General features: G+C 35.2%; 1 protein-coding gene and 4 non-coding genes across 5 annotated transcripts; 4 read left to right on the top strand and 1 right to left on the bottom strand.

Moving 5' to 3' along the window:
* Positions 1-17701: 17701 nt before the first annotated feature.
* On the bottom strand, positions 17702-21897 carry LOC123556577 (uncharacterized). Its single transcript, XM_045347398.2, has 3 exons — positions 21509-21897; positions 20489-20629; positions 17702-19056 (listed from the first exon to the last, which is right to left on the bottom strand). The coding sequence occupies exons 1-3, from the start codon at positions 21723-21725 to the stop codon at positions 18719-18721; spliced, it is 696 nt and encodes a 231-aa protein (XP_045203333.2). The 5' UTR covers positions 21726-21897; the 3' UTR covers positions 17702-18718.
* Positions 19522-19594, top strand: Trnat-agu (transfer RNA threonine (anticodon AGU)). The gene has a single exon. It is a non-coding gene; the product is annotated as a tRNA-Thr (tRNA).
* A 14099-nt stretch (positions 21898-35996) lies between the features above and the next one.
* On the top strand, positions 35997-36069 carry Trnat-agu (transfer RNA threonine (anticodon AGU)). The gene has a single exon. It is a non-coding gene; the product is annotated as a tRNA-Thr (tRNA).
* A 4012-nt stretch (positions 36070-40081) lies between these two features.
* Positions 40082-40154, top strand: Trnat-agu (transfer RNA threonine (anticodon AGU)). The gene has a single exon. It is a non-coding gene; the product is annotated as a tRNA-Thr (tRNA).
* Positions 40155-41629: 1475 nt separating this feature from the next.
* Trnat-agu (transfer RNA threonine (anticodon AGU)) lies at positions 41630-41702 on the top strand. Its single transcript has one exon. It is a non-coding gene; the product is annotated as a tRNA-Thr (tRNA).
* Positions 41703-72089: the final 30387 nt, after the last annotated feature.

The raw sequence follows: 72089 nt of genomic DNA, 5'->3' as shown, positions 1-72089 counted from the left end.
ATCCTAGGCCCAAGTGTTCTTGAGTTATCATCCGGAAACCGTTTAAATGATCTTGCCCACTGTGACCTTGACCTTTGACCTACTAATATCAAAATCAATAGAGGTCATCTGCTGGTTATGACCAACCACCATATCAACTTTCATGATCCTACGCCCAAGTGTTCTTGAGTTATCATCCGGAAACGGATTGGTCTACATACCGACCGACCGACATCTGCAAAACAATATACCCTTCCTTCTTCCTGCCAGAAAAACTTTAACCTTAAAAATAACCCAAGTATAAACACTTTGGTGACATTGACCTTGGGTATAATGGTTTCAGCCCCTACACATACTTTGATTGTATACTGAAAATTGTTTATGTCATACATGTCATACGTCCCGGATTGTCCTGGATTGTCCCGGAAATCACATACTCGTCCCGGTGTCCCGTACAGTGTTGAAATGTCCCGGAAAATTAAAAATACAGAAAAACAAAAATAACCTCCCAAAAAACTAGTTTTTTTGGCCTATAAATTGTTGAATTTTACATGAATAAAACACAATAAACAGTCAACGGTGTCACATTGTTTATTCCTAATTATCCGATAATCAGTTTCATGCCCTCGAGCGGGACACATGTTGATTAAGCCAGCTCCGATCACCACTCATATTGCGCACTGCCATCTTTTGATGACCCAGATTAATTTACAGTCAGCTATTTTGATGACCCTGATTATGAATTGACAAAATTATGCAATCAATAATAGTTTTATGATAATTTAATATTAGGAACAATAGCCGAAAATCTCGCGGTGAAGCTACATGTAGCCTTGATTGGAAGAAATGGCTGATAACGGTCAATTAAACGATAATTATTTTAGAAGGTTGTAATCTTTCAAACTGTAGATTGATTGTCACACATATTCTAAATTAATCTTTTGACTATTGAATGCCTTTGCCGGCCGGTCCTTGAAAATAGACCCAACCCGAAATATTTTATATCGATTTTATCTACAAGATTTATTTCATTACTTTGAGGATTCCATTTTATTAATGATTAGGTAAACTTTTAAGCTTTAAAAAGATACCAAATAAGCTGGATTCTAAATCACGATGACCAGGTTAATTCTTCGTATATAGCAAGTCTCCCAATTCAGTTCACCTCGGGAACGCAACCAATTCACGTGCCAAACTATAGACGTAAATTACACTATTTACCTCCCTTAGAAAGCTAGACGACATTTGCAACAAATTATTCCTAAGCGAGGGAACAATGTTTATCTCCGGAAACTGCATATAATTTTATGATATTTATGCATGAAACAGACAAATACTAATGTCACGATGTATGTCCCGGACAAAGGGTAAAAATCCCGGAAACTTTTTGTGAAGTTACAGTAAGATATAAGCAATAGTAACAAAGATATGACAGAAAAACGAAGGTTGACAAAAAACTTTAACCAAGAAAGGTAAGCCGCACCAACGCCGGGGCGAGTAGAATAGTCCCCCTATTCTCCAAATAGTGGAGCTAAAAATGACTTTCATTTCTGTACGTCAAATTCAGGCTTTATTTTATCAAACATGCATAACTATCTTAAGTCAAATAACTCTACCTACATTCTGAACAGTCAAGCTAAACAAGAGGGCCATGATGGCCCTATATTGCTCACCTGTTATCATTGCACTTGAGGACAAGAAGGTCCTCAGAAAAAATATCTAAGTCCAAAGGACAGGAACAACAAAGGGAAGAAATTTAACCAAAAAGAAAAAAAATCTTACAAGGTATAGATATGTTAAAATACACCTAAAAATTGGAGGTACCATCCATGTTGTACCACAGAAAGCTATTTATAGTAACGTAAAAGGGAAGTAATTAAAAAAAAATAAATATTATAAGTGGACAAAAGAAGGATCTGCTAAATAAATCTGTTGACATAAATGAAATTTCAGATCAGTATCTTCATTAGTTATGGAGATATAACAATTTTAATGTGAAATAAAGGGAGGTAATTTGACATAAAATCAGTCCATAGTTATCTACCCTGATTGTCTCAGTCCAACTAAAATAACAATAATGAAATTTCAAATAAGTCCTGTAAGTACTTACTGATATAAATCCATTTTGATTACAATCAGGGGAGGTAATCAGATATAAAATAACTCTGGAACCTATGATTGGATTTGGATCCGATTTTTCATGGAATCCAAGATTTACTGTTGTTGAAGATATTTTGGAAGTTTGTATCAAATAAAACCATAAATGAAGTCTCTATATGGCTGCAAAAGCCAAAATAGCCAATTTTGGACCTTTAATGGGGCCATAACTCTGGAACCCATGATGGAATCTGGCCAGTTGAACAAAGAAAGCAAGATCTTGTGGTGATACAAGTTGTGTGCAAGTTTGGTTAAACTCAAATCATAAATGAAGCTGCTATTGTGCAGACAAGGTCAAAATAGCTAATTTTGGCCCTTTCAGGGGCCATAACTCTGGAACCCATTATGGGATCTGGCCGGTTCAAGAAAGGAACCGAGATCTTATGGTGACACAAGTTTTGTGCAAGTTTGATACAATTTAAGTCATAAAAGAAGCTGCTATTGTGCAGACAAGGTCAAAATAGCTAGTTCTGGCCCTTTCAGGGGCCATCACTCTGGAACCCATGTTGGAATCTCGCCAGTTCAAGAAAGGAACCGAGATCTTATGGTGATACAAGTTGTGTGCCAGTTTGGTTAAAATAAAATCATAAATGAAGCTGCTATTGTGCAGACAAGGTCAAAATAGCTAATTCTGGCCCTTTCAGGGACCATAATTCTGGAACCCATAATGGAATCTGGCCAGTTCAAGAAAGGAACCAAGATCTTATGGTGATACAAGCTGTGTGCCAGTTTGGTAAAAATCAAATCATAAATGAAGCTGCTCTTGTGCAGACAAGGTCAAAATAGCTAATATTGGCCCTTTCAGGGGCAATAACTCTGGAACTCATAAAGGGATCTGGCCAGTTCAAGAAAGGAACCGTGATCTTATGGTGATACAAGTTGTGTGCAAGTTTGGTTAAAATAAAATCATAAATGAAACCACTATCGTGCAGACAAGGAATTGTTGACACACGGACGGACGACGGATGATCACAAAAGCTCACCTTGTCACTATGTGACAGGTGAGCTAAAAATGGGACAGGTCAATCAATAAATAAAGGATGCTACAGGCTAAAGTATAAGGGAAAAACTTTAAAAATGTTCCTGCCTGAAAGGATCATTCCTGTGAAGTTTGGTGTAAATCTGCCCAATGGTTTTCAGAAAGATTTTTTAGAAATTGTTGACACACAATGCACAACAGGCATTGAGCGGTCACAAAAGGTCACCCTGAGCCATTGGCTCAGGTGAGCTAAAAGAAAATACTCCAGGAACATTTTCCCTATTGTTTGATGCAAATGTACTTCAAAATGGAGCAATCTATTTTTTAAATTAATCAATTTTTGAGCTGAAAAAATGGGCAAACATGACAACTCCCTGTTTACTGCAAAAGACAAATCTAATATCTTTAACAGACAGAAAACGTGTTTCAATCAAAAAGACATGGTTGTTCTAAGGATGATCGTTTTGCTTAACTGGATAGAAATTTTGTAAACATTTACCAGTCAAACATGACAAGGACTCATTTAAACATGTTAACATGGGAGCCTTAGTAAATAGAAGAAAGCAATCACAAACAGATTCTCAACAACTTCTTATTCACAACAGAAAATACATTCTTTTGTAAATAGTATTGAAATGCAACTTAATGATCTTTGAAGATTTAGTTAACTGTTTCTTAAATATGTTTGATGAAAACTGAATCTTTGACTTCCAAATATGCTTTGTTTCTGTTCTTTTTGCATAGTAATGCTGCACTAAAAAGGTTAAGCAATATTTCTACAGCACAACTTGTGCATATTTCTCAAGATTAACAAAAAAACAAAAACAATCTGATATGATATATTTTGACAATACATGTAATTATAACCCAATGCCTGTGGTGTATAGTAATACATCAGACTGTAGATATCATGTTACTATTACACTATAAACAGTTTGTCTCAAATCTCTTTAACAAGGATTCTTAAAATAATAAGTGTGTTTATAGTGACATACAATATCTAACAAGGTTAAACAGTGAAGCTATGTCAAAAACAAAATGTAATTATTGTTTGTTGATGAACAATTTATCTAAAACAGAAAAATAAACATTAGTCTGTGTTCAGACCCTGATATTAACTCCTAAGGCTATTCAAATTTTGTGTAATTATATCCATTTTCTTCTCAAAACACTTTTAATGATTAATCAAGCCAAGACTGATAAGGTCAAAATATAATGTGACTTTTTTTAAGATTATCTAATTGGTAGCCATCCAAAAAAGGAAAATACTAAACAGTATCATACAACTTTAAGATCAAAGTTGACTTTTCAAAAGAAATTTAGAAAACTGCGGAGTTGCTTGTTTCTATATGCAGTGAAACGTTTACTAGTGAATTGCTGTTCAATCATGGCATTGTTGAATCAGGAATTAACAGTACATAAAGTGATCATCTGCAAAATTTATCATCTTTAACAAATTTATACATGGTACTAATGCCCACCAGTAAAACAGCCACAGCTTATATGTACTATAAATGTGCATGTCAGGGTAAGAATTCAAATGCTTTTTAGTGAGTATAAAAAATTCGTAACATAACTTGTAGACAAATCTAATGTTTGATACACAATACAATTGAGGACATAATTCATACTTATTCCATATTATACATAATACAACTTTAAACATTCATTATAACTTTTCGTACTTGATCAACAAATTACAACTGTGAAAGCACTCTATACTAAATCCATGACACTGTTGTGTGTGTACTTTATACTTATTCAATGACACAACTGTAGATGCACTTCATATTTACTCCATGACACTGCTATGGAATTACTTCATACTTACTCAAGTATAAAACTGTGGAGGTACTTTATACTTACTCCAAAATACTACTGCTGGTATACCTCATGCATACTCAACTAGTTAGCTACATAGACATATTTCACACTGCCACTTACTCCATGACACAAAGTTCTGTTATCATACTTTATAAATACTACACAATACGACTATAGTCAAACTTCATACTTATCCCACCATACATCTGTAGACATACTTCATACTTACTCCATGATACATATGTAGATATACTTCATATTTACACCATGACACATCTGTAGACATACCTCATACTTACTCCATGATACATATGTAGATATACTCATATTTACACCATGACACATCTGTAGACATACCTCATACTTACTCCATGATACATATGTAGATATACTTCATATTTACACCATGACACATCTGTAGACATACCTCATACTTACTCCATGATACGTCTGTATACAAATTTCATACTTATCCCACCATACATCTGTAAACATACTTCATACTTACTCCATGATACATCTGTAGACATACTTCATACGTATTCCACCATACATCTGTAAACATACTTCATACTTACTCCATGATACATCTGTAGACATACTTCATACGTATTCTATCATACATCTATAGATATACTTCATACTTACTCCACCATACATCTGTAGACTACTTTATACTTCACAATACAACATACTGTATAGACATATTTCATACTTATTCTATGATATAAATGTGGTTGTACTTCAAAAGTACTCCATGACACAATTGTGAACGCACTTCATACTTACTTCATGACAATGTATTCATAATAATTACCATAGATCTACTTAATATATCTTTAATATACTTACTCTACAATACAACTGCAGTCACACTTCATACTTACTTACTCCACAATATAATTGTAGAAAATACTTCATACTTACCCTCTTAAGCCACAATACACAAGCAGACACAAATAAAATATCATGTTGTAACCAGGCAGGGGTGGCAAATTCAATTGTCCGTATTGCCCAGGTTGTCCCAAAGCTTGTACGGACAAATGAAATTTGACCAGAATTTTCTATATTTATAACTATCATACGGACAAGTAAACAAGAGCTGTCAGTGGACAGCATGCTCGACTAATCTCAGTGCTTGATAGTATTATATAAGCAATGAGTAAAACTTTAACATTACAATAAGCATATTCTAAGTCGAAAAGGGGCCATAATTCAGTCAAAATGCTTGATAGAGTTGCCTCCTCCTTTTTACAGACTGGGGTCATGATGGTAAACAAGTATGCAAAATATGAAAGCAGTATCTCAATGGACTTTGAAAATATTTGGGGTGGTACGCTAACTTCAACATTTGTGTGACGCTCACACCAGGGCGGGTAGGATAGCTCCCCTATTCTTCGAATAGTTGAGCTAAAAATAGCAATTGGCAAAAACGGACAAGCAAGTCAAAATCAGCTTTCGCCACCCCTGCCAGGCCGCACACTATGTAAAAACATCATCAATTGTGCGTATCATGTAAAGCACCATGAATGAATACATATTTACAGCAGATCAAAACAGAAAGTCAAAGAAATGATAAATGCTGTCGATTCCATTTAAGTTAGCACAAGCAAAATTTTGTGATACCGAGTTTGGGCAAAAGACACATGCACATTGCAAGTATATGCGAGCTTAATTATTCCAACCCTGCATGTAAAACGATTCATTATCACACACAATTGTGACAAATGCCAATTTCTTGGCATTGTTTTCAAAATAATCAGGATACTGATATAGGCTCAATAGGGTGTAAAAAATTGTTTGTTTCCGACATTCCAACCTAGCTATCTTAAATTTTTGGCCCGACCCTTTATGTTTTTATAGCCTTGGAGAATAGTTTTTTCAACTTTTTAATAAAAAGTTGCTAAGCTGAATTTATTATATGATAACTTATATTTGTATTCATTTTTTGACACAAAAATGATTTCCGAAAAGTTTCCCTTAATAAATGTTTTTTATTTTTTTTTCCGTCCTAAGCCTTTCCTGATTTTTTTAGCATATTACCGGAAACAAAAATTTTTTTTAGTCTTTGCCCAAAATCAAAATAATTTAACTCTTTATTTCCTATTAGGCCAGATACGATACATCTGATTTCCATAGATATCAAGCATTTCTGACATCGAAGTTTTGACTGACTGCTGACATGTATGCTAATCCAGTTAATTATCAGTATCTCATCCTGCACTATTGTAACAATCAAATCTTTGCAGACTTTGTTCCTGGCCTATGTAGAATTTAGAACACTCTGTACTGTAAATGTAGCTCATAACTGTCAGCTTTTTCCACTTGCCCAAAAAATATGTCAAGCATTCACTTAGACTTCAAAGTTTATATTTTTATTCAGTTGTTTTAACTGTGACCAAATATTCTGGTAACAGGACCATTTGAAGCACCCCTTCAGGCTCCAGTGTCTCTGAAAAATGTGTTTGTGTGATTAATTAATCATTTTGTTGTTCATACATGTTTAAATGAGGGCCAAGAAATAGTAACAAAATTAAAAATTTAGAGTGAAAAATATAAAACATAATTAAAAATGTAATGAGACTGTTTGTGTTTTCTTACTATTCAGTATTCAATGTCACTGGCTAAAAAGAAAATGAATCACCGCTGTATACACTGTAAACATTTGAATATAATCTGGTTTTTATTCTACTATATATTTTTTTCATGTTGACAAAGTGTACATAATATCATTTGCGTGTAAAAATCAATAGAAAAGAAATGGGTACATGCATAGTACATACATGTACTTATGGCAGAAAAGATATCCTATTAATAAGTTTGAAAATATGGAAGGTTACTAAATAACAATATATAGAGTCTAAGACCATTTTCTTTATATAAACCACACACAAGTTTAAGACCTCATAACTTCAATCCAGGAGTCGTGAGTTTGAGCACCTGACTGTAGGGTCACTGCGACCAGTAGTGGTTTTTTCCATGAAGTGGACACGAGAGTGATTCAAATAAGTTTTAAGTTTTCATCACAATAGAGCTCACATATCTAGTATAAATGGGAAACTTACTTTTTTTTCATCCATTCACATGACAGGCTGATTCTGCTAGGTTGCACTGCACCATGATAATTAAGTTCTTCTCTATCTTCCGTTGATGTCAAACCCCTTGCGGGAACGTAGACATTTCATAATTTGCAAGAGACTGAGAGCTGGTGGTCACCAGGTTTTGCCTCAGGCTATGGAACTTCCGGTCATATCAAAATAGCCGCTAATGGCTCTATCAGATTCTTGATCAAAAGTGGATGAAGATATTCCTGGTTTGCCCTACAGCTAGGCAGTGACAGCACAATGCTAAGTTCCATTAGATTAGTTCATCTTTTCCAAAGAGCGTAAAAACATTATCTGTATATCCATCATTTTCATTGGGCTAGCAACTATAATAATGTCACCTGGATAGCACATCTTGAAAGTTTGTTAAACCGAATGACTCAATTTCCACCAGCACATTACTTTATCTTGACATTTCATTGTAGATTTTACATAATGTAACATCTGTTTCTATAAAACATAGAAGTCTTAAAAAGATGACAAATTCATCTGCGGCGCTTCCTGCTCGCCTTTACGGAATCAGTATGGTGTCGCATAGATCTATCATGATTGCCCTTGATTCAGTCAGTGCGTAGCCTTTGAGCTGACCTGCCAATTGTCTTTCTTGTCAGTAATTTGTCAGTGCGCTGCTTGAATCATCCATTTGTAAACAAACGCTCAATTCGGAACAACTCGGTTTCCATCCGATGTTCAGTTTCAGTGCCGTACCTGTACCGGTTACGGTGTTCGGAAATAGTATATTTTTATGTAGATCTATACTTGGTAAAAAATAAGTTTTTATGTGTCACAACTTTTATTAAAGACGCTTTATATATACACCAAACCGCTGTTATTGCTTGATACCAAACTGAACTTTTTAATTAGCCTATGTTATCAAACGTGTTTTATTTTTTTTCTTTGTAACTTACTTTGTAGTCGGTTGTCATATGATAAATATTTTGACATTTGTATTCTTATTGCAATTAGTGCTGTATTTTCAAACTAACTCATATCCGTTCGTTTTGTTTTTTCACAGTGTGGCAGTATAGTGGAACCTTTCTTAAAAAAACAGCTATCAGATAAAAGTTAATTTCTTTAATTTCAATGTGGAGATGTTTTTTTTTTTTGTTTGTTGTTGTTTGTTTGTTTGTTTAAAGTGGTTTTCTAATGAGAATAATTGCTACAGAAGTTAACAAAATAAACAAAATATCTAATATAATTACATGGAAATCTGATAGGCCTATGTTTAATATCTAATCCTATTCAATTACTTATCTTTAATTTACCAGATTTATGTCCTATGCCTACTTAAAGATTGAATTTAGCATTCAATCATGGTAATGGTAACTTCAAATTAACAGTTGGACTGCCTTTAAGGTCGTTCACTTTTCACGTGGGTTAGGGGTCTAATAGCTGTACAACTTCATGAGTTAACATGGATGTTTTTCAACTGCGACACCAAAATTTCTCGAAGTTGGATGAGTTTCCGGTTTTCAAGGATTCCACTTTATAGCGGTTTCAGTGTATTTTGCTTGTCTCAATTCTCTTTACAAATCTAGATCTAGATAGTGCTGACACTATGAAAAATATTGAACTGTTTCATTAATTTGGACACGGCAATGTACAACGAAACTCGATATTATATCATGTCGTGGAATTGTCGACTGTCGACATAAAATGCTTAACCACGATACACGACATTCAAAGCGACACACGACAACGAGCAACGACACACGACAGTCTATCGCTCAAATATCGCAGAATTATCGCATGTCGAGGTTATTTAGATCAAATGTTGTTAATATTTTGCTTTCAAAAATTAGTCAGTTTCAATCAGATATTACGACAAAGTACTAAAGATGTATTAATAAATATTACATGTATTTGTAGAACTATAAGAACTATTTCATAAAGGCTCAAACCCGACCATAAGAGTCGCAGGCCTACAGGCTCGAACATGGGTGCCATGTCAAAAAGCAAAGAATGCACGACAATACACCTTATTTTTCTAAAAAAAAGTACATCAACTAAGGCTCTGAAGTAACACGCTTGGGTGTATATCAGTTACGGTATTTCTACTGAAATAAATAGTTTCAGTAAGTTTTGTCTGTCTGTACGATCTGTAGACTGGCGATAGGGACCATTTAATTAACGCTAATTCTCGTCGCATTTTTTCGAAAAATTGATCAATTTCATTTTATTATAAAAAAGATTTTTTAAAACGTTAGGAATACGTTATAAAACTGAAATTTCTTTTAATAAGTAGTTGGAAATATTGTTTAAACGAATATGAAAAACAATTTTCTTCCTCGACGGACACGCCGGGAACATTTCCTGCATGAACTTTAACCTTTTTGACTTAAAATATTAGCCGTAAAATAAGGAAAAACTGCGTTTAAAATATTTATTTTGGGTACATAACTGCAAGTAAATTCTTGTTTTGATAGAAATGACAAAATCTGTAAGTTTTCGACAAGAACAAACAACATATGTTCATCCGTCTGTACGTAATTTAGGATAAAAGGTGTATTTCCGTAATTTTCTGTACGGAAAGCGCCCGTGTTTTTCATTAACTTCAAATCATTGTAGAATGTTCCAATAACAAAATATGTTTATGAAATAACTTTTATGATTAAATCTAATACATTGTGTAAAGAGATATATAATTTGTATATTTTTACAGCCGACAGTTTCGTCGTGGGACCGTCTTAAAATGTATCATTTTTCGTGAAAATATGCATTCTTTATAATTATATTAAATAGAGAACAGAGAGGTGTGCCTTGTCAGAGGAGTCATATCTTTATAACCTGATGTCTGATTTTAATAAATGATACATTGTTGCAAAACAAACATTGTCCCTAGAGAAAACAGGTCAAGTCGGGTTCGAACCCGGTCAGTTAGGGGTCAAGGTCATAGATCAAAGTCCGGTAATATTCTCAAAATGTGAACTATTCTGTAGCGATTAGATACCAAAGATCTTTTTAGCAGTATATAGCGTAGCCGTAACTTCAGTGGTGGGGGTGGGGGGCGGGAAGGAGAGGCCGCAAAATCGTCCGATTTTTTCTTTTTTCTCAAGTTTCAAGGAAAACAGAACATAGATTTATACCGAGAACTCATCAAAGTGCACGATTTTCGCCTTAAAAATGTTCTTAGGGGAGATCCCGAATTTGCCAAAGCCCACACACCAACCGCTTTGTCTGTTTATACATTTTACTGCTTGTCCGAAAAATAAAGTTTTAACATTTAAAGGGGCTAAATATCGCATCTTAAACTCATTACATTGAAGTTAAAATTACAAAATCTTTATTATGGAGATCCCCCAACTCCACCCACATGATTTATGACCCGCGCTGCATATATTTTTGTACATTGATTTAGGCCTATCAGTCATTTCCATCCCTTTGGTGGTAGGCCATTCCATCTAAAAAAAGACCGAAACGCGCAAAATCACACGTAGCTCTAATTCTGAACAGTTCCCGGAGGAGTATGTTGTACAGACCATCATTGTCTCCGCCATTTTGTTTTCATAATGCATTGAGATATGTATATGGTTTTCATATCAAAAACATATGGGTCTCATATGGACAATATTTCATATGATTTTCATATGTTAATTGTTTCATATGAGTAGCATATGAAAACCTTCATATGAAAATCATATGAAATAGTACATATGAAAAGCATATGATCGTATTACGATATGATTATGATAAGAAATGCATATGAATTTCATATGGTAATCATTTCATATGAGAATCATATGTGGCGAAATTGGCTATGTAAATGACGTTGCTGTAAAAATGAAAAAACAAAACAAAAAAAAAAAAAAAACATATTCTCAAAAAATTTCAGTTTTTATAGAAAATTTTATCATTTTTAAAGTATGTACAGATGCTTTAGGTACTAATAAGCATGTGTTAAGTTAAACGATGTATTTTTAAATCATTATCTTCTATCAGATAGGATGTGCGATATTATAGCGAATATCTACTACAGACAAGTATCTTAAAATCTTTTTTACATCATAATAAACTGGCTAAAATATAGATTTTGGTCTATCTCGGGGCTGTTCATACCTTATGAGAGACAAGGGCAAAGCCTTGTTTGTAATGAAAGAGGTGTTGTATGAATTTGGTATGCGTGTTCTCAATTTAAGAATATGACATGGTATTATGTCAAGAAAAGTATGTTCCTTTTGACATTGATTATTTTCATCTTTGTTTGGTCTGTCTTTTCAAAAGGAGAGTAGAAATGTATATAAAATTCTGTTCACACATATGATGTCTACACATATGATGGCTGATAATCTGCAGAACAACCTATGATTCTAACAAGAGTTAGTTTCACTCCTGTTGTGTCGTTGTAAGGTAACATTACATTTTCGCTTGTATTATTTAGTGCTTTAACGAAACTTTCAAAACTTCTGTACATACTGTTAAAAGTATCATGACACGTATGTATCCACACTAGATCAACAAACATCGAAGAGAACGACCGTGAAGTTATGCATCACACAATTAACCATGTGTACGATTTGTGTCCTATTTTTATGTGATGTATTAGAGCATGTCAGAAGAAAACTCTATCAGCACAACTTTGACCTCTGCCTCAAGCTGCATTCTCGCTATTGAATTTTGTTTTTAAAACCAACAACAGCCACTTGATAATGTTTTGTCTTGGTTTAGCAGTGCACTCAAATCAAAAGTTGAAACAATTGGTTCAGTACAGACAGTATGAGACTCACTGTATTGTATTTATGTGACAACTAAATACCATGGTAATAAGGAAATAACACCCGCGTGTATTAGTGCCATCTCGCTCTTTTACGCGCACTCATAGAAGTATTACAACAACTATTTGGTACATATTTAGTAGAAAAATATCCAAAATGTTAAAGCTCAGTCTGATATTTCTCTAGTCATTTATGAATCGTGACGTGAAAATGTATTATCAAACAAGAGTGGTAACTATTAGTGACAAATGTCCTCGAGGCGTGCCCAAGAATGCTACAGTTGTCTGCACAAAATATGCTAGAACAGTTTAGGTATGAATCTTTTTTTTTTTTGCCTTGACCTTGACCTTTACCTGAGAGACCCGGGTCATAAGCGCCACTCATCTTCTCAATATAGTTAAAAATATTCGTTTCAGAGTATTTTCAAATCCCTCGATAAATGATAGAGTTATGGACTAGACAAGAAACAGACCATTCTAAGTGTTACCTTGACTTTTGAGCTAGGGGTCTGGGTCTTGAATCTGACACGTCATCGCATTTTAGGGAACTGTTATGCCAAGTAGTTTAAAATCCCTTCATCGATGGCATAGGACAAGAAACGAACTATGTTAATCTTTAACCTCTAATTGTGACCTTGACCTTAGAGCTAGTGGTATGGAACTTGCGCATGACAAATTGTCTCATTATGATAAACAAGTCTGCTAAGTTATTTTAAAATCCCATCATGGATGGTAGAGTTATGGACCAGACAAGAAACAGACCTTGTTATCCTTTGACAGAGCTCTAAGTGTGGCCTTGGCCTTGGAGCTAGGGTTCTGGGTCTAGCGTATGACACGTTATCTCATTATGGTGAAAATTTAGAGTTACAGCCAAGACAAGAATTTACATTGACGCATGGAAACACACACAGACGGACAGTGTGATTTTAATACGCCCACCTTCGGGGGCATAAAAAGCTTTAATTGCCACAAACGTGCTACAATCAGTTACGTTCTGTGACGTAACTTTAATCAATCAAGATTTTTCGCGATTGATGTAACGTCATGGTGCGCCATTTCATGTGTACGTCCCCTTACCATTTATTTTCATAAATATTCTTGAAAATGAAACAAGACTATGCTAATTAGAGCTAAATCTACATGTGCATGACAAGTCAGTGTGTACATACTGTAAGCACCCTACCCAAAAGTACATAAACTGGTATTTATAGTGATATTTGTGCTTGTTAAGTGTTTTGAAACCTCCCATCGGGTGAACATTTGTTTCAAGCGTTTACGCCTCTGAGGGGTTAGTTTTTTATAACAGGTGTTTCAGACTGTTCAGAACAACAAATAGAGAGCCTTTCAAGACAAGTTGTTCTGTTTGGAACAGTAGGTTTTATTTTAAATCACATATTGCCGACCCTTAAAGTAAACAAACTGAAAAATTTGCGACATTCACTTGTCAGTTGTTGATGATATGTACAGCATCCATGATAAGAATGAATATGACCGAGGGATTTCGAAGATTTTCACAGCGACACACCAAACTAAACTATGTAAAAATCATAAAAGAAATCTCCACTTAATGTTATAATCGAGCGAATAGCAAAATGACTCATAAACGCACCGTGAAGTATAGTCTTTTGAAATCTTGTTGTTGTAATTAAACAAACTTACTTCATCAGAAGAGGTAAAATACACTATTTCTTTGAGAAATCGGATTTCTGACAACTCTTATAGTTCTTATGCTCAGGATTCCCAGGATTCATTTGTATAAAAATGGTGCAATACAAAGAGCATATCATTATTTCGATTGTGTTCAAATTGAAAGCCACAAGTCTTGACCTCTTTCACGAATTTAACCTCCTTTTTTCATTCTTACTTTTTTCCTAAGTGAATAACTCCATAATTAAAATATACGTTCCTTAACTGAATAAATAGATATGTAAACTTAGAAAACCTGAAGAAGATGATTTAGTTTGCAACGTATAGTCTAATAAACAATTAGATTTGTTACCAAAGACCAAAGATACAATTAACGTTTTCTAGCATTTTCCACCGCATTTCCGCATTCGCCTATAACTCCACTGGGTGAAAAAAGGTCGGTATTCAAAAATTTGACAGTAATGTCATTTCGGTTTATAAACAGCTAAAATTATACTTACGATATTTATTTATAAGATAGTTCTACACGTTTCCATCAAAATTTATTCTACAATGGAGAATTTGATTTTTTTTAATCATAAGATACGTAGCAAATTAGGCAAAAATTGATAGAGTCGTGTGATTGGTGTTTTGCTAGATTGATTTGAAAAAAATGGATCTCTAACGGGTTTTTGTAATAGGAGTCTATGGGAAAATCAGAATTGTGATCACATTTACGCGAATAGATCTTTTTCTACACTGAGATTTTATTGAAACGTCTCACAATTATAAGGTAGCTAGGGCCTTTTGTATGTTGAAATATAATTAAGTAAATTAAGCATAGGTCCGTGTTATTGTTTTCAAACTATTTGCCTATGATTTAAAGATATTCGCACATTTCAAGCTTATTCAAAGACATTATTTGAAATTGTTTAACGTGTCGAAGTATTTCATATAATGTATATATATACAGAAAGATAGTAACGTTGCCGTTTTGATAATTATAATCACAAGTTACCATTAACTTATGAAGGGATCGTTTCCTTATGCCAAGACCAGTTTTTAATCTACAATATCTGAATAAAGGACGTCACGCCATTACCTCCAGTTTATCAAATGTGCAGAAATATCTTAAGCAAGAATAACAACGTCACTTTACGTCATATCAAGAATGAAAATAAACATCCCGTTTGTTACGATGCTGAGCGCCGTTCGTTCATGCTATAGTTCTACTGCATTGTAAATACATCGATGCAAATGAGAAACACACAGACACTAATTATAAGATAGAAATTCAACCCTTATATCTAATAGACACATGCCTGTTTTAAAGATTGTAATAAGTATTTCAGGCATACCTTTGCTTGCAGGTAAAAATCACTTGTATGCTTTTGTACCTGTTTCTGCAATATTGATCGGTTCTTTTTCAATTATTTTGTTGCACTCGACTTTTTGAACATTTACAATTCAGGTAAAGCATGACACAAAAGAACTAAATAAAACATAGCATACAGTGACTTTGTTAGAAATTCCATAAACTTATACTTTCTAGGAATATCAGTTGTACTTTGTATGTCAATATTAACATCTTACAAATCACATAATAATCAAAGTTCAACAACATTTGTTATTAACAGCAATTGATATGGAGAACAAACGCTTCGCCAAAGATTCTGGCCTAAGACCTCCCGACTAGAAGTCATGTGTTCTACGTATTGAAACACTTTATCAGTCCGACTGTTCGAAGCAGTATGATACTACCGCCGGTATATGTGTAAATGTCTGTCAATATCTGTAATGTGGGCACTTTCTCAAACTTGTTCATCAAACTACATAACAGGTATATAAACATGCATTGTACTTTACATTCTAAGTTGTACCTTCACTGATAGCAGTGTCATTCTTTTAGATAAGACAGATAGGAATTCAAACTGTAGGGTACTTCAAGTTATAAAATCAATTTAAATATTACTATAATCGGTTTGGTGTGAAAGTTGACAGATAAAAGACGGCGTCTGCGTTTACTGGAGGAGGCGTGGACCTCACGTGCTTTCTTCTAGTTGAGCAAAGTTTAACTTTGGACTGACAGAAGGTTTGTATTTTTCTGGTTCAGAAACAAATAGGCTCATTTAGCACACATTCCCGTCTGATATGTAAGACCGTTGACATTAATCTAAAATTCTAAATCATACACATACAGGAAACAGTGAGGTGATATTTGTCTTACATCTTACCTATTTTTGTCCCGTTTCTGCACATACCTAAATAGTGTTATGTTAAACAATGGAATGTGTTCGAAAATATCAGAATGCATCACTTCCTATCTATAATCTCAAAACTGGCTGAATGAGAATTCCCACCCTTTATTAAAACGAGAGGGTTTATCCCCTCCCCCACTCTCCAAAACATCTGCGCAACAAAGTTATTTAACGTTATTAACAAACCACCAGTTTGAATTAGTCTCTTCATGAGAGAATGAGGCTATGGGATGAAAAGCATGTATCTATTCACATAACATTAAATATCACCCCAAACCAACAGAGAAAACTGACTTTTGCCATGTAATAAGTTATATTTAAAAAAATAAAGTTATTGTCTTATATCGATTACCAGAAAAAGGGGGTGGGGGAGAGGGGAGGGGGGATGTGTTTTTTTCTGACTGGAGTCTTCAGTAGACATACTGATTTCTTAAAACGTTAGTGTTAAAAAGTACATAGAAATATTCTTTCTCAGAAATATTCCAGACATTATTAATTTTATAACTGTTCTACATCTGCTTCGAATGAAGAAATAAAGGAAATAATCTTATGGGCGGGTTTGGTGTATGCAAGGAGGTCAAGTGTCTATAGATAAGCAGATTATTTTTTGTTTTAAAAGTTAGGATGCACAAAGTGTCCGACTATTAAATAGTACAATTAAGCTGACTGCAATGTTTGATTTAAATATGCATTCAGTTATGACCTCCGGTTATCGCGTCTTATTGCACGTTTCGTATTAAACCGAGTCTGCAATATACAAGGGATCTTACAGAGTTTATTATGAAGCGGTCAAGAAGCGGAACTATGACCTCCTGTACCCAAAGCGGGCGCTCTGTCACTAGACTATCGAAGCAGTTAACGTGACGGGTATGTAATGTACTTCAATTAGATGGCTCGTAAGGATGAATAAATATCATTACTGTTTGTTTTATGCTTGACATATTATCGTTACAAACACCCTAGCTTACGTCTTCAAAGAAGTTGTAAGTTTGGAACGATTTTGAAACAATTTAATAAATTATTTGTTTTCACTACGATGATATAATTGCATACGGGAATCAGATAATATATATATAATAAGCTGTTTACTTTTAAACTTTACATCTAAATAGCTGGTACATGTAATAGTATCTTGTAGAAATACAAATGTTTAAAAAAAGATACAATTTCTAAAACAATTCGTTATATTGTTACGCAGTAACGACTAACGTTTTACTCGGCGCTCTCACAACAACAACAACAAGAACAACAACAGAGTGTCACGGCAATGAAATTGCGCATATGCTCTTGTAGAGTGAGGCAATTACTTGAGATGATGATAATAACACGAGAAACGTTCCTGTGATCAAGTACAGCCGGTTATTTTCCTACTTGCGATGACTGTTGAAATATATATTGTTGTCGATTTATCCTCTCTTTGAAATAAACATCTGTGTTAAACAGATACCAGCTGCGGTTCAGGAGAAAATAAACAAAGCGTAGACATTCATTGACTGTGCGTTTCATAATGTGCGTGTCATGTTTACCTGTCTAATAATAGCTTTTGATACTTTCAAAAGAATAAAACAACAATAGGTGAAACACGCTGACTTGACTGTATCCAATTACGTAATAATCCAATAAAAGTGGCTGCACGTTTATGATCAGATAAAATCAATTTACAGTTTTCAATAAGTGTTGTGTATACATAAAAGAAAGATCACTTTCACTTGTCTAACCTTACCCTTTTCACTATTTTGATATTGGAAATTACTGTCAACAAAATCAAATTATCCAGTGTTCAATATACTTTAAGTAGTTTAAAGAACAGCATGACACGCTTGCATCCAATCCACCAAACACTCTGATATCAAATCATCTAACTTCATTAGAAACGCTGTGACACCAAATCACTAACAAACCGAAGTCAGTAGATTATTTGTTTCGTAATGTGTAATGTATTAAGGCACGTAAGAATATACCATTATAAGCACAACTTTAACCTCTGTGTCAACACACCTGCTCGCTACTGACGTTAAAATGCAGTAACAACAATATACAGATGTAGTTCTTTGACTACGGAAAGAAAATGAATCAAAAGTTAACTAACTGCAGACTTTTCAGATAACTTTGGGCTCCCTGCATGAGCCTGGTTGTGATGGTCTGAATTATGTACAACTAGCGGCTGATTCGCACGTTTACTTTTAGGAGACAACTCTTGCATCGGGAAACTATGGTAACCTTGACTCTCCGCGGAAATAACGTCCGCATGTGTGAGGGACATCTGTCTCCTGTATGACTTTTTACGCGCACACTCAAGAAGAATGATTGCAACAACTAGAGCTACTGCGGAAAGCCAAGACATCCAACAGGAATATCCAATGTATTTCAACTCAGTTTTATAAGTGTGCGTTGCAGTACCAGCAATTATAAATATTCCTGAAATAGGAGATGTATAATTAAGGTTATATTCACATGCGCTCATCATTGTACTAATAAATTAAAACAAACTAATGTTTTTAAAAGCATGAATTAAATACTTCACGATATAAGTTTAAAAGTGGGTTTATTCATTTTGATCAATATCAAAATGTAAATATGGTGTATTTCCCCATTCTTTGTTATTTCTGACCTGTGCATTCTCTGCATTTCTGCAGTCATTGCACGAGCATCCGTGGCTCATAAAGCAAGAAATACGGAGGTCAAGTAAAATTTATTAAATGGAAAGGTATCTACACATATTTTATTTTAACTATATTGTATATACTTTTAACATATTAGTAAAGCCATTGCTGGAGGGACTTTTAGTATGCTAAACTTAGTAGTAGTATAGTTTTACATTTAAGACGTTACTTGTCATATCATATTTATTATAACCTGCCCAAGATCCAGTCACAAATATCTGGCTCCATAGCTCAGTGGTTAGAGCGCCTGTCTAGTAAACAGGAGGTCGAGGGTTCGATCCCCTCTGGAGCCTATATAAAAATTTAGGCTTTTGTTACAGAAATAATCTTAAATTACTGTTTTTGTTGGTGCAGCGAAAGAAATAAAATAAATATTTAAGTTTTTGCATTATATAGTAGTCGCAACTTGACCACGATGGTTGAACTTAGGCTGATTATTCATATCGATTATTTCATTGCAGAAATAAGGGGTGCTTAAGGTAGCCGTGTATATTTATATGGAATTAGTTTGTATACAGTGCAGTATCAAAGTTAACTCACATTTTCAGTTAAAACTTTCCAATACACTAATTTATATTTACACACACCTATATTTCCATTTTCTGGTGCAGAGCTTACATCACTGCAGTAAATTTATATCACGATAAATCTACGTCAATTTTAAATTTATGAATGCAAAGAGATGAAGCGCTTAACGTACACTCCTTTTCAATAATAGGTTGTGCCTCATTATGTATCATAATACAAAGGTCAACCATCGGGGTCAAGTTGCGTCCACCACCTTATTGAAGACATAAAGTAGTGCTTTCTATCTTCTGTTTCTATGTGTTTTACTGTAGTTGTTCCAACATAATTTAACGACTTGCAAAGGATGATTTCATACCGTGGCGGTTGGACTTTACGAGTTGAGGATTTTAGCAACATACTAACCCGGATTACCAGCCCATACCGCTAAAGAAAGTAAACTTGGCACCAGAATTTACTAGCCCGGTTTACCTGCCTTTATCGCAAATGGAAATTAAGAACGTTTGGCACGAGAACATACTACCCAGAATTACTCGGCCATATTGCTGTGGAAGGTACACTGGGAACCAGATTAAGAACATGCCTAATAAAACATAAATGAATTAAAAGCAACCTCTTTACATGCATCAAATTAAAGTAGGCTGCAGCAAGTTTAAACTCACCTGCAAACACACTAGTGTAGATATTAACCCTAGCCAGTCGTTGGTTAGATACCGCCACCAACAGCACAACAGACATTATCAGAACGAGTATAAAACATGCCAGACCCAAGGCTTCAAATGTTTGTACAGCTACATACCAACCTAAAACATTTAGAATTTATAAGATAAATTTCAGTAGTTACTTGATTTTATATTGCTACATAATTAAAGGAACATCAACACTGATTAACGTGTTTGAACGGTTTTCAATAGTTACTCTGCAATACTGATATCATTTGTCAAAGTGATTGGTAAATGCAGACAGAATTATCCTGTTTATTAATTTAACCCAAAATTCTAAGCAAGTTGTAACCGAAGCTAGAATAAAGTGCACGTTTCTAGGACGTAATTTGAAACAGTTTCCTGACTTAGCTGTTTCGTTTTTATATATTGTTCCAAACATTTAAAAGTATGACAGCCGCGACATGAAGAGCATTTTGGTTGCTATTTACTGACAGGTAAATAAAAATGAATATAATTAAAATTTCCCTCTACAAACATTGAATTAATGCACACATTAACAAATTAACATTAACTCGTGAACAAAATATTCTGAAAACTTAAAACGTCATTTATGGCAACGGTCATTGTCCCGTTTGTTCTGACGCGGTCCATTCACGCTTTGGAATAAGTTAAGACAAAAATAATCATAAATTGTACCCCATATCTTACAATTAAGCGAATATAATTACTAAGATATGCATACCTATGTTTACAGGTAATAAATACCTGACGTGATATAATAGCTTATGATTTGTCTATTGCAGATAATTTCCTAGCCAAAACTATGTAAAACGTCCAATAAAGTTGTTTGTTTACCAACTATTTTCATGCAAAAGGCTTTCTATACCACTTTAAATTTCAGATAAATCATGCCGATGAAAGCAGCTACGATAAAATCAGGTAATTCATACGAACTGTAAATGTTTAAATGTATAGAAAACCAAATAATTTGAAAGTTTTAACGGAAAATAAACTCACCTTCTCCGTCGTAAATGCTCACTCCACAATTTTCTCCTGCTCCAACAACTTCCATGCAAGTTTTCCATAATCCTGTCCTAGATATCAAAAGGTCTCCGAGTGTGACTTCAGTCCAGTTTGGGGTAACAAATCCAACAATAAGAAAGATCAGTGCCAAAGTTAAAATTATAAACGCTGCCCTAAAGACGGCAGATGCACCGGCAGGTGTTTTCGCCATAATATATAGTACTGTACTGTATAGCAGACGTAAACAGACGCTGGCTTACTTCCAACATATCATCTAATTTTTTTTGCTAAATGCATAAAATATGAAACACTTAACAGCAATAAAGACTGAAATATAATGTAGTTGAAGTGTATCAAGATCCATCACTAAACTGATAAACAACATGATACTATCACCGGGTGGTTAATTAGCATTATTTTGCTAGAACTTCAGCAGTTCAGGTGCGGCGCCCGACTTGCTTTTAGTAAGATTACAGTCTGTATTTCATTGTAACCGGGCTGGTGTTTCCGGTGATTTAACTTATGATAGCATCTACCCCGTGCAATGCGACCGTCGTGAGGATAATCATGCACAGTACAAGTAAATGAATTATTTATGTAAAACGTGATGAAAATCAAATACTTCGATAATTGTTTCTTGTTCCTTACAACTTTTTTGGACTAAAAACGTTTTAGGAAAAAAAAACCCCAAAACAAGAGCTGTCACTAATGGTGACAAATGCCCCCGCAGCGCCTCGACCTTTGGCCTGGTGACCCTAAAGTCAATAGGGGTCGTGTACTCAATAAGTACTATTAGCATTTGAAGTTTGAAGGTCCTGGGTGCAGTGGTGCGCGAGTGAAGTGCCTTCATGCAAAAAGTTAGAATTGGCCCTTATGACCTTGACCTTTGACCTGGTGACCCCAAAGTCAGTAGGGTTCGTGTACTCAATAAGTACTATCAGCATGTAAAGTTTGAAGGTTCTGGGTGCAGTGGTTCGCGAGTAAAGTGCCTTCATGCAAAAAGTTAACATTGACTCCTGTGACCTTTGACCTGGTGACCCCAAAGTCAGTAGGAGTCGTGTACTCAATAAGTACTATCAGCATGTGAAGTTTGAAGGTCCTGGGTGCAGTGGTTCGCGAGTAAAGTGCCTTCGTGCAAAAAGTTAACGTTGTGACGAACGAACGAACGGACGGACAGTTGAAAACTAATATGCCTCCCTTCGGGGGCATAAAAAACGCTGCGCTACAAATGATAAAACTGAACTGGAACAAAACGTACTTGGAATAAGATAATCATAAAGTTTTGATTAAGGTTCTGACTCCTTTAATGTTTATCTAAGAAAAAATTTATGAGACGTATTTCTACCGCTATATCAGCGACGTAAACATGGGGTCAAATCATTCATGAAAAAATATTTAAATAAACTCTTACTATTCGTATATTTTTTATGCCCCCGGCATCTACTGATGCGGGAGGCATATAGTGATTGTCCTGTCCGTCCGTCCGTTCGTCCGTCCGTACGAGGTTAACCAAATGGGACCGTTTCGTCTAGCATCAATACCCCTTATTGGAATGACTTGATACTAATGCAGATGTAACCTATGACTATTCCTCATCTTCAGACATCACCTGACCTCAGTCTGACCTTGACCTTGACCTCATTTTGGACTTAGTTTGCTTTGTATGGGCTATCTCTTGTTTAACCAAATGGGACCGTTTCGTCTGGCATCAGTACCCCTTACTAGAATGCCCTGATACTAATGCAGATGTAACCTGTGACCATTCCTCATCTTCAGACATCACCTGATCTCAGTTTGACCTTGAACTTGACCTCGTTTTGGACTTAGGTTGCTTTGTATCGACAAGGATGCCACCGGGGGCATCAAGCGTTTATTGAACGCAGCTTCTTGTTTTCGTCTGGTTTGGTTGAACTAAGATAGATACACATGTTCCGTTTTTTCTAAAAGACCTCAGAGCCAGTCCTATAACAAAACAATTGATGGTCCCGTGCTACTTTACTTATTCTGTAAATTGTGAAAAGATGGTATGCAATGTACTTGTTTTAAATGAAGATTGGAATATCTGGCTCTCGGATAACTTTTTGCGGTAAATCGGCAGAACCTAGTTAATCGTCAGAACCTTGTTACCACTTAAGCAGTTACTCTCAAACAGGATATCTTTATCTGCATTTAGAACCAGTTACAAATTATTATAGTATATGTATTCATATATTCTTCAACAACCCAAAAAAGATGAAAATATCCACCATGTTCAAAATGCTAGAAGTCGTAATGTAGCAAAACATATTTATTGTTTACTCGTACATACATTGTATAAAGATTGCATTTGAAGAAAACAGAATAAGGAATTAATAATCAAGGGACAGATGGTTTCGATAAACCGCATTAAATAATAAAAGAAAGAACCCTATAATACCTCAATACGTACCACAGAGGAATGCAGTACAATATATTTGACATACAGCAAGGAGAAAGTGTATGTTTTTATAAATTTCAGAAAGAGTGCTTGAACGAAAATATTTCGTTTGACTGTATTTATTCCATAACTTGGAAATACCTTATGCAAGAATATAGCAGTTTATCACTGGTTGCAAATGTTGATGGGAATATTCGGCTGTCGGATAAATGTTTTGACACCTGGTATTCTTGTCTGCAACTACACCCAATAGCAGATTATTATAAACGGTTATTCTCTAGACGGATTATCAATAATATATGCTGCCTTCATTACACATTTGCGAATCAAGATGAACACCTAGGACGGGAGCCATCTCATCATAACTGTGCGGAAGGAAAAACATGCGTAAAACGGTAATAACATCAGGCTTATTTTGTCATCACTATGCCATGGGGGACATATGGATATGTCTGCTCGTCTTTTAGTCTGTGCGTCAGTGAAGTTTTGTGTTACACATATCGCTAAATGTATTTATTTGCAAACTGCTTCTTAATGGTGCGTTCTTCATGATTCCCCAAAAAATCAGTAAGAACCCGGTTCTTATTTCGTAATTTTTAACTGACAGGTTTAATTGGGAAGGTCATGATAAGACCACAATCAAGTGATAAAGGCAATTTATTTATCAGACCATTTTGCTAGACATTCACATCTGTTTTGGCTCCAAATTACAGACAAAATAATTCACACTCAGCTTATACCTCTAAAGACACAAATTTGTTTGACAACAACAATTTCATGGTTAATTTGGAAGGTCAGATTTCTTCACCCCCACATATTTGCCAATAAGTAGGTAAGACGTTCTGATAACCGGGCTTCGCCCGGTTATCAGAACCTCTTACCTATACTAAATGACCGTCATGAAATTACATTGGAATCTTAGTCAACATTAGGACTAGGACTTGCGCAAGTTCTTAGCACATCTGAGTATTAAGAGCTCAAGGTGGGCAAATGTGGTAGCACTGTGACCGTCGTGAATGTTCGTCCGTCGTTTACAATCTCATTATTAACATTTTAGAGGTAACATACTTTGCCCAGTCGTAATAAAACTTAGTTAAGACATACTTGGCAGATTTTAAAACCGGGTCAGCTGGGTTCTATCATAAGGGGGCTAGGGTCAAAACATAAAAAACCTCCTTTAACACTCTAGATTCCATTTTTCTACTGCATATGTATATCATACCTGGTCAAAATGTTGTAGTGCCGTAAATATGATGTAATGTTAAAGGTATTATGATGTTACTGGCACTAAGGCATTACTTATTTTCCAAATGATAAACACACATTTCCAGATTATCTTCTTTATTTTTCTTCAGTGGAAAACCACACAGTTTAAAGTCAAAATTAACAGTTTTCACACGGATAGCCGTAGAATATAACAATAAGTAAAAAGCTTTAAATATTAAAATATCATATGTTCTAGTGGAAAACCACGATGTTTCTCCTTGGAAATCCAAATCTATACTCCCAAACTTGCTGTCTTCAAAATATATTTTTTCTCAGCATATCATAACTAACCAATTGCAATGATCCTTATTGTAAGTGTAATTAACAGTATAAACCAATCAAATTCAATAAAGCATACAGGATAATAAAATTACAAGTATTTGAAATATTAAGAAGTTTTGACAGCAATCAACACCTTATCAGTCAGCAAATCTTAACATTTAAATTATCAAGTCAGTCACAATGACCTTATCATAAATAGATTTAGAAGCCTTTTAGCACATTCTGGACTATCAAAGATTAAAGTGCATAAATGTGTCAAAGTTGAGACAACAATAAAGTTTTGACAAGTGTCATGAAAACATGAAAAGAATTTTCATTATTTAAAATTTTAGCAACATAAACTTGTTGAATAATTTATCCTTATTGTAGTTTCTATGTTAAAAGATATACATTTTTGTGCTATCTGATTTTTTACCGATTTTTCTGATTTTTCACTGCACAACACTATCTCCCCCTTAAAAATATTTCACTCCTGTGAAATGAAAAAAGTCAAAGTACAATACGCAAGTAATAAATATACATCAACCAAAAATACACAGTTCGTATAAATACCAGGTTATACTTTTAGTATATAAGTATCAACAAAGACGAATATCTCTGCATAAATGTGGCATCAGAAATTCATAAATACGCACTGCACAATGAATTCATTCATTATTTTACATAAAATTTTACCGAATTAATTGAATTTTTTTTTTTAACAACACAACACTACCTTCCTTTTTAAAATAATGTCACTCTTGTCTTGTAAGATGGGAAATTCAAAATGCAATATAATGAATAAATAATAACTAAATTGCTCTAGCCAAGTTAGATGCACCGTAAGTTTTTATATAAATACCAAGTTATACTTAATGTATATAAGTATCAAAGACAAACAAACATGCATACAAGTAGCCGCACAATCCGCTAAAACGTATGAGTTATATTGCACAAGGAATTTACATTTACTTTTGTCTTTCAAATAAGTCCTGTTTATTTCTTGTATTTATATTGCCTTCCATTTGTTTCTTGAGTTCTTGAATTTTGATATGCAGCTTTTGATTTTCCTCTTTTTCACCCTGAAGTGCTGATTTTGTTGTTGCCATAGAAATTACCATTTGCTGCATAACCGTCTGACCTTCCTTAAAACGATTCTCTTACCTCTTGTTTTCAGTTTGAAATATATTGACTGCACTGAGTGTTTCTTTGACGGTCTTCTGTAATGTTTCATTTTGATTACGCAAGTCACAAACCTTTTTGACCAGTTTAACATTTAGAGTTCTCAGATTATTTTGCTTTGAGAAGTTGTCTGAAGTTGTTAGTATTGAGGAATTCGTCTGGCTGCTCAAGATAAAGTCAATGTCTGCATTGTAAAATGGCAATGATGTTTCTGCTGTTTTCCAGTTAATAAAGGCTGTCATGCGTTCTCTGTCTCGTTGTTTTGAATTTTCCGATTTGTAAGTGTGTCCATTTGCTTTAGATTTACAAACTCTCGCGTAATGTCCAATTTTGTTGCATCTGTTGCATGTTGCTGTCTCAGCATAACACTTTTGATCGTGTTTAAGTCCACACTGTTGACATGAATTTCTTAGTGGTAATCCACCGCACATTTTTATTGTCATTTTCTCTGGGGAATTTCGTATCTCGCTTGCTAATTGAGAGGTTGGGAAAGACCACTGTTCACCGCCACGTGTAGTGCCGTAAATATGATGTAATGTTAAAGGTATTATGATGTTACTGGCACTAAGGCATTACTTATTTTCCAAATGATAAACACACATTTCCAGATTATCTTCTTTATTTTTCTTCAGTGGAAAACCACACAGTTTAAAGTCAAAATTAACAGTTTTCACACGGATAGCCGTAGAATATAACAATAAGTAAAAAGCTTTAAATATTAAAATATCATATGTTCTAGTGGAAAACCACGATGTTTCTCCTTGGAAATCCAAATCTATACTCCCAAACTTGCTGTCTTCAAAATATATTTTTTCTCAGCATATCATAACTGACCAATTGCAATGATCCTTATTGTAAGTGTAATTAACAGTATAAACCAATCAAATTCAATAAAGCATACAGGATAATAAAATTACAAGTATTTGAAATATTAAGAAGTTTTGACAGCAATCAACACCTTATCAGTCAGCAAATCTTAACATTTAAATTATCAAGTCAGTCACAATGACCTTATCATAAATAGATTTAGAAGCCTTTTAGCACATTCTGGACTATCAAAGATTAAAGTGCATAAATGTGTCAAAGTTGAGACAACAATAAAGTTTTGACAAGTGTCATGAAAACATGAAAAGAATTTTCATTATTTAAAATTTTAGCAACATAAACTTGTTGAATAATTTATCCTTATTGTAGTTTCTATGTTAAAAGATATACATTTTTGTGCTATCTGATTTTTTACCGATTTTTCTGATTTTTCACTGCACAACAATGTTCGTCTTTATTTAATCTACATCAAGTTTGGTACGTGGCATTCCCTGTTTAATATTTGTCTTTGTTTTTTGTTTGGAAACTGGATTATCTAGGGTCAACAATTAATGTCACCAAGTGAAGTTATAGAAAACTTTGTTAACACACTATTTGCAATTATATATATTCAATCTTTATTAAACCAGGTTAGAATTTTAGAAATTATAAAATCTATATCTACGTTAAAACTGAATTATTTGGGATCACGAGGCTGTATCATAGAAATACATTGTTATCACCCTAGAGGCAGTACTAGTATTTTCTACAGGGTTTATGAAACCAGGTAAGAATATTTGCAAATATCAAATGTAAGTTAACTTCGAAACTCGGTCAAAATCTAGGTCACTAAGCTAATTAATAGAAGCCTTGTTAACGCTCTAGAGACTAAATTGTTTACCGGATCTTTATGAAACATAATGTAAATCTTAATAATAAAAACAAAGACAAATATCAAACAGGGAATGCCACGTACCAAAAATACAGCCTCCCCAAAACGAAACCCATAGCACTCACACACGCACGCACGCGCGCGCACACACAAAGCCAACACATGACAAAACGAATAAACAAAGGAACACAGTGGGGCACCGCTTTTGGACGGTCAGTGGCAAAAACACCACTGGGGAGCTTAAACCGGTTTATTGTGCGCACCCAACCTCACTCTTACCCCCACCATGTTCCAAAGACACGGGACAGTGTAAATAAAGGTAATCCTCTCCAGGTGAATCTCTAACACACCTAATGGAAACAAAAAGGCATGGCATGTAAAACACAAAATGCTCGTGTATAAATATATAAAAAGCAAACCTTTAGAACCAAAAACGTATGTACTCAATGTACTTCAGAAGACAGAGCAACAAGAGAAACACCCTTAAGGGCCCGACGAAACAGGTCAGCAGACAGATATCAAAACAGTTCAGTCCTGGAAGAATTTAAAAACTGCTTATCATAGAGTCCTCCCTCTCAGAAAAACAAAGACAAATATCAAACAGGGAATGCCACGTACCAAGTCTAACTTGGCCAACTGACGTTACATGGTAGGTCAGTAAGTTAAACCGTAGAAAAAAACATCGTTTACCATCTTCTACACGAATCTTAGTCAGAATAGTTCTCTTTAAAATCATAGAACAAGTTTAAAATAAAAAATATCTGGAAACAAAACTAGGTCACTAGATCATATTATATAACGCATTCTTAACACTCTTAAAGCCTTTTCTACCTGATATTTTTAAAAACTGATCAGAATGTTTGCAATTTATTAAAGTCTGTGTCCAATTTAATACTCGGTTATCTCGGGGCAATAACTGATCTATGATAAACCTATAAGAAACTTGGTCAGAATGTTAAAATTTTATCTTCATGAAGTCTAGATCAGTTCAAATATTGCGTCATCTGTGATTAAAAACTGCGTCACTACGTCAAAACAAGAAAGAATATCCAACGGTGAAAGCCACGTTCCAAAAACGCAGCCTCCCCAAAGACACACACGAACAACACTCGCACACCACACACACACAAAATAAACACACAAGGACAAAACAAACAAATACAGTAACACAGTGGGTCACCGCTTTGGAACGGTCAGTGGCAAAACCATCACTGGGGAGTTTAAACCGGTTTATGGTGCACCTAACCTCACTCTTATTCCCACCATATTCCAAACAAAAACAAAGACAAATATCAAACACGTACCAAAATCGCAGCCTCCCCAAAACGAAACCTACAGCACGCAGACGTGCACACCACCAAATACACACACACATACAAGCCAACACACGAGGACAAAACGAACAAACAAAGGAACCAAAGTCACAAGACAGTGTAAATAAACGTTATCCCCGCCAGGTGAAACCCTAAGGCATGAAATGTAAAATAGCGAAAAGTGGAAACACAAAAATGCCCTTGTATATAATGGGATTTAAGAACTACTAATCATAGTCCTCCACCTGTTCCGTCAGACACAATCAAAGAGTAGTGTCCAACTGTAAAAGGGCTGAACACCAAACATGCGGTATGTCTCAAAACAGCTTGGTCATAACCTCTTTTCATAAAACGTTTAATCACCTTACTAAATACAATTGGAAAATTGCCATGACCCAAAATCTTACGAAGTTTGTAAACCACATCCCTATAAAAAGCGGGTTTTGATATACGTTCTCGCAGAAGTGACTTTAAATTGCGATTGTATTTCAAAATCAAATCTGAATTATGATACTAAAATTTGGAAAAGTATTTACGTAATTTATAATAACGGTAGCCCTGATGAAGAAGCTTATAAAAGTCATAGAAAAAATATAATCTGAAAAGTAGATCCCTCGGAAGCACCGAAGTCTCGGAAAAAAACAAAGACAACTATCAAACAGGGAATGCCACGTACCAAAATCGCAGCCCCCCAAAACGAAACCTACAGCACGCAGACGTGCACACCACAAACACACACACATACACGTGTACACACACAAAGCCAACACACGAGGACAAAACGAACAAACAAAGGAACACACACACATACACAAAGCCTACACAAGAGGACAAAACGAAAAAAACAAAGGAACACAGTGGGGCACCGCCTTGGAACGGTCAGTGACAAAAACACCACTGGGGAGCTTAAACCGGTTTATGGTGCGCACCCAACCTCACTCTTACCGGAAGTCTTGTTAACAATCTAGAAACCTAATTACCCAATTTTGACACTGTTTGAAAAAATGTGTTGCAACAAACACATTGCGGCAAGAATTGTTTAAACTGAAATTGTTTTCTTCGATCGATGACGACGGAAGACAGACACAGGGCATTCACACTATCTTATCTAAACTACTTAGTCTTAGATGCACAACTACATTTCTTATATTGAAGAAGATTTCAGCAAAAGTGTAATGACGTAGGTAAAATACTTTGGCGATATGGGTAATATAAATTTTCTCCGACGGGCAAACGGACGGACGAGCTGATAACACAAAATTTATATCTCCCAACGCAAAGTGGTAGCATGATAAGCTTAACCTTGTCAACATTTTGGGCATGGTTTCTTACCGCACTTATTGGCAAACTGCTTCTTAATGGTGCGTTCTTCATGATTCCCAAAAAAATCAGTAAGAACTCGGTTCTTATTTCGTAATTTTTAACTGACAGGTTTAATTGGGAAGGTCATGATAAGACCACAATCAAGTGATAAAGGCAATTTATTTATCAGACTCATTTATTGTGGTGTACTTTACAGGAATGCAGTGACATACTGATATTATGAAGTGTGAAAATATTTAATTTAAACATTTAATTCTTTGCTCAACATAATCCTTTGAAACAAACTGAAAACGGTCCACCATTTTGCTAGACATTCACATCTGTTTTGGCTCCAAATTACAGACAAAATAATTCACACTCAGCTTATACCTCTAAAGACACAAATTTGTTTGACAACAACAATTTCATGGTTAATTTGGAAGGTCAGATTTCTTCACCCCCACATATTTGCCAATAAGTAGGTAAGACGTTCTGATAACCGGGCTTCGCCCGGTTATCAGAACCTCTTACCTATACATAATGTACTTCAGAATGTTAAGTTGATAACTTGAAATATCGAGTGTCTATTGATAAGAGACTCGCAATTTAACAGAAACTAGTTTATCTTCTGTTATACCTCCATGGAATGCTGTGTTGAGATTTAGTATAGGTAAGAGGTTCTGATAACCGGGCGAAGCCCGGTTATCAGAACTTCTTACCTACTTATTGGCAAATATGTGGGGGTGAAGAAATCTGACCTTCCTAATTAACCATGAAATTACTGTTGTCAAACAAATTTGTATCTTCAGAGGTAAGCTGACTGTGAATTACTTCATTTATTTTGTCTGTAATTTCTGGAGCCAAAACAGATGTGAATGTCTAGCAAAATGGTGGACCATTTTCAGCTTGTTTCAAAGGATTATGTTGAGCAAGGAATTAAATGTTTAATTAAATATTTTCACACTTCATAATATCAGTTTATCACTGCATTCCTGTAAAGTACACCACAATAAATGAGTCTGATAAATAAATTGCCTTTGTCACCCGACTGTGGTCTTATCATGACCTTCCCAATTAAACCTGTCAGTTAAAAATTACAAAATAAGAATCAGGTTCTTACTGAATTTTTGGGGAATCGTGAAGAATGCACCATTAAGAGGCAGTTTGCCAATAATTAATGTAATTTGTAATCGTTTCATGATTGTCGGAAAACGAAAACGTGTTAACTAAATATTGACTGTAGTCAATTTAAACGAAATAAATCCGCTTGATCAGGTTTTTGAAATATGATTTTCGATTTGAAGTCATAATCTCTTTATGTTAAAATAACTTGACAGACACCCAACGAAGTATTATGTCGATATGAGCCAAATTCATCTAACAATGGCTGTGGTTTGGCTTGCGTGTTCGAGTTATCAATTAACCTGCACCGTTGTAACGTTGGTTCCTTTGCCCTTTAACAATCACCGCGATGTTTTTATGTATTTCTAGAATTTACTACGCAAATTGCGTTGATATGCTTTTTCGGGTTTACAAATTGAATTGGACCTGTCTATCATCTTTCAACTAATTTGTGTTGACAAAAAAGTAGTTCAATGAAAATTTCGTTCAGTAAATCATCATTAAATTAAGATAAATATTATTTTTGTTCATGGGTAATTTAATTTGTAAATTTAATCTAAAGCGCATGGATATGATCAGCTTGCAGGTAGAAGGATAATGGGTAGTTTTTGCCAATTAACATCTTCCTGTTGAGATTACATTTAATACGTCGTTATTTGGACAGAACATCCCAGGATTGAATCTTTCACAGTGCGAACAAAATATTAAAGAAATCTGATTTTGAATGTTTTCCCGACAAACAGCTAGGTACATTTTGTTTTGGTAATGATTTCTTAGTTTTGATTTTTTTTTGCATCATGAGGCAATGCATGAAAGGTCTCTCGTCATTTTACTTTAATTTCCTTAAAAGGTAAGCTGAATTTAGATGAATGGATGACTGTCACCGCTCCATCTGAATTACTGCATAAAAGAGTAGTATAATGGTATTTTAACCAAAGTCGTACTAACACATTTCTTAATTATGCATAAAAACAATTTATGCAACTATGATCATCATAAGTAATCTTATCAGATATCATATAGCGATACAATAGATATACCTCTTCAAATTTTATTCAAAAATTCAACAGTGCAAAAAATTCGTACATTAACTCTATCAACCTTAATTAATGTTTGTATATCAACACTTCAAGAAAATTCGATTCAAGTTTGTTGGTGCAAGATACATTTTCTTTTTCATGAATCATACCTCTTTATCGTTTCATTTAAAGAGATATAAATTATGTTTGCTAGCACGATTCTGCAGATCTGCTTTTCATTAAATTATGATTGAAAATAATTAAGACTTAGTTTCCTGGAATTTTCTGGAAAATTTGTCATATAAATCTATAGGTTATTGTTTAATAGAATGAAAAATTAATATTTAGTTTAATCAATTTTGATTTTGCCTAAGTAGTAGTAATCAGAGTTCACTTTATGTAAAGGTAATAAAGTCTGGCTCTTGTATTGATACGTTTACGGCTTTCTTCCGTCTGAAGTGTCAAAACAGATGGAACAACAGCCTGAAACATTATAAAGCACTAGCGATTTAATGTCAAAAACGTTTGAAGATTTAAATATCAATTATCCTAGACTCAGAGATGTTATTTGACCAGAACATGTCAGAAGCAGTTCTTGAAATATGTTTTCCTTGGATTTTGCAAAAATTGCAAGTTTCGATTCTCTTTCAAAGTAAACATTGCCAAAGCAAACATAACGTAAACAAGAAAGCCACATTAAAAAAACGCAGTCATCTATACAGCACTCAACTATCAATATGTTTTTATTTCAAATTCATTCAAGCGCACGATCGATTAATATTGATTTACAACGGACGAAGACGTCATATAGATGGATTAAATCGTGTATATCTGGGGTTTGTTTTATACTTAGCATTGCACATCAATCAAACGTTATTTAAAAAACAACACATTTTCATTGTTGATGTACTGCAGTCTTCACAGACAGATTTGTGTGAGTATGTGTGCGTACGTGCGTGTGTTTATTTATGTGTGTTTGTCTCGTGCACGTCCGTATTAACGATGAGGTGAAAGGGGTGTTTTTGTTCTACCTACTGAATATTCATCATTGTTGAGTCGGCTAAAGGCTGAAAGCCTTTTGACGAGTCCTTGCTATCCAACGATTCTCTAAATGGACCGAATAACATGTGAAGGGATGTAGTTCCATTAGATTTCTCAAATTTCAAACAGTTCACTGCATGAATGAAGTTAAGTTGTGTCAATTCCCTTTGCTATGACCAATATACGATGTAATCTGTCATATTTATGACTTGTAATTGTGCAATTCTCGAATGTAACTCATTAAGCATAAATGTGCATTTTAAGAATTGCGCAGGCTTACAAAGCTTGGGTAACATCCAGCGAAAGACAAAAAATAGTTCCAGCAGGGCTCCAGATAAGATGCGTATTAGCGTAAATTACGTATAGAAATAATGCAAATACGCATGTCTAATAATTTCTAAGCGTATAAAAACGTATATAAAATTACAGAAACGCACACAAACGCTTTTTTAAAAACAAAATCTGAATCGTCTGGATGCGTTAGGTAACACAGCCGATCAGCCTTAATTCTCCCACATTGAACGTAAACACGCATCGTATGATTTCTATAAACTTTGCGCGGGTTGAATTTTGCAGTCAGTAAACGGATAAATTATCGGAAGAAGAAGCTCTTACTGGTTTGTTTAGTTACTATTGATATTAAAAATGATTTTAATTCTGATTTTTCGAGAAATAAACAAATCGGCGAAACATTAAATTGTACTTTCTTGTAGTTTTTGAAATCGAAAGTATATCGTCTATGTTTGGCGAAACGAAACAACTTTTTTATGAAAAGATTTAAATAAGAGGTAATTTAACCGTAAACTTCAATGTCAGATACTGCCAATTGCTGCTAAATGTCTTCGTATCATCACAATTTGTAAAATATATTGTTCAAACTGGAGAAAAGTGTAATCGTATCCGGATATAATATTTTGGGTAAATATCGAGCTGTGTTATGAAATTTTAAGAAAAAAACTACAAACAAACTGAAACTGGTAGACTATACTGTCAGTACATCAATCATTAGCCGACTCAGGCCATTCAGGCCTTTGATTTTTTTTCTCCACTTTCCCCAAAATCCCCAACCCTTTACCATTTTTTGTAATTTGCATATACTTAAAATGTACTTGGTATTGGATTTTACCTATATAGTTCCACTGTGGTGGCCTTCTTTCCAATACATGGCCCTCTGGCTTTGTGCCTACGAGAAATCTTCCATTACCTTATAATTTTAAATTACTGTTAGAATTATAAACTTGTCCATTCCATTATAATTAAATAACTAGTATTTATATTGTTAATCAAAACAAAAAGAAATTTAAGAACGAAATTTTTTCTTTATAATTTTGATATCTTTTATTGTTTTTGTCTTTTAACTTCATCCTAATTGTTGTTTTCGGAGTATTTAAGATGGACCCAAGATTGGTTATATCTAGGTGCGACATCAGGACATAATTTCCAAGCTCAGTAAAGTACGTCTTGTATCCGTTCGTAGTAGCCATGCCCTATGGGGAGATATTTTGATAAATTTGTATTACTTTTACTCTCAAAAAGCGACTTATTCATATAGTATATATATATTATCTGATCTTGTAGTTAAATAGCTTGGTGCTTAGACCGCCTGTTCGTTAATATGTGGTAAATATGTTGGATCATCTCTAGAGATTTTTTTTTTATTCAATATCGTTTTAGCTGTTTGTTATGAACCAATATCACTACTACATACTGTTTTACAGAGACAGAAGACATAACTGTTTAAAGTTATATTGATTATCTAGTATCTGGACAATACATTATCGTATATATCATATAGGCCAGATGTTACCACCGTCCGATATATAATAACTATTTAAGTTATGAACAAAGGCACGATGTACTATATGGCTCCATAGCTCAGTGGTTAGAGCGCCTGTCTAGTAAACAGGAGGTCGAGGGTTCGATCCCCTCTGGAGCCTTCTTGTAGTATCTTTTTTGTGTTAGCTAATCATTTTGTGTTGATTTAGAAAGAAAATATTGATAATTTAAGCTCAAATAATTATAGATAAAACACAATAATTTGACTTTATTCCGTATGATATATTTCACTGAAGCCATGTGTATGATGCACTTTAACAATCACTGCGATGCAATATTTTTATGTTTTCCTAAAACTTATTGCGAAAATTGCGTTGATATGCTTTTCGAGTTTACAAGTTGAATTGTATTTGTCTGTATTACCTTTCAATTAATTTGTATTGAGTCAGACAAAAAGTAATTCAAAGAAAAGTTCTTTTAGTTAATCATCATTAAACTAAGATAAATATGATTCTTACACATGGGTAATTTAATTTGTAAATTTAATCTAAAGCGCATGGATATGATTAGCTTGCCGCCGAAAGAGCATAATGTAGTAGGATAATGGGCAGTCTTTGCCTTAACCAATTTTACATCTTCCCGTGAAGAAGATAACATCTTTCACAGTGCGAACACAATATTAAAGAGATCTGATTTTGATTTTTTTCCGAGAAAAAAAGCGAGGTAATTGTTGGTTTCTTTTAGGACACTACAGTTTCAGATAAAACTGGGGTTCAAATGACTGATCTGATCTAATGAAACATCTTCAGTATTTATTGTATATGACTGGCTTTAACGTCTGGATGTTTCTTGCATCATGAGGCAATGCACCACAAGGTAGTAAGACAGGTCTATCAACATTTTACTTTTCACAGAAAGGTAAGCTGAATTTAGATGAATGGATGACTGTCTCCGGTCTATCTGAATTAATGCATATTAGGGTAGTATTTCAACCCAAGTCGTACCAACACATTTCTTAATTATGCATCAAACAACTTATGCGAAATAAGTCATCATAAGTAATCCATTAGTATGAAATAGATATACATTTACCAATTTTATCCAAAACTTCAACAGTGGAAACAATTCGTAACAACTCTATCAGCCTTAGTTGATGTTATGTATTATAAACACTTCAAGACGATTTTTTTCAAGTTTGTTTGTGCAAGATTCTTTTTCATGAATCATACCTCTTTTTCGTTTCATTTTAAGAGATATATGTCTGCTAGAACGATTCTGCAGATCTGCTTTTCATTAAATTATGACTGAAGATAATTTGAGCCGTGCCATGAGAAAACCAACATAGTGGGTATGCGACCAGCATGGATCCAGACCAGCCTGCGCATCTGCGCAGTCTGGTCAGGCTCCATGCTGTTCGCTTTTAAAGCCTATTGGAATTGGAGAAACTATTAGCGAACAGCATGGATCCTGACCAGACTGCGCGGATGCGCAGGCTGGTCTGGATCCATGCTGGTCGCATACCCACTATGTTGGTTTTCCCATGGCACGGCTCATTTAGACTTAATTTCCTGGAATTTTCTGGAAAATATGTCATATATTTGCACAGGTAATAGTTGTTTATAATAGAAAGAAAACTTCATGTTTAGTTTAATTAGTAGTAATCATACAGATCACATATTGTAAAGGTAATAAAGTTTAGCACTTGACGTATGGGTACGTGTAAGGTTTTCTTCCGTATGAAGTGTCAAAACAGACGGAACAACAGCCTGATAAATTATTACAGCACTCGCGATATAATGGTAAAAACTTTTGAAGATTTAAGTATCAAAACTCAGAGATGAAATTTGATCAGAACATGTGAGAAACAGTTCTTGAAATATGTTTTCCTTGATCTTGCAAAATTGCGAGTTTCGATACTCTATCGTTTAATTTTAAAGTAAACACAACCAAAGCAAACAGAACGTAAACAAGAAAGCCATATTTAAAAAAAAAAACTCAGTCATTTATACAGCACTCAGCTATCAATATTTGGTTTATTTTAAATTAATTCAAGCACACGATCGATTTATATCGATTTACAACGGAAGGAGACGCCATATTGATGGATTAATACCAAATGCAATGCTACGTGTATTGTGTGTACTGTTTTGCATAATAAACAAGCAAATTCGATGAATTGGTATCCCCCGCCGAAAGGGTTTGTGGTGAGGAATGGCAAAAAAATATATCCGGCAAAAAGTTAAGGATGTTACTAAGAAGCAAATATTTCATTAGTCAAAATCAGTTTAACAGAAAATGAATGTTTTAAGTGTACATAATAAATGTATGTTATGTTAATCCTTGAAGTGTAACTAGAATGAAATATTGTCTTCCTGTAGTTTGGCATCAAGTATTCGAATGTACATCTGAACAGATGTCTTTAAGAGAGCACAATCAAGTAAGATATCTTGAACATGGCTGGTGGCGGTTTTGGCGGGGGCGGGGGAGATCGGGTGAGGGTACAAAACTTCACATGTTGATTAGAAATATTGATGGGAAATAAAAAATGAAAGAAAAAAATGTTGGGGTTGGGGGGGGGGGGGGGGGGTTGCCTGATCGGGGTGGTGGGCATGACTGGCTGGAGTAGTGAGGTGGGGGAACGGTACAACTTTGCATGTTGATAAATATTCATGGAAGGTTTGAAATAAATTTAAAAGAGGGAGTGAAATTTGTAGGGTGTGTGTGTGTGTGTGGGGGGGGGGGGGGGGGGGGTGACCAAGGCAAGGGGGTGCCCAGGTGTGGGTACACAACTTCACATGTTTATAATAAATGTTCATGGAAAAGAATGAAAGAACTTTAATGAAATTCTACCAATATGGCTCCGGACGTGGAATTTTCATTAATGCAAGGGCAATAAATCGAAGGAAAATTTACCAATTAAAAAAAATGACGGGCATCATCGAAGTATGTTGGTTCATATTTATTTCAAGTTTCATGAAATTCTACCAGCTTGTTACTGAGAAATAGCTGCAGACGTGGATTTTTCATTAAATCAAGGGCTATAACTCTAAGGGAAATTGACCAGTCCAAAAAAAAAAACCCAACAACTTGACAGGCATCATCGCAGTTTGTTGGTTCATGTTTATTTCAAGTTTTATGAAATTCTACCTGCTAGTAACTGAGAAATGAATGCGGACGAACGGACGGACAACGCCAGTTCAATACCCAGCTGCCGATTTCATCGGCGGGGGATAATAAAAATAATAATAAGTTTCTATAGATATGAACGTTACTGTTGTACCAACAATAGACTGGTAAATATCTGGCGTTTGTTTTCTACTTACTATTGCACATGAATAAAATGTTATTTAACAACCAACACATTTTCATTGTTCGCTGCAGTGTTTTCAGACAGATTTGGGCTGACTACACCGCCTTAAGGACAGGGACTGGTTTGCATATGTAAAACTCTTGCATCGGACTACTATGATTGCCATGCGTCTCCTCGGAAATATCGTACGTGCATGTGAGGAACATCTGTCTCCGACGCATATTCCAGAAGAACTGCGGAAACCAAAGTACTTGTTAAAACTCAGTTCTGTTAAAGTGTCGACGTACCGATCATTATGGATATTACTGAAAATTATAAAAAAATATTAAAAAATAAGTGTTAAGATTTTTCATGTTTTTCTATTTGCTTGCTCTGTGTGTATGTGCATGCGTGCGTGTGTTTGCTTTGTCTCGTGCATGTCCGTGTTCAGGATGCTGTGATTTTCGGTGTAAGGAATGTTTGGTACTTCCTACTGAATATTCATCCTTGTTTGTTTTCACATTCAAGAAACGACTTACTCATTATAACATATATAATTATTATGGTCATTACATGTCTGATGTTGAAGATAAATTGCTCCATAGCTCGGTGCTTAGACCACCTGTTTCGTTAATATATGGTTAATATGCTAGAATATATCTAAAGCCTTTTATTCTATTTCGTTTTGTTTTTGTGAAAAAACAGTATCACTACTACATACTGTTTTTACAGAAACAGAAGAAATAATTGTTCAAAGTTTTAATTAAATAACTAATATCTGGACGACAAATTATCACATTTCTTCAAAGGCAAGATGTTACCGACATCCGATATATCATAATGATTTAAGTTATGAACAAAGTATATGAGCCGATGTGCTATATGGCTCCATAGCTCAGTGGTTAGAGCGCCTGTCTAGTAAACAGGAGGTCGAGGGTTCGATCCCCTCTGGAGCCTTTTTTGTAGTATTTTATTTTTTTGTTAGCTGATACTTTTGTGTTGATTTACAAAGGAAATATTGATAATTTAAGCTCAAGTTATTATAGATAAAACAGAGTAATTTTATTTTTTTCGTATGATATATATACCAATGAAGCCATGAATGCACGTGTACAGTTCAGTTTCGTAAACATAATGTTTGTAAACATAAAAAATTGCGTTTTGTGACCTTAACTCAGGGTCATATTTTAGTGTGTCTTGTATAAGAAAAACGTGAGCTCAAGCAAAAACAAAACATAATCAAAAAGTAGAAAGGTAATTTTGTAAGTAGAGAATTTTTGGGTTGAAAACGTGTAAACACGTACGACTCTGTCTTCTGCAAAGGCATTGAGTACATACGTTTTTGGTTCTAAAGGTTTGCTTTTTATTTATTTATACACGAGCATTTTTGTGTTTTACATGCCATGCTTTTTTGTTTCCATTATGTGTGTTAGATCTGTGGAGTTTCCACTTTTTCTATTTTAGAGATTCACCTGGAGGGGATAACTTTTATTTACACTGTCCCGTGTCTTTGGAACATGGTGGGGGTAAGAGTGGGGTTGGGTGCGCACCGTGGGCCGGTTTGGGCTCCCCGGTGGTGTTTTTGCCACTGACCGTTCCAAGGCGGTGCCCCATGTGTTCCTTTGTTTGTTCGTTTTGTCCTTATGTGTTGGCTTTGTGTGTGTGCGCGTGTATGTGTATGTGTGTGTGTGTGTGCTTGTGGTGTACGCATCTGCGTGCTGTGAGTTTCATTTTGGGGAGGCTGCGTGTTTGGTACGTGGCATTCCCTGTTTGATATTTGTCTTTGTTTTTTAGTAATCAAACTGTATGATAAGATATTTTATCTTTTAAAACAAACAATATTGTAATAGTACAATATGAAATTGTATAGGTAAGACCATTTTAACTCAGATGAACTTGGTCATTATTTTGATATCGGCCGAAATTATCAACACAATCAAATTATCAAATATTTACTTTACAACAAAATGAGAACCTCTGTGTATTGTATATCCTTGTATATCCTGTTTTGCAGTTTTTGTTTTGTCTTCTTTTGTTTTCGGATATAAAATTGGTTATATCAATGTTAGTCATTGAATAAGATAAAAACATCTTTTATTACCCTAAACTGTATTAATTGTACATTCAAGAAGCGACGTATTTAGTAAGCATATATTCTGATCAATGCATCACTAATCCGGTAGTAAAATGGCTCCAGTAGTAAGAGCGTCAGTGCAGAGAGTTCGATTCCCTCTCTGAGCCTGTTATCTCATCTCATTTTAGGATATTTGCTTAGAAAGCATTAGTAATATTAAGACTTTGCAGAGAAAGAATAAATAATTATTCAACTCTCTTTAGATTAGTATTCGGATATAAATCTGTCAAGCTGTTAACGCAGTCGATATTATAATTATTTTAGTTATGAACAAAGTATAAGACGCTATATGCTATACGGCTCGATAGCTCAGTGGATAGAGCGCCTGTCTAGTAAACAGGAGGTCGAGAGTTCGATCCTCTCTGGAGCCTTTAATATATGTTTTATTGTTTGTTATAGCGACACATTGCGTAACGAAGCTGATTTTTCTGTAATATTGACGGAAGCATAAATTATGCGGAGTGTCTCTGCGGTATGAAATGCTGATGTCTCTGCGATTTGAAATACTGAGACAATGTGACTGGTGCACAGTGTCTACAGGTATGCTTTCAGAGTTCTGCAGAATGTTATTCAGCTGACTTATCTAAACTAATTAATTGAATTGCATCATTTATTCCAGTGTCAGTGCGATGATGATATACATTTATATGATTTATATTTTACTAGGCCATAAACATAGAATTGCGATATCGTGTTTACAAACTGAAAGATATATTTATACCTTTCATCTGATGTTTCAATAAAGATGTCCGAGATATTTAACGAAAATTTCATTTAGGAAATAAATAAGATAAGAAATGTATTTGCACTGATGTGAAATTCAGTTTGAAAATTTAATCAAACACACGTTGCTATAATCGGTTTGATGTACTTAAGGCAACATTTGTTTTAAATCTTAATATATACATGAAGTAATGATATGTACCAAAGTGAATTTAGAATGAGAGGATTTAAGTCTTCTCCTGACCAAAATTGCTTTGAACTCAGTAAGTTCAAAATCTACAGACCTATTAGAATATCTAGCTCCGTTAATTTGTTTAAGGGAATTTGTTGCAATGTCTCAAAACTAAATAATAAGACCTATTAGATCATTTTAAGAGCACAGGATTCAACAACACATTATGGAATGTTGAGTTTGAAGGAGTCTGTCCGTGTGCAATATCCCTCATACACTACAGAAACCGCCCAAGCTGAAGTCTGTCATATTTATAGAACGAAGTTATTATCGGTTATAATAACTTTATTGTTTTTGTGACAATGTGGCCTATCACACTGACACAACTATGAATGTTGATCTCTTCTTCTGGATTGTCAATTTTAGAATAATAATCCATAAACACAAAAGAAAACTAACATTTTATCGTATATCTCGGCAGTATCTCTCACTGCCTTCCTCAGCGATCGCGTACTAATTTGCATTACGTGACGAGTTACCTCCGGTTTACAGCTTTCTCCTTCGGTCACGTGACCTTCCATCGTCACGTGATGCAAATTAGTATGCCATCGCTGAGGAAGGCAGTGAGAGATACTGCCGAAATATACGATAAATATACGATTTTTCTGTGTTTATGGATTATTATTCTAATATCGCAATGACAATTGATATGTGCTTAAATGTTAGAAATGCTAGAGACAAGAACTTACAATTTAGAAATTGTGATGCAACAACTTGATTATTTGAAAACAAAAGCCATAAGGTATATTACACAATCATCGAAAATTGTTATTGCTGATATTTCTTAAACAGTAAAACAATCATACAAATATTAAAATGTAGGCTTTTTGTCTATCAGCTGTGTCTTCTAAATTCGAAGGCATAATATATTCCAGATAAGCAGTCCAAATTGTCCCGAAACATCAACTTCTGTACAAACTGATACAGAGTTTTGCATCTTGAAGAAAAAATTACTATTAAAGACTTTTTGCTGAACCTCTCGTATGTAAAAAATACTTACATAGCTGTTCACGTAAACACAGAGTTAATTATGGAGAACGTCAAATAATGTTTATTTTTTCAAAGCAAACTACTTACATCTGAACGTTACACCTGACATACCCCAGATGCCATCTATGTCCGACCTATAATGACTTATTTCACAAAAAATAAGCAATGATAAGATTTATTGTAATTTATTGCTAAATCTAGTAGCTTTTTGAATAAGCATAACTTTTTGTTATTTTTATTTAGACTTTCCTTAATTGCCTCACTGAGTTGACATTTTTATTACCTTTATAAATAAGTTGAGTGGCAAATATCACATGAAAGTTACTGGCGGCTGTAAAATGTATCCCCGTACTTGCATTCAGTGTTGTTATATTTTCTGGTTCTTTGGGATCATGGAGTCTATTCAATTGATATGTAACAGAGTTCCGCTTAAGCCGGTTCTAGGGGCGTAAGAGGTGTTGCACATTTTATTACCTCTCATGATGATCAAACCGAGTCTACTTGTAATCTTTTTTGCTTTTTTGGTTGCATTCTATGCTTCCAAGGGATCTTTTTACAGATTTTATGAAATGTCAAAAGGAAATGATAAATACGTTGTGGTTTCATTCATATCTCAATTTGTTTAAGACTGAACGTAATCTACGGAGATAAAGTTGTCAGATATATTATTCTATTATTTACTACGTTAAACGCAATGAAATAGAGGAAAGTGGAAACTTCACAGGTCGCTCAACACAACAAAAACGAAAATGTTGCAGGCTCGGTTTGATTGAGCCTGTTCATGGACGGTAGTGGAAATGCATGCTACCGTCCACGCCCTCTAGCCCCGGGTTGAGCAGAACTCAATATTTACACATGCTAAAAGTACAAAAAGCAATTCAAACCAAACATGCAGATAGCATATAGTTAAGTACAAATCAGGGAACACGCTATAAACAAACACATGTGTCTACACACTTGAAAGGAAAACAAGAGGGCCATGATGGCCCTATATCGCTCACCTGAGTTTAATTGCTTTCTTGAAAAAAATTCTTTGCTAAAGCTAAACAAATAACCCCATGGGGTGGGGTCAATTTGACCCCGGAGGTAATGATTTGAACAAATTTTGTAGAAGTCTACTAGGCAATGCTACATGTCAAATATCTAAGATCTAAGCCTTCTGGTTTATTTTTAGAAATTTTTTGAAGATTTTCCTATGTAAAATCAAGTGAGCCCTGGGGTGGGGTCAATTTTAACCCCGGGGGTCATGATTTGAACAAATTTTGTAGAGATCCACTAGGCAATGCTACATATGAAATATCTAAGCTCTAGGCCTTCTGGTTTATTTTGGAGATTTTTCTATGTACAATCAAGTAATCCCATGGGGCGGGGTCAATTTGACCCCGGGGGTCATGATTTGAATAAATTTTGTTGAAGTCTACTAGGCAATGCTACAAGTCAAATATCTAAGACCTAGGCCTTCTGGTTTATTTTTAGAAATTTTTTGAAGATTTTCCTATGTAAAATCAAGTGACCCCTGGGGTGGGGTCAATTTTGACCCGCGGGTCATGATTTGAACAAATTTTGTAGAGGTCCACTAGGCAATGCTACATGTCAAATATCTAAGCTCTAAGCCTTCTGGTTTATTTTTAGAAATTTTTTGAAGATTTTCCTATGTAAAATCAAGTGACCCCTGGGGCGAGGTCAATTTTGACCCCGGGGTCATGATTTGAACAATTTTAGTAGAGGTCCACTAGGCAATGTTACAAGTCAAATATCTAAGCTCTAGGGCTTCTGGTTTTTGAGAAGAAGATTTTTTAAGATTTTCCTATGTAAAATCAAGTGACCCCCGGGGCGGGGTCAATTTTGACCCTGGGGTCATGATTTGAACAAACTTGGTAGAGGTCCACTAGGCAATGCTTCACACCAAATATCTAAGCTCTAGGGCTTCTGGTTTTTGAGAAGAAGATTTTTAAAGTTTTTACTTTTGGTTGCCATGGCAACCTGAATTCTGTATGGAATTCAATTGTTTGAACAATTTTTAAAGAAGACCATCCAAGGAACGACCCTGTGAAGTTTCATCAAAATTGGCCTGTTGGTTTAGGAGGAGATGTTGTTTAAAGGAAAGTGTGGACGGACGGACGGACGAACGGACGGACGCCGGACGGACGGACGCCGGACGGTGAGTGATCACAATACCTCACCCTGAGCACTTTGTGCTCAGGTGAGCTAACAAGAAGATAAGACATACTTTGGTCAACAGCAATCATAACCATTATGAAGGAACACATATGTGTTGACACAATTTAAACCAAACAGGCAGAGATCACATAGTTAAGTCTAGGCTATAATCTAACAAACATATAAACAAACTTTAAACCCCCAAAAATAAAACAGATAGGAATATTAAACACACTGTAAGTCAAACGTAGTGAACACACTATAAACTAACAAATGTGCTGACAATCTTTATACCAAACAAGGAGATAGCACACATAGTTAAGACCACAGCAGTGAATACACTAAAAATTAACAAATGCGCTGACACAATTTATACCGAACAATAAGATAGCACATAATTAAGTCTACAGCAGTGCTTACACTATAACTTAAAAAAGGTGTTGACACAATTTATACCGAGCAATGAGATAGCACACAGTTATGTCCACAGTAGTGAATACACTATAAACTAACACACGTGTCACCACAATTTATATACAAAACAAGAAGATAGCACTTAGTTGAGAAAATTCAAATGACTTTTCCATGACTAAACCATACTTTTCTCTGACCAATACCACCATATTTTTTTTAGTCTCCTCCTCCTTTACAGCCATCCAAACCATCTTCATATATATATTTATATACACAATTTATATACAAAACAAGAAGAAAGCACATAGTTAAGTCCGCAACAGTGAATATACTCAAAACTAAAAGAAGTGCTTTTGTGACTCTACATCAAATACTTTTGGAGCTAGGCGCGACACAACATTCTCGGAAGGACGGACGGGTCAAAATACATCCAACATTCCTACAAGCTTAACACAAGCAGTATGTGCTAAGGTATTACTAAGTAAGACATGTTACTATGCATACCACAGTCAAAAGAAAACAATAGATTAGACAAACCATGTTCCTGTGTTTGTGGATTTCAATAAGTCTTGCATTTAATGGCAATGTGTGACCATGACGGTTATGAAGTATTCAAAGTTTCAAAATCAAACAGTTTAAACAAAATATGGAATGGTATGAAAAATTTAACTGATTTCCAACTACAAAAATGGTCATAATTCAGCCAAAATAGTTGTCAGAATTATGTACTCTTGCCTACAGATGGAAATCATGATGATAAACAAGTGTCCAAAGTTTAAAAACCATATGTCAAATAATTCTGACAAAACGTGGACTTGTATGTAAACAGAACCAATTTCAAAGTCCAAAAAGGGCAATCATTCAGCCAAAATCCTTGATGGAGTTATGTACTCTTGCCTATAACTGGACATGGTTATAGAAAACAAGTGTTGAAAGTTTCAAAGCTTTATGTCAAAAGGCTTCGTCAAAATATGGACTGGTACGAAAAACTTGACCAAGATTTCCAAGTCAAAAGGGGCCATAATTCTGCCGAAATCCTTGATGGAGTTATGCACTCTTGCCCATAAGTAGTCATGGTGATGGTAAACAAGTGATGAAAATTTGTTTCAAAGCTTTATCTCAAAAGACTTTGTCAAAATATGAACTGGTATGAAAAACTTAACCAAGACTTTCAAGTCAAAAGGGGCCATAATTCAGCCAAAATCCTTGATTTAGTTAATTACTCTTGCATATAACTTGACATGGTGATGGAAAACAAGTGATGAAAGTTTGTTTCAAAGCTTTATCTCAAAAGACTTTGTCAAAATATGAACTGGTATGAAAAACTTAACCAAGACTTCCAAGTCAAAATGGGCCATAATTCAGCCAAAATCCTTGATGCAGTTATGTGCTCTTGCCTATAACTGGACATGGACATGGTGATGGTAAACAAGTGCTTAAAGTTTCAAAGGTGTACCTCAAAAGACTTTGTCAAAATGTGGACTGGTACGAAAAACCCGACGCCATGGTGAGTAGGATAGCTCTACTTATTCTTCGAATAGTCAATCTAAATAAACTGAACACACATACTAAGAAGCAGAACTATTGTAAAACTGTAATACAAGTCTCTTCTAGTTTACAATCATTCGTGAATATGAAAAAAATTAACTTTACTTCTTTTTGGAACTGTCAACACTTATGAGAAGTAGCCTTATAATTGAATAATAAAACCCGGTAACTGCAAACTTAAATTTGGTCATCATCAATTCCTTTTTTTTAACTTCTTTTTTAGGATGCATAAAAACAATTTTCGTACGTCTACCCCTTGAATCTTCAGTCCAAGTAGAGTGCAAACTTTCAACAAGGACTGTTTCTGGCCCTGTCTGCCCTTCTTTTTCTGGGTTGCCTTATGTTTTGGTTGTTTATTAGGTGGAAGTTTCTGTCTCTTCTGCAATTTTGGCATACTAACAGCAACACTTAAATAGGCATTATTGTCTGCAATTAGTGATTCTAAAGCTCTATTTAAGGTAGTGACACGACTAAAAAGATTACTATTTTCCATTTGTTTCTTTAAAAATTCTGAAACCTATAAATCTCCCTTTTGTGACTTCTTTGTTTCAAATTTTGTTCTTCCGTATAAATTTCAGTTTCCATTAATTCAGAATCTTCAGGAGTTCCTGCAAAAGGCATACCAGAACAAACAGCTGAATGAATATGCTTGCAGCATGGATTCGTATCTCTGCAATTACAAGTATATAAATGGGGACATAGTTTCTGACAGGGTTTAACATTACAACTTATATAACATGGAGAGATTGAGCAGGATTTTTCCAACAAAATTACTCGATAAGTATGTCATTTTCAGAAGATTCTACTATATAAGTTTCTTCATTTATTGCACACACATTATCATCACTTATAAGCAGACTGTTTTTATGTCGTCCAGATTTGTCTATCAAGTCAGAGGTCTGTTTCATTCTAGATAATCTTAGCTGTTCAATGTAACAATTATCTTCATATTTCAACAAAACATCTATTAATTCATCTAATCTGTGATTTTGTTTACCATCAAAGTATATATGTTTGAGAGTCCTATGGAAATTTCCAAATGGTTATTTGTTGTTATTTTGTTTCTCAGTCCTAACTTCCTGTAATGAAGAGCCCATTTTTCTTTCCTTGGTAAATAAGTATTTACAAAATATTGGTAAAAGGCTGTATATTGATCTTTATATAAATATTTAAAATCATTAAGTATCAACTGAAATTCCAACTCTGTTTTGGAATAAATCAATTTCCTTAAATGACACAGCAGTGTTGCACTAGTTTCTTTTCCATACATGCTCTTCAATTTACGACCCCATGCAGTTATAATGTGATATATATATATAGATAATGTTTTACATCATTTTCAAATGTGCTTCTGGCAGCATTAAATCCAATCAATTTTTGTGTTTTGGACATTTTTGTTTTACTGTTTGAAGGAAAACGGTATTGGCAATTTCATCATCTCTATTTGTAATACAAAAAGATACTGGAATTCCTTTATACTGGTCATTTACAACAAGAAGTGTATTTCAATAAAATCTATACTGATTAGTACCTTAAGTTGCATCCAGACAAATAACTGTGGGTGCAAATTTCTTGTAGCAGTCAACTTGTTCTTTTGTCATAAGAATAAGCATAAAATCATTTTTTGATAAAGAAATGCCAGGAACAGAAATAAATTGTTGTTTAAACAGTAGTACTGGATCATATGATAACTCCTGTAGTTTTTTAACCTTTAAAGCAACTGATACTGCATCATTCTCATGTTTATCACTAGAAAGATTTAAATACCTTCTCTTAATATTGCGTACATCTTTTCTAGTTATTAACTGGCATTGTTTCAAACTGTTTGAATCTCTATTATCTAAATTACAGGCATCATCCTTCAAGTTTTCTAGAATTTTAGAAACAGGCACCCCAAGAGAAAGTTGAGTCATTATAAGAATTTTAACATTATCAGAAATTTGGAGATATCTCGACTCTTTACCAAGAGTATGTGAATGAGACTGTATATATTTTACATTCACCTGATCTACAGATTTTGTAACAAACATTCGAGCAGGGCAGATAGAATTAATTTTACAAGAGCCTTTTCGTCTTTTTGCACGTTTTCTGTCTTTTGTTTCTCTTACAAATCCATTTCTATTTCATACATACTGCAAGGATATAATTCCTTTTAAAAATTTAGACTTCGTACACTGGGAAAACTGAACACTGTTCTTTGACTCTTCAGATAGTTTCCATGACATAAATTCTTCATCAGATTTAAATTCTAAGTTATCAATTTTGATGTGATACTTATGGCATTTTTCAATATGATTTATCATATCTATAACTTTAAAAAAACTTTAGATTACAAGATGGATGTAAACAAGATATATAACTAAGGCTCTTTTTTCTGGTTTGTGTTTCCTCAAGCAATGTCTTAATGTCTTCTGTAATTAAAGGGGGTACTAAATTGGATAGAGCAAATATCACAGAAGATTTTGGAAAGATTTTGCTTTACAACTTTCGAATCATTTTTCTTCACAGAATGTAGGTGATCATGACATTTTACTTCAGAATCTGAATTTGCTGTTAAGACATCACCCCTTTCATAATTTTCTGTTATTATTTCTTCCTTTTCAAGATTAGTTATAGGAGTATTATTTGTGATGCCATCACGGTCAACTGCAAGGTCATAATGACCACCTGCATCTGATGAATAATTCAAGTTTATATATCTATTGAAGTTACTATTCTCATTAGACGGTATAGTTCTGACAGAAGAAATACCAGATGCACCCCCCTGAGTAATCAGAATGTTCCTCTTAAGTGCTTGGCTTAATGTCAAAACACATTCAAACCCAGCATACTGCTAATTTTGCGACAATAAATTCAAAGATCTTTCCATATACTGTTCTTGGGATTCACTGGGATTTTCTGGTGTAAAAAAACATTGCAGAGTCATTAGAATTATGTCTGATATGAGTAACTGCAAGTTGTCTGTAATAATCATAGTTTTCCTCCTTACCTTCAACAGCAAAACTAATTGACCTAAACAAACAGTTTCCATCACCAAAAATATGATATCGCCTTAAACCAAATTGCAGTAAATATTCATTCTGATTGAAGCGTTCATATGTTTCAATTTCAAGACCTCCATAACAGTTAGTATTCTGCAATGAAATAAATTGACCTTTGCAAAATTCTCAATTCACTAGGAATAAAACCCGAAAATAGGGTAATTAGAGGTATCAAGATTTATGAGAAATATGACTGCAAGGAATACTTTGAAAGCATCTAATACAAAACATTCATCTGTAAATGAATGTTTGGAAATCAATTGCATGAAATAATAAAAATAAGTTTGTTTCCAATGTTATGTAAGAATTATATTGTTACTGATAAGGGTGACAATACTGATCTTGACATATTGGCTGCGCCTTCATTAAAATATTAAATTGACTCCATATAGGGGATGATATAATTCAACATCACACGGGAAACAAACATTTATCCTCTGCATATTAAAAGAGAGTATATCTATAGAGCATAAATATCACCAATCTGTCAGAAGCAATGACGTAGAAAAGTGAATCTCAATGTCGCAGGCGGAATAAAAACACACCACATACTTTACATACATGGAAAGTTTTATGCACAAGCCTGCTGTGTATATGAATTAAACCTAATAAAACTTGTATACGCTATTTAGCACACCATTTTGCCAACAAATGTGTACTCATACATGTATATCTTACAGTTCATAACCATTACCTATCTGCTACTGTTACAAACATACCTGAACTAGTTCCTCTGGCTTTTGCATGTCTGATCTGTCTTGCTCGAAGGACTGTAGTAAAAGATTTCCAAAAATGTTCACAGCATGCAGGTTATTTGTTTCTTTTAGTGTACCACAGATATATCTTTCGTAAAGGAAATTGCAGATTCCATCTCTTCAATGGAATCTTACATTCGCAAGCGAGGGACTATTTGCTGAACTTAAAACAAACAGCAACAAGTCTACTCAATTTTTACAATCAGTTCATTTTTTGTAATCATAATGCATCCTATTTACCAGTTCATGACCCAATAACACCATACGCAGTTAAACAACAGTACAATGAAACAAGTTTTAAAAGCTGTAAAAGATGTATAAAAATGCGTCACTTTTGTTCTAGACATACAGTTTCAATTTAATGCAGTTGTTATTGTACCAGATGTAGCAGTCAAACTATCATATAAACACTATCATATAAACACAGCTATTTCATAATCTGATGTTGGATGTACATATGAAACATAAAGATCCTGTTATTTAATATTAACACTCTAAATCTTTAATATGCCAAGGTAAACTTTTCAAGCAGAAGATGCAATCTTAAAATTATATATTACCTCATTCTCCGGTTAAAAACAACACTGTTTTATCATTAATATGTATATTAAATTTCTTACTGTTGTACGATCCTCCACAATATCAGATTGCAGGTCACTATACGTGTGGTTGTTTACAACAAAGCCATCAGTCACCTAAATCATACAAATATGTTTTTAAGATAAATTATACAAGGCAATATGAGTTAAAAAGTTTATAATTTTAATTACATAAAAAGTATATAAATATTTCAGAATCTTATAAAAGTTTTATACATATGTGCTTTATAAATACATAATTAATCTTTATTCTTTTAGCACTTACTGTTGTACGATCCTCCACAATATCAGATTGCTGGTCACTATACGTGCGGTTATTTACAACAAAGCCATCAGTCACCTGAATTATAATTGCAAGAAAGTTTTTAAGATAAATTATACTAAGCAATGGTTTGTTCAGACAGTTTAAAATTTCAATTACGTAATATGGTATATATATCTGTTGGAATCATATAAAAGTGAGAATATATACTAAAAATATCCTGCATGTTAACTAATGAAAATCTGATAAATTTATTTGCAATACTTTAAGAGGACATATTCAAATATGTCTGTCAATTAGAAATCACATTTCAGTATTAACTTTTAAAAATATTGCAAACTCTTGATTACCCGGCTCCAGGACCACGTAACTTAATACTTACTTTATTTTTAAACATCAATTATAGTAAACAGTTTACTGGACATGTAACTTACAACTCCACTTTCTTCCAGAAACTGCATTGCTGAAATTTCTTCTACTTTAATATGCTGAAATATATGTTAATCGATCCTGAATATTAAAAATGTTTACAGATCCTTATCTGACTGCACAGGCTCAGCATTTAACATAAAAAGGTGTTTAATGGCCCTTTGCAGTTGATCACACACCAACTAAAAATATTTTGAAAAACTGAATTCCTTGTAATTGTACTACAAAATCAATACAGTGCTTTTTCATCATCCAAGTAATTCTCAACGCAAATCTACTGGGATACAATTTAACTGTAAGTCTTACATGGACATCCACAAAAAAAAAACAACAACACAATACGTTTAATCCATTAAACTTACACCAATATAATTAGTAGAAATCAAGCAATATCCACTGATTTCAGACAAAATAATTCATCAAATAGTTATGTCTTAGGATCAGTTTAACTCAGGACAACACAAGCTGCGAATGTGAAGTCTACCTGTTCAGCTAGGTTGGCAAGCATTGCTAAACTATATCGCATCACCACGTTACATTTGACCAATCAAAAACTGAGTTTCGTCAAGTAAAGGTATAGCTTAAGTTGCCTTATGGGCAAGAGTTCTACAATTTAGATCTGATAGTCCTGTATGTGACCTACATATATTGTGGATTAATATAAATTCATAAACAAAGAAAAAAACGTAGCTGTTAATTTGCAGTCTGTATGCTTGGTACTTCAGGAAAATTACACTGTGAAGGAAGACTTCGGCATAACAAGCTAACTCACATAATCATGTTCACCAAGAAAGCTGTGCACAAACTGAAAAAAGAAAACATTTCAATACATTAGGATAACCAAAGAAAGGAAATGATGTGAAAATGTCTGAATATTCATAAGCAATACGCTGTGTATACAATAAAACAAAAAGTATGTAAGACCTTTAAAAACTGATCCAAAATAGCATAAATATTCAATATATTCAATTTGCTTCTGAATTCAAGTAAGCAGTGTCCTATGCATAAACAATACAGTAACTTATAATGTAGTTACCAATAAACTATTACATTTTAGCTATAAATCTGCCAAATACGCTACCTGTCTATCATATAAATTCGAAATTTATCTAGGTTCATTGATCACATGCTTCTATGTTTAAAAACCCGGGCTAAAGCCTTCATGGTTCAATTCCTACAATCTGAATTCTGAATTGTGGTTAACTACACGATAAACCATTCGTAGGCATTGACTATTTGGATTTAAATAACTTGAGTTGTCATAACAAAATCAAGTTTGAAAACACATCAATATGGAACTTAATAACGTATAAATCTTTATACAAATCCTTTACCATATTTACATGTTTCCACTAAAACTTTTGTTCCAGTAGTAAATCTGAAAATTAAGCTTACATGGACAAGTTTTGTCATTGATTTCAACATTACAATGAGACATAAGATTGACAGAAAACAATGTCCAATCCATCTGCTATAAAACCTGATTTGTTGTAGTCTGTACTTTTTATCCCACTGTCTAAATTTAACTAAAAAAATAAAAAAGTACTTATATGAAAAACTATTAATTATAATAAATGGAAAAATTACCTGTGATGTCGGCATTTCTGGCTGACACAAAACCAGGACCTATATACATACACATAATAAAAACAAATTAAGCATAATGAATGTAACTATGCATTTAGTATGAAGAAAAAGAAATGTGGAAACTTGCGATATCTTTAATCCAATAATAATAAATTTATCACATTATTGTAAGGTAAGAAGACTTTCAGTATGTTTTCTCAAACACTGCATGACCTGACCTGCTCATACCACAGTACCACTCTATAGAATCTAGTCAAACTCACAGCAAGATACATCAGGTTAAGCTATGTAACCCGTTGCAGTGTTATCTTATCTTACACATATTATTTTATACAAGTTGAAATCATTTGCTGTAATAGCTTTTTTCGGCGACGCCGTCTAAATTCGTTTTCGTTTTCCTGTGCCACGTGACTTCAGTTTGCCAATCAAACTACTTGATATCGCATTATAGATTATTTATCAAAACGGAAGATTTATGCAACACACTACCTGATTGGACGAGAGTGTCAATTTCTTTCACTCTGTTGACTGTGCTACGCTGAGTGAAATGTAGACAAAGCGTTTATCCTAAACGACGCTGCTCATAGTTTTAAAGCCAACTTTGGCTCAATATATTTAGCAAGAATATTGATATATCTCAAAATAATAAGTAAGTTTAATAAATATGATAAAAACCTGTTCAAATACCAACATATATCAAATTAAAGAAAGAGCTGAATACGGTCTGCGTATCACATGAATAAGGGTGTGATAAGAGTCTTTTATGTAGAGAAGTGCTTTTTAAAAGATTTTCCTTGTTACAATTGTTGTCTGTTTATGAAAAGGTTTCTTGCTTTTGTGACTTATTCAGTTTGCATATTAAAATGAGTACTTGTTTGCTTTGATATATTTGTTAAATCATTTAACTGACTTGTTATATATGAATATTTTTTTTAGTATTGTATGCAAGTATTGAACTCAGTTGAAATCTGTTTCATTATATATATGCTATATAATGACTGAATCTCATTTTACACTGAAATGAAGGTACGTTGCATACAGTTTATCTATGTGATATAACTGCGGTCAAACTTTGCTTATGCGGTCAAAATTTGCTTATGAAACAGAAATATTGAAATAATAACAATTGTATGTTTTGCTTGACCTTCACTTTTTATAGGTGTGACGTCATTGTCCAAAGATTCACGAATAGCGAATATGCATTTGTTAAAGCGGTATCAGTTGGCCTATTTTAGAAATAAATAAAAATAATCAATAAAAGAATCCTTTAATTGATTTTTTCTCATGAATTCTAATCAAACTTGATTCGTAGCATCTTTATTAGGCCCGCAGCCAATTTTGTTCAGCTGGGACATTTGACCCCTTTTAGGGGCTGCTAGAGCTAAAACTAGAAATGCCTTTATACAGCGTCTCATGAACAGCTTGGTGGATCTTTGTCATACTTGGTCTGGAGCATCATTATAAGGTCCTCTTCCAAATTTATTTATATAGGAACTTGGGCCCTATTAGGGACCACTATAGCTAAAAGTAGATATGCCTTTCTTCGCACTAACCACTAAAATGTAATGGATTTTTATCAAACCCGATGTGTAACAATATCGTAAGGTCTCCTGCTATTTTGTTACAAATGGGGATAGGGACCAATTTAGCTAAAAATATAAACACGTTTAATGACCTCTTCTCATGAACCGCTTTATGAATCTTCATCGAGCTACTGCTGTAATTATTCGTCTAAGGATAAACGAAACAAAATTGCAACCCTACGATACCTTTGCCAAAAATTAAAAGAGAACCATTTAAATTGTTAAAGTGCGGTGTTTAGTTTTGCAATTTGAAAAATGTTAGATGAAAGATGAATGTTAGATGAAAAATTTATAAACTTCTTTCCTTATTACAATTCGCCGACCATCATTTTTAAAGATATTTCTTGTTTTAAACATAGATAAAGCTTTGTGCAAAACATTTGAACACCAAGCTAACTCCTTACATTTCTTAATTACAACAAAAGCTGTTATTACTGGTGATGCCCCCATAAGCGTGCCCAAGAATGATACAGTTGTCAGCGCAAAAAATTTATCAAAATTCATTTAGTGATCCATAACCCAGTTAGTGTGCCGCACCTTATCAATATGGTTAACATTTGTGCAACATTATTTTCAAATACCTTGATAAATGGTAGAGTAATGGATCAGACAAGAAACACCTTTGACTTCTGTATTTCTTTCTTTGTTTGTTTTTGGTTTAACACAATGTTTCAACAGTATTTAAGTCATGTAACGGTGGACAGTTAACCTAACCAGTGTTCCTGGACTCTGTACCAGTACAAGCATTTCTCTGCAAGTAACTGCCAACTTCCCCACACGAATCAGAGGTGGAGGACTGATGATTTAAGAAACAATGCCGTTTATAAAAATGTCAAAGAGAACAAACGCCCTGCGCGAGGATCGAACTCATGAGCCCACAATCTGTTGACCTACGCTTTACCTAATGAGCTAAGTGGGCAGGTGACCTTGACCTGAGAGCTAAGGGCATGGATCTTGCGCATGACATACAATATCAACACAGGGAAAATTTATGCCTCCTTTATCAAAGCTGATATATAACGAAACCAAACAAGAACCTTTAACCTCTAACTTAGACCTGGACCTTAAGAGCTTGGGGTTTGGACCTTGTGCACAACACATCATCTCATTACAGGGAACATTTATGCCAAGTGATTTCAAGGAGCGTTCAACAATGACAGTTATAAACCAGACACGAAACAGACTCTGTTAACCTTTGACTTCAAAGTGCAGAGTAAATTTTCTAAGCCGGGGGGGGGGGGGGGGGGTTGGGGTTAGGGAATGGGATTGTAATGAGAAAGGGAAATCTGTTAATTTTAGGTAACTTTGTGGGAATTAATGAAAATTCTCCATCTTGTAGGCTAGGAGGGAGTCAGGACCAGGCTTTGAATGTGTGTGTGTGTGTGTGCGGGGTGGTAGGGGGGGGGGGGGGGGGGGGGGGGGGGGGGGGGGGGGGTAAATAGAAGGATAAGTTACTTTTTTCGGCGACGCCGTCTAAATTCGTTTTCGTTACCTATGCCACGTGACTTCAGTTTGCAAATCAAACTACTTGATAACGCATTATAGATAATTTATCAAAATGGAAGATTTATGCAACACTCTGCCTGATTGGACGAGAGTGTCAATTTCTTTCACTCTGTTGACTGTGCTACGCTAAGTGAAATGTAGACAAAGCGTTTATCCTAAACGACGCTGTTCACAGTTTTAAAGCTGACTTTGGCTCAGTATATTTAGCAAGAATATTGATATATCTCAAAATGATAAGTGAGTTTAATAAATATGATAAAAACCTGTTCAAATACCAACATATATCAAATTAAAGAAAGAGCTGAATACGGTCTGCGTATCACATGAATAAGGGTGTGATAAGAGTCTTTTATGTAGAGGAGTGCTTTTTAAAAGATTTTCCGTCTGTATATGAAAAGGTTTCTTGCTTTTGTGACTTATTCAGATTGCATTTTAAAATGAATACTTGTTTGCTTTGATATATTTGTTATAAATTATTTAACTGATTTATTATATATGAATATTTTTCTTTAGTATGGTATGCAAATATTGAACTCAGTTGAAATCTGTTTTATTATATATACGCTATATAATGACTGAATCTCATTACAATGAAATGAAGGTACGCTGAATACAGCTTATCTATGTGAAATGACTACGGTCAATCTTTGCTTATGAAACAGAAATATTGAAATAATTACAATTGTATGTTTTGCTTGACCTTCACTTTTTTATAGGTGTGACGTCATTGTCCAAAGATTCATGAATAGCGAATATGCATTTGTTAAAGCGGGATCAGTTGGCCTATTTTAGAAATAAATAAAAATAATAAATAAAAAAATCCTTTAATTGAATTTTTTCTCATGTATTCTAATCAAACTTGATTTGTAGCATCTTTATTAGGCCCGCAGCCAACTTTGTTCAGCTGGGACATTTAACCCCTTTTAGGGGCTGCTAGAGCTAAAGCTAGAAATGCCTTTATACAGCGTCTCATGAACAGCTTGGTGGATCTTTGTCATACTTGGTCTGGAGCATCATTATAAGGTCCTCTTCCAAATTTATTTATATAGGAACTTGGGCCCTATTAGGGACCACTATAGCGAAAAGTAGATATGCCTTTCTTCGCATTAACCACTAAAATGTAATGGATTTTTTATCAAACTCGATGTATAACAATATCGTAAGGTCTCCTGCTATTTTGTTACAAATGGGGATAGGGACCAACTTTGCTAAAAATATAAACACGTTTAATGGCCTCTTCTCATGAACCGCTTCATGAATCTTCATCAAACTACTGCTGTAATTATTCGTTTAACAATAAACTAAACAAAATTGCAACCCTACGAAACCTTTGCGAAAAATTAAAAGAGAACCATTTAAATTGTTGAAGTGCGGTGTTTAGTTTTGCAATTTGAAAAATGTTAGATGAAAGATGACAGATGAAAAATTCATAAACTTCTTTCCTTATTACAATTCGCCGACCATCATTTTTAAAGATATTTCTTGTTAAGAAATAATTTGGTCTCTATAATATTATCATAGTTTAAGGGTAACTTTATTTTGTGATGAATATTGCAGCGGTTCTTGTATCGGGTGGGGGCCTCCGTGGCCGAGTGGTTAGTGTCGTTGACTTCAAACCATTTGCCCCTCATCGATGTGGGTTCGAAACCTCATTTGGGGCGTAGAATTCTTCACGTGAGGAAGCCATCCAGCTGGCTTACGGAAGGTCGGTGGTTCTACCCAGGTGCCCGCTCGTGATGAAATTATGCACGGAGGGGCACCTGGGGTCTTCCTCCACCATTTAAAAAAAAGCTGGAAAGTCGCCATATGACCTAAAATTGTGTCGGTGCGACGTTAAACCCAACAAAATAAAAAAAATGTATCGGGTGGCCTCGGTAGCTCAATTGGTAGAGCGTAAGCACGTAAGCCGAAGGTCAAAGATTCGAATCCCGGTCGTGGCTGCACATTTTTCCTGAGACTGTTACATTTGGGGGCTCATCTGGGATGCTCACCTTTGAGCCATGCAGGGCGAAGCAGTTTGGCTGGGGTGTGCATCTGAATTCCATTAACAGTCTGCGGCAGACATTGGCCAGGAGTGCCAATGTCTCGCAATAAGGGGGAAGGTGTGTAGCAGTTCTCGTATCTTTTGGCCTTGGTAGCCCAACTGGTACAGCCATGGCATAGTAAGCCGAAGGTTCGCGGTTCGAATTCCGGTCGAAGCTGCACATTTTTCCTGAGACTGTTACAATATGTTTGGGGGTGCTGCCTCCACCCCCGCTTTACTCCACATCCCAAACTTGCTGCGCATATGAATTGTAAACTTCCGGGGACCGCTAAAGTGCATTCTACCTAAACAATGGACTCCATTGCAGCGATTCAAGACTGTTCAATAATATGCTCAAAAACAACTGGATTTGCATGGATAGCTACATATTTCTTTCCTTAACATGACTTTTAAATTCATTATTCATATAAAGAAGTTAAGAATATATTGCAACTCAATTTCACTTACAAGTATCATGTTAAATACCGCTAACATTGCTGCTGCAGCCATTTTGATGGTTGCTATACGCGCCAAAAATAAATCACGTGACCATCCATCTAAAGAGTATCCAAGCATCTTCGTCCGGCATTTACCGGATACCGGCAAATAGTCCCGTCGCCCCAAGTATGTCGTTAGTCCCGCTAACTAATATTAAGGTAACCTACCTCCTTAAATAATTTCCTGACGACGTTAATTTATGCATCACCACAGCGTATAGAATATTTATCAATACGCCATTAAATGTATGAAAACGCTCGATTTACATTGATTTAATATAATAATGAGTGATTAACTAGATGAAAGGTAAGGGTTTCCGAGGAAGCACAGAGCACCCCAATCACAGCGACAGAGCCATGCATCGCAAATTAGGCCCACAACAAAAAGGAACTGTCATGGAAAATTATTATAGACGGGTTGCTTCAAATATCCAACAACAAGTACATTATAAATATATGCAAAATGCAGAACACTGGGGGATAGATGAAAGTGTCGTATGTTCGGGGAAGGTCGAGCAACGATGAATAATCAACAGGGATATATATCCCGACATGTACAGTCGCCACGTTTGTCACAGTCCGCTATTGGGGTTTTCCACGTAGTGTTTCTTCCAAAATATATGGTATGGAAAACCCTGCTGTATCGTAATGTTAAAGCTAATGTAACAAACACATAACCCGCTTTAAACCAACAAAATTCATCATCATATTTGATCAGTCAATAACACGCTGACAATCGGTGGAAGCAAGACAACCGCGTCAATACAGTTTTAGTCTCTCCCTTATGGTATCTCCCATTGTCCAAAAGATAGCGCACGAATAAGTTATACATGAGGTAATAAATTAAAGTCCCTGAGCTACATCATTTCATTGAGTACTTAAGAATTGTTAATGAAACTTCTAAAACATACATTGTGGACTGGCCGACCGGTCGATCAATATATCATTTCTAACTTGTATTATTTTTCTGCGTCATGTTTAGACAAATATCTGCTAAACTGCCTTGAAATTGGGAAAAACTTGAAGTAGGTTTCAGTCGAACGGAAGTGTTAGCAAAAACGGTTGAATTACAATTATAATTGTTTAACAATACTAAAAACGTCATAGGTTCAATAAAAATATCAAACATTCGAAAGCATGCAATGTTGCTGTACAAGTCTTAATTCTATATTTTGTCTCAAAGAAGGCTTTGAAACTCTTGCATACGGCGGAAGTACGGTGTACTGACGGCTAACTAGTGCTTGCCCAAAGTGAATACCTACACTTAGATATTAGATTTAAGATGATAGACACACGGGTGGCTCAGGTGTTCTACATGTTCGATGACTTAGTTTTCCTTTGGTTTAGTGAATGAGTCTTCCCCCTCTTCCGTCAGACACACTCAAAGAGGGAAGTGTAGTGTCCAACTGTAAACGGGTTCGGTATGTCTCAAAACAGTTGTGTCGTAGCCTCATTTAATAAAACGTTTTATAATTTTACCAAATACATTTGGAAAATTACCGTAGCACAATATCATACGAATTTTGCAAGCCACATCCCCATAAAAAAAACGTCTTTTGAAATACCTTCTCGCAGAAGTGTCTTTAAATTACTACTGAAGTTTTAAACTAAATCTGAGAAGACGTACTCTAGCACGAATGTGCGTTACGAATACACCTGGTGTAAAAAGAAAAACAAACTTCGCCACGCTATCACCATTGAAGCGCCATGCAAGGAGACTTTACCATATTTTCGAAAATGATTTTACATAATAACGCAATAACTACCAACAAGAACCGGAACCTCCCGGCATGGAATTTTAAAGGGATCAAAAAATTCAGAACCATGAACGGAAACAAAAACTGGATGATAGACACAGCACCAGAAAAAAGAGAGGATACACAACAAAACGTATTACGAGTCGCAACTATCTTGTGCCTTGAAGTCAGTGAATGTATTTGACATATATATCATTACCACCAAGAAGATCGATAAGTGACAACACTGTGCCTGTTCGAAGTTGGACAGTATGACAGGATAATGAACAAATAATAAACATTGGTAGCATTTATGGCACCTTTATTGCAAACAACAACATTTGTAAATGTAAGAAATTATCATATTAACAGTGAGTGAGTGAGTTGTATTTTACGGCGAATCAACACAAAATGGTCATATCCTTTCGGCTACCACAGCAGACTATCCTTTCGGCTACCATGGCAGAGGTTATGACCAAACTGCTTTGACACTCCGCATGTTTGGTATTCAGCCCTTTTACAGTTGGAAGTGTTGATCGTGTGTGCGTTTGGGGAGGCTGCGTTTTTAGAACGCGGTTTTCCCTGTTGGATATTCTTCCTTGTTTTCATACCAGTAAGAGTGATGAACATAACGGATAAACCTGTGAAATTGTATAAAACACAAAAGTATATCAGATTGAACCAGTCGAGTTAGTAAAGCCAGAAGAAACCAAATGGCCATCACACAACATCTATACTATAGGAGAAGAATTTCCTCCTTACAAGAGATACCTGTCAGCACTTGAAAACAGTATATAAAGTTTGAAAGCCAAATCTTACAGAAGACCAACTAGTTGAAGTTAAAAGACTATTTATAAAATATCAAGATGTCTTACAATTACAAACCGAGTCTGCAATTTTCACTATTTGCCTTGTTCCCGTGCTTCCGAGGGATCTACTTTTTCAGATTATATTTACAGATTTAGGTCAGACAGACAGAATAAAACATAGAGTAAATACTGATTTAGCAACACCTATATAGCAACAATACATTGTACACTGCGATGCCAGCTCATTTGCGATTGGAGCCGTGTGCTCACAACTACAAAACAATGTTTAGAAAGTAATAGGTTATATCAGCAGAACATTGAACAAACAAAAAGTCAAAAAGTCAAATATGGTACAACTAGAAGAGAGAAGAGAACTACTTGTAAAAGTAGAATCAATTAAATATTGTCACCACTATGTGTATGGTGTGTCCTTTAAGATAAGGACAGATCACGCCAATATAACTTGGCTTATGTACCGTCCATGAACAGGCTCAATCAAACCGAGCCTGCAACATTTTCGTTTTTGTCGTGTTGAGCGACCTGTAGTTTTCTTTTTTATGAATATGAAGTTATCAAGCGGTCATTTAGCCAGATGGCTGAAGACATTAGGATCACACGATTTTGAAATTTCCCACCAAAATGGTGCAAAACATGGTAATTGTGACGGCTTCTCAAGGAGACCATGTGACACCTGTAACTACTGCGAAAGACACGAACAATCGTCAAGGAAAGAGAGAAAGAATAATATGTGTAGAAGTATTACACCAAATCACAGAAAATAATAAAGCAATAGATTTTATGAATTCAATAAACAGAGATGAGTGTAATCCTGGGATCCAGATAACACAGTACACTCAAACACGATGGCTGGTCCATCAGCTGAACAGAGAGAGAGCTGGATAAAACCAATAGACATAGGAGTGTTACAAAATAATGCAAATAGTGATCCAGAACTTAAACTTATGCTAGCATGGAAGATTGAAGATAGACGACCCCCATGGTCAGAAATTTCATACTAAGGTTCAGAAATTAAGAGATATTGGTCACAATGGCACCGTATTATACTACACAGCAAACTGCTGTATAGAAAATGGAGTGATAATGATGGTACACACTACTGGCAGTTCATAGTACCTAGAAAGTACAGAGACACTGTATTATTGCTAATACACATTAACAAATGACCAAGACAACAAGAGCTCGTCGAACACGAAATTCCCCCTTCATGCATTCACTGTAAACAAAAGTTCTACTGTTCTTGTTCAATGTGACCTTGACTTTTCACCGACTGACATCAAAATCAACAGGGATCATCAGCTTGTCATGATCAACCTCCCTATTAAGTTTCGTGATCCTAGGCCCAAGCGTTCTCACGGTATCGTCCTAAAAGGGTTTAACTGTTCCGAGTCAATGAGACCTTGACCTTTGGCCTACTGATCTCAAAATATATAGGGGTCATTTACTGGTCATGACCAACCTCCCTATCAAGTTTCATGATCCTAGGCCCAAGTGTTCTTAAGAAATTGTCCGCACTCAAGAAATTGTCTGCACACAGTTTAAATTTTCCCAGTCACTGTAACCTTGTCCTTTGACCTACTGACCTCAAAATCAATAGGGGTCTCTGCTGGTATGATAACCTCTGTATAATCTTCATGACCTTGGGCCAAGGTTCTTAAGTTATTATCAGAAACTTTAATTGTCTGGCCAAGTGAGCTTGAACTTTGACCTATGACTCAAAATCTAAGGGTCTTTTGTCAGAAATCGCCTATTATTTTGATCCTAGACCAAAGCGTTCTTGAGTTATCGCCCGGAAACCGTTTTATTGTACCTGGTCACTGTGACCTCGACTTTTCACCTACTGTTCTCAAAATCAAAAGGGGTGATGACCATCCTCCTTACAATTTTCACGATCCTAGGCCAAAGCAATTTGATATATCCGGAATCGTTTAAATTGTTCGGGTCACGTGACCTTGCTCTTTGACATACTGACTCAAAATCTATAGAGTCTCTCTGTTGACCACCTCTTATCAACTTTCCTGATCAGACCAAAGCGTTTGAGTTATCATCCGGAAACCGTTTAACTGTTCAGGGTCATGTGTTGACTTTTCATCTGTGGTGATGACCACTTCTTTTCAACTTCACGATCCTATGGTTCTGAGTTATATCGGAACGGATTGGTTACCATTCCGACCGACAGACAACCGACTACACATCTGCAAAAAATATACCCCTCCTTCGAAGGGGGGCATAAAATGAAGCTACATGACTATTTATTGATTGATGTATCAGTGAGTAGAATTATGGTGCAAACGTGTGAAAGTGTTAGCCCCGGACATTCACGACTCGGCAAAAGCTAGCATGAACAATATCAGTAGTTGCCCGCTAGAAAGAGCGCATAGATATATTCGGACGTTACCTGTATACCAACAAAAATAACAAAACAGATTCTCTAGAGTTTGAATCAGAATCGTATATGTTTCATGTCAAATATGTAGCTTTCTTTAGTGTTTTACAGTTTATCAGCGCTTTGGTATCTGGAAAGTCGTACAGATCGGAACAATAGAACTCTTTATTCAGAACGTGCGACAGATTGCTTATAGACGCTCGTTACCTTCCCGCTAACGGCTATGTGAAAGAAATAAAAAACAATAAAGGATTGGAATGATCATACAATTTTTATTTTAGGTATAGAAGTACAGATAAGTGGTAGTTTATCGATGACTGTATCACGACTATATTGCACTGACTAGTTGGGGTGCATGTATCCGCGAACCTACGAATCGCCAAGTCAGCATGTCAAGCAAAAATAAACAATTTTGTACAATGTACATGAAATCGCTCGTCGTCATTTAGCGCTCGCGTCTGACAGAAAAAAGAAACATTACGACCATCGCGTGAGCGCAAATATTTACATTGTAGGCGATAGGGTATGGCTGAACAATGAAACAAAAGTTAAAGGTAGGATGCCAAAATTAGAGAATTGCTGGTTAGGTCCGTATATCATACAATGTAATAGAAAAGCTGTCAGATCTCAGCTAAAAAATTCACTTAAAAAATAAAAATGTAATAGATGTTATATATTACAAGATGTCGTCTCCAAGTTTACCACCAAACTACAAAATACCTTTAAAGAAATACAGATTGTATGCAAGGAATGTTGTATTTGGTACGACCGTGATGATCAGTACCATCGTCATAGAGAAGATAGGCATGAGACCTTTGTCATGTGCCGATTCAAGTGTGGTGTGACTTTTCCACTGTGTAGACTAGCAATCTTAAACGGCACGAGGAGACCTCGGCAAACAACAAAACAAAACAAAGAAAACAGAGGCAGAGTTCGAGCTAATTTATTTTTTCATTTATTTGGGTTTTACGGCGCACCAACACAGTATAGGTTATATGGCGCCAAACAGGACTACAAATTTTGGTTTCACATCTCATTTACATCGAAATAAAAACATGAGGTATGGAATCAAAATTTGCATACCTGCTGGAATCACAGAGTTACAGCAAAACCAAGTTGTAAGACACTATTAGTCGCCTTTTACGATCATGCAAGGGTAAGGCAGTGGTTCCAATTCTTTTCATACACAGATCGTCCCAGAACCACATGGGGCGAGTTCGAGCTAAAGCATCTCCCTACCATAGAGTGAACAAACAACACAATGATAGAACAACACTAAAAGTAGTACAGATTAAGTAATATCAAAACAACTCCAGACAAACATACAGTTGAAAAGAAGGTCCAGCTTCTCGGTACATATACACTGACCCAGTAACCGCAAATAACAAAAACATCAACAGCCATATCACAAAGCTATACACCATCTACTTCTGCATTAATATAGCCTAGTAATCAATCTACAGCGCTCCAGCCACATACCATTGTGCCAGACAACATAGCGTCACCGCCAGAATTTGGTATTCTGCTAGAGGAAGATGGTGAAACGCCATTTGATTGTGGTCTGCCAGCATATAATACTTCGGTAGACAGCATCAAGCCGTTCGAAGGGCCGTTGATTGCCACTACTTATACAAATACCCCAAATATTACAAATACAGTAACATAAAATCATCAAATCCTACATGCACAAACATTCTGCCTTGTAAGGAGGAAGTTGAAAATACATCACTTACAACAGAGTAGACAGGTAATTGAAGATCTATTGGACGACATAAATCAATATCACAAACAACAAATGGTGAGAAATTGAAATTCAAGAACAACAAGAACAGTCAGAACAAGATTTACTTAAACATTTTCAGTTGAAAGAAGAATTATGGCAATTAAAAAGAGGAGGAAACAAGATTATTCAGCGAAATAAAAGAACAGAAACAACAACACCAAGACATTTTTTGGTTGGGTTTAACGTCGCACCGATACATGTTAGGTCATATGGCGTCTTTCCAGCTTTGACGGTGAAGGAAGACCCCAGGTGCCCCTCCGTGCATTATTTCATCACGAGCGGGCACCTGGGTAGAACCACCGACCTTCCGTAAGCCAAGACAAACAACAATCAGAAGATCAACCACAATACGACAAACCACCACATGTAGAAGACCAACAAAATAAACAGCAGTTATTACAACAAACAACACAAACTAATGATGATTATAGATTAATAAAAGTCAAAGACATTCCATTAAAAGGAGAATTAAATCAAGAACTCGTGCATGATCCAAGGACTTATTTAAAGGGAGCACATTCAGCATATATAAATACTCCAAATGCCCAGTTAATTGAAAGCCGTTGTATGAATGCATTACAGATAGGAACAGACAAGGCCAATGTCAGCTATACATACAGAGGAAGTACTGTAATAAAAAAAGAATCAGTTTTATTAGTGTCTAGGTATCATTACATGCTAGAGACTTTTACAACACCCAAACCTATGAAATATTACATGGGACCAAATTCTACCCAAACCAGTGCTGCAAGCATTGTGGAAGGAATCCTTTTCTCAGTGACGAAGATGTACTAATTAAGAAAACATAAAAGAAAAGTCATCATACAGACATATAATACGAGAAAACAAAAATTAGTACTGTTTGTTTTGGGTTTAACGCCGTTTTTCAACAGCATTTCAGGTATGTTACGGCGGGCAGTTAACCTAACCAGTGTTCCTGGTTTCTGTTGCAGTACAAATCTGTTCTGTTCTCAAGTAACTGCCAACTTCCCCACATGAATCAGAGGTGGAGGACAAATTAGTAACTGTGTGTATGTGTGTGTTCGGCTTTAACGTCTTTTTCAGTCATAATATATATATATATATATATATATATATATATATATATATATATATATATAAATCGAGGAACTTATGTCTATAAAACAAGAGACTATGAAAACTGAAATGAACAGAATACGATTTAAAACATGAACTTGTTTCACTGAAATTAAAATGTGATGTGTAAATGTTATATTGCCATTTTCAGGTATTTCATACTTGGATTTAACGTCGCACCGACACATGATAAGTCATATGGCGACGTTCCAGCTTTAATGGTGGAGGAAGACCCCAGGTGCCCCTCTGTGCATTATTTTATCACGAGCGGGCACCCGGGCAGAACCACCGGCCTTCCGTAAGCCAGCTGGATGGCTTCCTCACATGAAGAATTTAACGCCCCGAGTGAGGCTCGAACCCACATCGATGAGGGGCAAGTGATTTGAAGTCAGCAACCATAACCACTCGGCCACGGAGGCCCCTTCATACTTTAATGTTGCCTTTTTTACCATCAATTTGAAAAAAAGTAATTGGTTGTCGGTTTAACGTGCGGCTTTTAGGGGGCGTGGGCAGTGTTGCATTTTCCATTACTGCTCATGAACAGACTCAATCAAACCGAATCTGCAATGTTCACTGTTTGCCTTGTTCTCGGTGCTTCCGAGGGATCCACTTTCCAGATTTTATTTTCTTATTATTATACGGGCATCATAAATTTACAATACTAAAATCAAAATCATCCCTCTTGTCATAAAGTTTGGTATGTATAATATTGTCATAAATAGAGAGATTTAAATCTAAAAATGAAGCATCAGTATCCGAATCGTTAGTTTTAATTAACTGAAGCTCCCTAGGATAAATAGTACCCACCAATTGACCAAAAAACGGATTATCCATATTAAGAATATCATCCAGATGGCGTGGTGTATTACTAAATGCAGATACAATATCTGCCTGCTTATCTGCACACCCTGGTACCCAAGTACAGGTGGCACTCACACATACAGCGCTCGATAAGCGATTTTTGAGGAGCGGTGGTTTAAGAATTTCTTATTGTATCTCCGGTAATTCAAAACTTTTCTTAAAATGAAAGACATCTGAGCCCTGATGAATAATTGGTGACTATGTTTTGTGAGTGTCACAACATTCCATCTTGAAATACACAAAATACGGCGAGGTAAACGTGAACGATGGACTCAAAAATGTCAAATGTCAAAAAAAAAAACACGTAAAATACTCAGTAAATACTCCAAATGTATTCATTTTTTATACAGTATCGTATAGTCATGTATTCCTACAATAACCAGTTCAAATTTCAAGACTTAATTTGTTATATTTAAAGAATGACTCGTGTTTAAAGATGGTAATGGGTTTCAAAACGGCACTCACATGACACAGGTGTTAATTTATTTGGCGCTCAACAAGAACAGCTAGAGAAAAGTCTTCAGAAATGTGGAGAGATCGTCAGCTCTAAGGCAACTACAACGGAAAAGAGATTAATCGGACTGGTTAGTTATGTGTGGTAGAGATAACACCACCAGTCTGATGTTGGATTAAACAGTAGTTAATGGGACTAGTCATCACGTCTCATGTCTGCTATTAAATCGGAATGACACACATCAATTCATGAGAGAGCCAAACAAATATATCTTTAAATATAACAAATTAAGTCTTGGAACTGGAACTGGATATTGTAGGAAGATATGACTATACGATACTGTATCAAAAATGAATGCATTTGGTGTATTTACTGAGTATTTACTGAGTATTTTACGTGTTATTTTGACATTTGACATTTATGAGTCAAACGTTCACGTTTAACTCGCCGTAGTTTGTTTATTTCAAGATGAAATGTTGTGACACTCACAGAACATAGTCATCAATTATTCACCAGGGCGCAGATATCTTTCATTTTACAATTTTTTTTGAATTACCGGAGATACAATAAGAAATACTTACACCACCGCTCCTCCAAAGTCGCTTATCGAGCGCTGTATGTGTGAGTGCCACCTGTACTTGGGAGCGCCGGTACCAGGGTGTGATCTGGAGAAAGCTTCAACATAAAGTCTCTTTCATAACAATATAAAAACAAATCTGCGACAAGGGGTGCACAATTTGTTCCCATGGGAATACTAACTACTTGTCTAAATACTGCATTCCCAAACCTGATGTAAATGTTGTTCAATAAAAAGGAAATGGCTTTACAAACTTCGTCACAGGTCCACATTGTATAATGTTTAATAATATTGCCAGTAAAAAAAAGCTTTATGAAAATTGCAAGCGAGAAGTTTTTTTTTTTTGGTTGGATTTAACGTCGCACCGACACATGATAGGTCATATGGCAACTTTCCAGCTTTAATGGTGGAGGAAGACCGCAGGTGCCCCTCCGTGCACTATTTCATCACGAGCGGGCACCTTGGTAGAACCGCCGACCTTCCGTCAGCCAGCTGGATGGCTTCCTCACATGAAGAATTGGTAGATGGATTCCACACGTCTCCAGTCCTGGAAGCCTTTTCCATTTTCAAGCTGGTTGAATTCCCTGACACTTTTGGAGCTCACAGATTATGGAAATATAAGTATCATGCATTCATATGGATCGGGTAAGAACTTAAATAGTGTTTGAAAACGTGGGACCAGTAGAAACTTTTATACAGTCTCATTCATGCTTTGGTAAAACAATTATGATTTCACTGTATTTAGAGTATCCCTAAGTACTGACATAGTTATAACATTTTATTTACAATTATATCTCCAGACGCTCACATCTCATTATGGCCAGACAATAGAGGACAAGTTTTAGGGTCAAAGAGCAAGTAGATCCCTACAAGACATAAACAGTTTATAAATGTTCTTGAGATTTTGTAATTACCTCCCATAAACATAAAATGATTTAAACAGTGGACTATTTCTTTAGATTTAAATATAAATTTCAAGTTTCACAGTTGCATTAGTAATAGCTGGTTAATTTTTAGTTTTTTTTTGTTTTTTTTTGTAATTAAAGTTTTTGATAAAGTTACTTTCAATGCTTTTTTTAAACTTGAAACTTAAAATGCTGAAATCATTTACTATTCTAACACGACCCGAATTGTTTTCCTATTACAAAGAAGGCTGAAAACTGCGTGTGCCTGCTTTAAAATTTTGTCTTTTGGCAGTTCCTGTGATATGCAGACTCCATAACCTCAGATCCCTATTCTAAATTCCAGTTTGTTTAGTTCTGTCCATTGTTTTCCCGTTTAGGGCAAACCCATTCCTTTATCTGGGGACCATATGCCGCTTTTCATGGAATTACACACTAGTGTATCATTGATTTGTTTGTTTGTTTTAGCGCCGTTTTTTCAACAGTCGGGCAGTTAACCTAACCAGCGCTTTTGGTGCGTGGCATTCCCTGTTTGATATTTCGTTTTGTTTTCCTGGATTCTGTACCAGTACAAAAAAAAACAAAGACAAATATCAAACAGGGAATGCCATGTACCAAAAACGCAGCCTCCACAAAACGAAACCCACAGCACGCATACGCGCACACCACAAACACACACAAAGCCAACACATTAGGACAAAACGAACAAACAAAGGAACACAGTGGGGCACCGCCTTGGAACGGTCAGTGGCAAAAACACCACTGGGGAGCATGAACCGGTTTATGGTACGCACCCAACCTCACTATTACCCCCACCATGTTCCAAAGACACGGGACAGTGTCAATAAAAGTAATCCCCTCCAGGTGAATCTCTAACACACGTAGTGGAAACAAAAAGGCATGGCATGTAAAATACAAAAATGCTCGTGTAAAAATATATAAAAAGCAAACCTTTAAAACCAAAAACGTATGTACTCAATGCCTTTTCAGAAGACAGAGAAACACCCTTAAGGGCCCGACGAAACAGGCCAGAAGACAGATATCAAAACAGTTCAGTCCTGGTAGGATTTCAAAACTGCTTATCATAGAGTCCTCCCCCTCTTCCGTCAGACACAATCAAAGAGGGAAGCTTAGTGTCCAACTGTAAACGGGTTGAACACTAAACATGCGATATGTCTCAAAACAGTTGGGTCGTAACCTCTTTTAATAAAACGTTTTATAATTTTACCAAATACATTTGGAAAATTACCATGACCCAAGATCTTACGAAGTTTGTAAACCACATCCCCATAAAAAACGGGTTTAGAAATACCTTCTCGCAGAAGTGTCTTTAAATTATTACTGAATTTTAAAACTAAATCAGAATTACGATAGTAAAATTTAGCAAAATATTTACGCAATTTGTAATAACGGTAGCCTTGCTGAAGAAGTTTACTTGTAATATATTGATTACGTTCATCGAAATGCTTGACATGACAACACGCTTTTGGAAACCGAATTAATTGAGAAATATATACCCCATAAGATGTAGCCTGAGGTACATCCCCATCCAAATGGGGAAAATTTACAATACTAAAATTAAAATCATCCCTCTTGTCATAAAGTTTGGTACGTATAATATGGCCATAAATAGAGAGATGGATTTATTAAAAGATATTAATAAAGTAATGAAATGCTGGTCTGTGCAGAGCATTTTATCTTTTCTATTCAACAACAATGAAATGCAAATCTGTGCAGAGCATTTTATCTTTTCTATTCAACAACCTGGTCACCGCAAGTAACTGC

Source organism: Mercenaria mercenaria, chromosome 5 (genome assembly GCF_021730395.1).
Source record: "Mercenaria mercenaria strain notata chromosome 5, MADL_Memer_1, whole genome shotgun sequence".
Classification (NCBI taxonomy): Eukaryota; Metazoa; Mollusca; class Bivalvia; order Venerida; family Veneridae; genus Mercenaria; species Mercenaria mercenaria.
This window is presented reverse-complemented; position numbering and strand designations above follow the sequence as displayed.

Coding starts and splice junctions, on each gene's coding strand:
- LOC123556577 (XM_045347398.2), bottom strand. CDS start 21,725: ATGGCGAAAACACCTGCCGGTGCATCTGCCGTCTTTAGGGCAGCGTTT. Junction 20,630..21,508: donor GAGCATTTACGACGGAGAAG/GTGAGTTTATTT, acceptor TAAATGTTTTAG/GTTGGTATGTAGCTGTACAA. Junction 19,057..20,488: donor CTACACTAGTGTGTTTGCAG/GTGAGTTTAAAC, acceptor CTCCTATTTCAG/GAATATTTATAATTGCTGGT.